Raw genomic sequence first — 72089 nt, 5'->3', positions numbered from 1 at the left:
AGCAAGATCTAGGGGAAAAACTGAAGGCAGATATTCTGACACCTGCAATAGTTTATCTCAGCTGTGCAGTTATCAGCACCTTTGGCCAGCAGTAAGCTCTATAATGCATGTGATAACTGTATAACACTATAGTACAAATAACTAGATAGGCAGGGGTTCTAATTTCAATACTGGCAAGTGTGTGTGTGTTTGTGTGTAAATCATATACTGTGTTGTTTATACCATTATGAGTTGTGTACCACCCTGTAAACTTCCCATCACCCTACTTTACTAGGCCTGCTGATGTCTTTCACCTTAGAAGTACCTTGGGACTAGGTGAAATCATGTAATCTCTGTAGCACCTCTGATAACTGCGTAACACTATAGTAGTAGTAACTAGATAGGTAGAGGTTCTAATCATAACACTGGCAACTGTGTGTGTTTTGGTGAAGATCATATACTGTTTGGCTGATATCATTTTGATGTGTGTACCATCCACGTCTGTTTACCACCTCTTGATGTCATTACTTTATATAGGGTGGTAACGGCATCTGTCTCGCATGCAGCATGTCAAACCAGGCCATACCAGTCCTCTGTGCAGATGTCTATGGAATATCCAGATGTTTGCAATCTATATGTGGTCTGTGTCCCTTAATGCCCATGTAGAACATATTGTTGCCAAATTGGCCACAGTGAGTGTAGTGACACACATGCCAGCATCAGGCATCATACCTGACTGAAACATCATGCTGATACAATGTCTGGTACACTATCACTTGTCCAGGCTTGTAGTAGCAATGCATGACTCCATATACTACTTCTGGTGGGATCTCACCATGCATGAAGGCATTCAGAGCATTACGAGTTGTAAGAGATAGTCTGTTATGTCCTGTGCATATAATCTATGTGGGGCATGTCATGTGTATGTAGTATTACACTACATCAAAGTGGATATGTAGGTTTACTAATCTTTCTATTGCCAACTGATTTTGTGTTACTGTATGCGCATCCCCTGTGTCAGTCCTTACTGTGTGTATGCTAAGGATATACCATTTTGTCTTCCTGTTTCACCCAGTGAACTCAGGAATACATACCACAAACCTATCATACACAGTATCATGCACACCCTCACCAACTGCATCAGGGTTGAGCTCATGGGAAAGAAATGACAGGGTCAATAGGTGTTGACAGGTGAATCTGTTGCAGTGAATGTAATGGCTATGCTTGTGAGGGACTTGCTAACAGTACTGCAGTAACCTGATCTGTATGTATGAGCCTGTGGTACTACACAACACTGAGGTGACATGTCTGAAGGCTACTTGTCTGTGACAAGGGGTATGTATGCAAGGTCACACTGTCTGATAAAGTGTCCCTTGCACACTGTTGCAAGCATACACACCTGGTTTCATGTACATATAAAGCTGTACCTTGCCTATGGCACGGTTGGTGTATTCCCATTCTGCCATACTCCCCCTCGGGAATGTCTGCAGGGCTACAGCCTGCAGACACACAGACACCTCAAACACAAACAGAATACAGCATGTCAGACTACATTCAGTCAGTGGTACTAACAACAATAATGCATCCTGAATAATAAGGTCCTTACACCTGTATGTGCACCCATAACAAATGCAAGCAAACAGCACCTAACATAGTATTACATAGCTACACTGCACTATATTCTCCCTGTGCATCAGACTCATATTAGCATGTACCTGCATAAATGTTATGGATGACAGGGATGTGACACAGGTATCATCATATGCACAGGGTGTGGTGTGGGTTTGCCAGAGGCCTAGGATGGGCCATACAGTTGACATCATGTGTGCGTGTTTGGAGAGGTATCAAATATATGGGCTGTGCAGAGGTGCTGTGTGTCTGAAGGTGACCTGCCTGTATGTATGCACACATTCACGCCATGTGGCTGCCCTACACAGGGGCATGTTGGACAGCTGTGGACCGTTCATGGCAGAGTGTCTAGTTCACTGTCTCCAGCCACAGACATGGGAACTGGTCCTGCCAGAAGTTTCACTGGCACCAACAGGCCCAAGGCCAGATGCAGTACTGCTTCCTGATGGTAACTGGTGTCTGCTGGATCTGTGTCGCTGACAATAGTGGCCAGGACCACATGCCTATGGCCTGCGCCGGTGCATGGCCCTGTAGACTCTGAGCTGTTATTGTTGCTGACCTACGTCCACATGGCCGATGATCATCTCCCACCATACACTCTAGCACAAACATGCCATGGTCAAGGATTGCCAAGGTCTCACTCTGCCATCCATTCATGACCTCAGTATTTTGATGTGTGACCTCAAGAATGTCCTGTATGTCCCCATGTAAATCAGGAAGAGTTGCATCCACCACCCTGAGTATTTGTCTGGTGTAGTATTCACTACATGTCTGTGCATCCATGAAAGCCTGAAACATGCATCTGGTAACACCTGCTGTGGCACTTGTGACAGCGGCTGGATGAGCAGCAGTCCTCATGTGAGCATTCCTGTCCATCCGCCTGTGTGGGACATTGCCTGCACTCTGGCTATGGTCAGTGTCTACACTCACACCTGCCATAGTCATCACACTAGCTTGTTCCATGCCACCACCTGCCAACTGTCCATCTGTGGCTACTGGTAATGGGGTATGTGTGGGCATTGTCACTGTGTGCGTGGATGTTGTGGACAACAGTGGGATGCCAGCCAATGGCACAGATTCAGCCCTTGACAACCCCACCTGTGCCTCACTGTTCCTATCACTGTCAGAGTCTGCAGAGACAATGACATCAGTTTCCAGGTGGGAGGGACCCCGAACCCCATTGCTACCTGTAAGGGGAAGAACAACATATGTAGATTAATACCTGAACTTTGAGGCAGGCTGTCTGGCTCACACACACACACACACACACACACACACACACACACACACACACACACACACACACTTACAGGCAAGGTGGCACAAATATGTTACACAGACCTCACATTACCCAAATGGCGACATGCATGACACATGGCCCTCAACATCATGCATTGCAGTCAGTTTTACTACATGTAACTAACAATATAGAGCTCTAGGATACGTGAGTAGTGTTAGTAGGTGATGGCCCTGAGGAGTGATGTCACTAATTAATGACATACATTTGAGTTTCAGACCTCTAAGCCAGCAGTAACTGTATGGGTACACAATTCCTGCTACATCACACAGCCCATGTAACATATGACCTGTGCAATCCAATCTATAAGCAAACAAATATGTTACGTGTAAAATATAATTAATGACAGAAGTGTGCACACTCTTAAAATGATACTTTGTTGAAGCATCTTGTAAGTGACTTGCAGCATTTGCTCTTCTTGGGAAGGTGTCTGTCAGCATGGAGCATTTTGATTTGGAATTATTTGGCCACTCATCCTTGCAACATTCCCCCAACTCTGTCAGATTACAAGGGCAGCTCATGCACAGCCCTCGGCAGGTCACACTGTGGTTTTGCTATCGGTTTTAGGTCTAGGCTCTAGCTGGGCCAATCCATAACAATGAGTGTGTTCAGGCGGAGCCATTCTTAGTTAGCTTTGGTTGTATGCTTCAGGTCTTTGTAATGTTGAAGGCTGACATCCATCCCCATCCTCAGCATTCTTGCAGACACCTGATGGATGTGATTCAAATGTGAGTATTATTCTGAACTGTTCTGAATTCCCACCACCATGACTACAGGCCCAGTTCCAGCTTTAGAACAGCATCTCCATAGCAGGCCAATGCCACCAGCATGATTCACCATGAAGATGGTGGTCTTCAGGTGAAGAGAAATGTTGCTTGTGCACCACACGTACATTTTGGTATTGCGGCTGTGAGGTCAATCCATAGTTTCATTACACCATAACACATTTTCAAACATGCCTTTGGGAGACTTGATGTGCTGTATTGCAAGTTGTATCCACCCCTGGATGTTTTTTGGTGTGGAGAAATGCTGCCATCTTCAGACCCCACCCCATAGGCCAGACTTATGCAAAATATGGGAGATTGTTCTCACATGTAGTACACAACATCAGTACTTGGAAGAGATTCCTGCAACTCCCTCAGTATTGCTGCATGTCTCCTGGCAGCCTCCTTGACCAGGTGTGGACATGTCTTTTCATCAGTTTTGGAGGGATGTCCGGTTCTTTTGAACAGCACTGTTGTCCTATATTCAATCCACCTTTTGATGATTGCATCCACTGTGTTCCATGGTGTATCCAATGCTATGGTAATGTTGTTGTACCCTACTCCTGAGTGATTCCTTTCAAATATGAAATCCCTTTGCTGCTTTGTAAGCTGTCTGCATGCCATGGTTGTTGCTGTTGCAGTTAACTGAGTAAATGTTATGAATATCCTACTTGGACAGCAGACTGTTATTTGGTGTTACTCAGAGTGCTTTTACTTGATGGCAGGTGTGTACCCAAGCAAACTGAATGCTGTCAGTAACTTGCAAGCTGCTGCAATAAAATATTATTTGAAGGGTGTGCACATGTATGCATCCAGCTTATTGCAAGGTTTGTATACTCCATATTTGATGCCCAGCAGATTGGTTGGTTTTACAAGTGAGTTGTTCATGTCATGGGTCACATTAAAGGTTGGAAAAGGTGTGAATTGACATATTGTGGTCTCAGTTTGTATATATCACAAACACCTGGCATCTTAACATGGGTGTGTACAATGTCTATATCCACTGTATAAGAGTAATGTTTCACACATTCCTACCTTAGGACATTTGTGCCCCTACTTTGCTGGTCTCTGTCCAGAAGTTTTGCACTGACAGGTTGTGAGGTATGCTACAGGAATGTTGCATTCTCTTCAGATAGGCCCCTGTGGTGACCACTGTGATGCAATGCAGTTAATCCCACCACAAGTGCACATGCACATAAAGCAATATGAGGTGACAGTTGTGTGTATGGTAAATTGCATGTCCTTTACATGCCTGGGATATTGGCAAACCACAACAGAGCAATTCTATACTTGCCGGCTTCAGGCTGCTGTCCCACATGCAGACCAGAGGGACCTAGGTAGTTAGTGGGTATTGTCAGCAGACTCGCATGTGGCATTAGTACAGGATGGATGCAGCATGTCTGTACAATTACAGAACAACCCCCAATACTACACAATTTGCTGTCCTTCACCATAGAAGTGCACTTCTGTGCATTAGAAAACCCCATCCACAATTGCAATCTGACCTGACACATGTATGTAGATACTCTACAGATACAAGTATGTCTGCTACAGCAGTCTAGCAATCTCCATTGGGCCTTGCCTGCATGCTCCTCATCCAATATCTGGGTGTCACCCAGCTCCAGCATGTGGGGTTCTGTAACCTGATGTTGTACTGGGATGGGTGCCCCAAGGTTGGTGAGGAGCTCCTTGGTGGGTGTCAGTGGGGGCTAAATGGCTGGGACCCCACCTGTGTGGTCCCTGGCCATGGCAGCAGCCCTTTACCAGGTATGGAGTATGAGGTTGGTTGCACGACGCTGAACCTGCTCGTATGTACATGTGTGCAGGCCAACATCATTTACCTTGTGGACACGGTCATCCCACAGGGTGGTCTTCTCCTGCAGATGTTGCTGGCCCCAGCCAAACATTATTGCATGGTTCTGTAGTATGGCTTTTATGATTATGGTTGTCTCAGCTGCTGAAAATGTTGCCCTTTGCTGATGTGACATTGCACCTAGAAGACATAAACAGGGAAACACATCACAGAACCTCATACATTTGGCAACACTATGTACAGAACCTGCACATGTACATTGCATACCAGTAGCCACCACTCACAATCACACCATACCCCTGTAATCTATCAGCACAGTATCAGCTAGCATTGAATTCCTGGTCCTGATGTGTCGTATTCCCCTAGTGAGGGCCAGTTAATTGTATAATCTTCTATTCCTCATACAGGTCTGTGTAGAGTTATGACATTGGCCATCTTCCATGTGGATGGGGCGTAGATGGTGCCGAGGCTTGATGTGACTACAGTGTGTAATGGAGCTGGGAGGACATGCCTCAGTTCATGTTGGATGCAGACAGGAATGTTATCATGTCCCATGGATACTTGCATTTGTTGCCTTACAGTAGGCAATATGTACCTGCTCACTGGTGATGAGGGGAGGGGTGTGGGTGTTGTGCATATCCACCTATAGTGATGCTGAGCCGGGGGGGGTGATGTTTGCCCTAACCCTATCTGCAGCGGGTTGGCTGCAGCTATGTTGTGTGTGTATGTGGTCTGATTGACAACCTTTACAGTTTGGGTTGGTTTATTGCCTCTGAGATTGCAGGCATTTGGGATGATGGCCTTGTGATTGGCCTTGGTGGATGTATCCAGTTTACACTCAGACAACCTTAGTATACATCACCTGTGACCTTATTTGCTTGTGTAGAACAAGATGTCATGGCTGCCAATGAGGCACCTGTTCATTCCTGGCCCATTCTGTGATTATTTCCACCTATGATGGTAGCTATGCATTGCTGCTATCCACCACAGGCATTCAGCCTGCCATGGGGGTTGATGTTGTCCTGTCAGGTATTGCTGAGGCCATACAGCTATGTAGGTGCCCACATAGTATTGTGGTATGGGCCTGGACACTGTTGCTAATTTCAACATATGGGATGTCCTTCATGTGGGCCTTGCCCCTGTTACTTGCCTGTGCTGGGGACATTACGGAGGTGTGGGGGTTACAGCTTCACAGACCATAGGTGGGAATACCTCACAGGATAAGACATGTGGGACAAAGATCCAGAATTAACATGTGGGACAAAGATCCAGAATTCGGTATAGATTGTACGTCATTAGTGCTGTTATACACATGGAGGGTTGCTAGATTGAAAGGGTTCATCTGGACATCCATTTACTGAGTGACTTGAAATCTGACAGTGATAGGCCTCTGACATACCTCTCAGCTGGCATGTTGTCCACTGAGTGGCCAGAGGTTTGCCTATTATGTTTGGTCAGTTCCTCGAACAATGTCTGTTTTTGTGGTGTCTGTAGGATAATGTGAGGATTGTAGTCGCTAGCTGTTGATATCCATTGGTGTTCCAGACATCCTATCCTTCAGAGATGTTATGTTACAACAACACATGTAACACCAGATACTGTTTCAGTTTGTAACACTGTTGTATGTGATATGTCCCTCTTTCTGGCCTCCTGTCCCCCAAGTACATCATATGTTGTCCAGGTGTCCTGCACTATGAGGTGCAGAGGTATGGTATATCATTAACTACCGACTGCACTCCATTTGTCATCCCAGTGACTAGCAGACTCCTGGCCATGGTATGCAGCAGTGGCCAGGATTATGGATACACACCATGGAAATTCTGTACATATGACAGTTATGTATGTCTGGCCATTGTGAACAGACTGCAAAGATTGTGTAGCAGTTTTGTGTGTAGATGTTTGCTAGGTTGGGTAAAGAAAGTAGCAGATGTGAGTGTCATGCATCCTTTACCTATCTGACTGTGCATGCTGCTACAGCTGCTGGCAGTCTATCAGGTCTGTATACATGTAGGGGCAGACTGTGAAATGTCCTGTAACACCTCAGGATTCCCCATACACTGTGATTTTGGCCAGTATATGTCAGTGTAGTGTGTGACTGGCAATCAGGATATATTTGTTCAAACAGTCGTACTCTGGAGTTCATTTTGGGTTCTGGTATGTTGCTGTGACTGTGGTGCAAATGTTTTTGGGTGGACATTTTTGTACCACTATCTGCTTTTCACTACAGTTCCATCCCTGTAGTGCATGCTGTATTTGAACATACATGGGTAATTGCCCAGAGTTGATGTGGGGGAGTGTTGTGTTGATCTTACTGTGATTCATAAGGTGCTGGCTGACATGTTTGTCAGCTGTCCGAGGATTTTCATTCTGTTACAAGACTGTGGTCATACCTCTACACAGTCCAGAGGCCTAGACACTGTCCAGATGTGTGGCTCATATGTTTGGTCTGTTCCCCACACAGTCATTGTCCTTGGCTAATCAGTAGAATACTCTGGGGAATCCAGTCAGTACATGCTAACATCCATTGGTGTTACTGATGTAATATCCCTCATAACAGGTGACAGCAAACCCAGTAACACCAGTTACTGTCTATATTTATAACAGCAGTATGTCCAATATATCCCTGTGTTTGGGTCTCTGCCCACAAGTATTTCAGGCTTTGTCCAGATGTCATGCACTAGAGGTTCAGAGGTACATATCATTTATTTATTGCCTTCATTCCTGCTACCATCCCAGTGATGTCATAGACCCCCCCAGACATGTAACAAGGCAATGGACATAGATATGTCTCCTGTGCCTATATACTCTGTGGACAACTGTACATTTAAGAAGTCTGTGTATGTCTGGCCATTGTTAACAGACTGTCAGGATTGTGTAGCAGTGCAGTCTGTACATGTTGTTTGGGCTGTGTAGGAAGGGGGCTACATGTGATTGTCATGGGCCTTTTTTATCTGACTATGCATGCTGCTCCAGTTTTTGGTTCCCTATTGCATGTATATGTTTGTACAGGGAGACCATGACATGTCTTGTAACACCTCAGGATTCCAACTACACTTGGACTTGGGGCAGTATATGTAGGGATAATGTGTGAGTGGCAAATGGGATATTGTTGCTCACATAGTCATTATACTGTAGTGTTCATTTTGCTTACTGGTATGTTGCTGTGACTGTGGTGCAATTGGTTGTGGGTATGCACTTTCACACCAGTGTCTGTTTTCCACTAGTGTGACATCCCTGATGTCAGTCTGATTGCAGTTTGGATGTTGCTTTTAGCTGAGTGTAGTTTCCCTACTGTTGTGTTATGTCCACACATTAGTAGGATGTCCTGTTGTCTGGTTGATATCATTTGTCTGGTCTCCATAACAGTTATGTATTCCTGACACATCAGTGGGATGATGTTGGGATCGAGGGCAATAACTAATGAGAAGCAACTGAGTCGCAGACTTGTGATATTTCATTCAATATATACAGTGTTATTACATCAACTTTCTCAGCTTATCTACTCATGTATTTTGGATATGTCACTAATCTCATGCTATTGTCCCCCACTTTAACAGGCTTGGTCCAGATTCATTGCACTAAAGGGTTCTGAGCATACCTCTCCACTGCCAGGATTTTTACAGAATGTCCAGATGTTTGGCCCATACTTTTGTTCTGTTACACAATTTATTTGTATTTGTCTGGTAAATCACTCTGATGATCCAAGGATTTATGTCAGTAAATAATGACATAATATTTCAGTTTCCATCCTCATATCCTTCAGTAATTGTCTGCTGAAATGTACACTGTTGCTGTAGCAAATGTCTTCGTTTCTAACAGCGATAGTTGTAATATGTCCCTATATCTGTCCCATCCTCCCCTTTTTACAGCCTTTGTACAGGTGTCTTGCACTATGAGGTTGAGAGGGATGGTTCTGAAGTCTGACTGCACTGCATGTTATGTACATACAGTTATATATATATATATATATATATATATATATATATATATATATATATATATATATATATATATATATATGTATATAAAATTTCCATATATGGGTTCACTTCGAAATCTCAAAAGCTCAAAATCTCAAAATATTGAACTCAAAATCTCGGCAGCTGAAAATACTGAAAACTCATAATACTGAATCTCATAATATTGAAAAACATACAGGACATGAACACTGACTATATTGCAGCAGAAATACATACAGAAACATATTACTCTTCTACAACTATAAGCAGGCAAGCCCCCCTGCACCTTCGACATCCCTGCTACTTAAATATATCAACTCCGAGATTGTACTTCACAGAAGAAAATGGCAAACATACCATTACATGCTTCATGACTGCCTGTTGTAACCTTAGTCATGTTCCATTTTAATGTACTATACTACAACAGAACTCATCTTAGTGTATTGAAGTGCGATCTTGGAGTTAATATATTTAAGTAGCAGGGGTGTTGGGGGTGCAGGGGGGTTTGCTCACCTGCTTATAGTTGGAGTAAATTAATATGGTTTGTCTTTTTTTCTTTGTTTCTGTATATATTTCTGCTGCAATATAATCATTGTTGGTGTCCTGTATGTTTTTCGATTTTATGAGTTTTCAGTATTTTGAGCTTTCGAGATTTTGAGTTCAGTATTTTGAGATTTGGGATTTTGAGCTTGTGAGATTTAGAAGTGAACCTATACACACACACACACACACACACACATATATATATATATATATATATATATATATATATATATATATATATATATATATATATTTATACACTATTTCATATATAGATTTTAGCAGGCATATGTCTGTCTATATACAACACATGGATGATTTCACAGAGCTTTCTCGCTAATTTTGAATACCCTCTATTGCATGATATGTTTGAAAAAGCAACATTAATTCCTATAGCTCAGATGGTGTAGTGGTACATTGCTCTGACTATAGTGTATAGGGTCATGGGTTCAAGACTTGGGACTGATGTTTTTTTCCTTAACATTAAATGGCCAGAATGCATGATATATTTGTTAAAGCATTACATATTCTCAAAGCGCAGATGGTGCACAGCATCCTGGGTTTTAGACTTGGAAGGGCTGACTATTTTGTTTCATTTTATAAAGTATCAGGATTGTGGGATTGATGTTATAATTTTGTTTACTTTCCATGACATCCCCCTATGTATTTTCATTAAATTATATACTTGTGTGACTATAATGTATGGAGCACTTCTGTTTATATGGGGGTTTCATATATTTTCTAGACTGACCTCTCATTTTTGGACCTGCTACACTACCCTGTTTGACAAAAAACAGTTGCTACATAATTTAAGTTTACAACATTAACACTACGTTTCCATAGAAAAATAAGTTTCCTGTCTTGGTACCTGAACGATTAACTCCTGCATTTAAGCCAGGACTCTAATCACTATACTATCTCAGCTTGGAAATTTCACCTCTATATTTGCATTCATCTCCTAGGGGATGTTTAAGTTAAGCGGATAGCCATAATGCACACACCCACTTAGCTACACTTTAACATTCCTTAGGCTTGGAAAAAAAAAGTTTATATTGTAATTATATTATTATGTTATATAAGTGAGTTTTCTGGTGTTCTGAAAACTCATTGAGGACTCCAATCATGAAATAATAGCATTCATTTGGCTTTCAGGCTTCTATACTTCAAGGGACTTCTCCTAATACATATCCTGTTTTCTATCAACTTTCTAGGTGTGTGAGGGCAATTTTTCAGGCGTGTCCCTAATTTATTATTTATTCCTCCCATCATTTGTGCCTCTGTCAGCATGCACTGCTGTAAGGGAATATTGGCATACATTTGCTTTCAGACTTCTAACCTTCTGTAATTCATGCTAATGCATGACCTGTTCTCTATCAACTTTCTATGTTTTATGAGGCTATATGTATGATTTGTCCCTTTTGAGTGATTTATTCCCCATTATGTGTGCATTTTGCATACATTTCCTGTATTAGTAGGTTGCAGAAGATTCATACAGCACTTTAGCAATACAGGCAGTGGGTCACAGAACCTGTCCCACACCCCCTTCATTGCTTTCTCCATGCCGATGTTTCTTTCAGTGTCCGTGGACTCTGAAATGATCATTATCTCATTTCAGTGTTTGTGGACACTGAAATACTGGTATAATATTAGAGTAAAGCTCTAATATTATACCAGTTCAGCTTAGAAAGTGTCGTACAGCACTTTCTGACTGCAGGTGACATGTTCAGTGTCTGTGCTCTACTTGGACATGCCCCCTGCACTCATTCATGGTTCATGTCTCTATAGGAAGTACAGTGGTGTGCCTTAATGAATATTCAAGACTCGCTGCTGGGCTAAATGGACATGAATCACTCCATGCAAGAATAGTCTTTCCCCGGGATTCGCAATGAAAATATTCTGTGCGGGAGTAGTGTACCTGCTACTGCATGGAATATGGCCGCTTTGCGGTCCTAATCAGCTCATTTGCTGGTGAAAACCATGCAAATGAGCTGATTGAGTGATCCTGCAAGAAGGCTGGTCTCTGTGCAGGAAAATGGTATTTGCAGAAAGGTATTTGATTACTAACTGAATACATTTCAGCAAATAAACAAATGGAGCCCTGACAGTGCCCAAATAAGTATGTGTTGAATACATTAGGCATGCCACTGACCAAATATATGGCCATTGGCATTGAAAAAAAAACTCAATATTGTAAAAAATTTATATTTTTTTGTCCGATCTTGGCCATTTAAGCATGGGGAAGTGCTGTGCAAATGGGATGGTGGGGGGCGGGGAGGGAAAAGACAAGTGTAGGGGAAATCTGCATTTTGCCATGATAGTCAATGGCATGCAGAAGGTAAACAATGGCAAGGAACAGTGGTTGCTAAGGGGGAAGGCCTTGGTGTAGTGCAGTACCTAGGGATTAAGGCAGTGGGTTATGTAAATAAGGGGATTTATACTGAATCACAAAATACTTCTAAGTGTCACACTGCACCTAACTGTGTAGGTGCTGTGACACAATGGTGTAGGCAGAAGGGGCAGCTAACATGAAAAGATGGTGTGTCATGCTTGGTGTAATAACATTGGAGCTCTATGGACTGGGTATGCACTTAGCTAAGCACAGCTAAGCTAGGGGGTGTGTTCCAGATAGCTTAGCTGTGCTTAGCTAATGACATCATTGCTTACACTAACTCCACGGGTTTGTGCGGCGCGCTCTGAGGCTTAAACAGGAAGGATAACTGAAAATGAGAGGAAATGTAACAACAAAAAAAAAAGAAAAATAAAGTGCAGCAGTACAATAAAGGAGAAATGAAGTAGAAATAGAAATCACTAATATGGGACTCTTGCAACTCACAACGGGCCATTAAAAGCACTCAATAATACAGCTGTCAGGTGGCTGCATAGCTGAAAGTCAGAAAAGATGTAAGTAAAAAAAAAAATAAAAACAGGGCAACAACCTGAAGGCAAACATGCACAAATTATCACTAATGCCTCTTAACAATCACAGTGGCCAATTCAAAGCCATGAGTAATATAGCTGGCAGCAAGAATGTATCATAGACCCAATCACACAGGCAGCAGTTGCAACACACCACTATAAAGCATGCAAACACCCCTAGATCTGTTTTTTTCCCGCAAACTCTGCAGCTTTGGAATAAACCTGGGAATTTTAACTGACAAAAAGTTAGGGGCTGCCATTGCTTTGATCCATCAGTATGTGCTAGAGGCTGACGGTGGAGAGGAGGACAATGCTGACAACCGCCCCAGACTCAGGAGGAGGAGAAGAATGTTCAGACCCAGGGTAATCAACAAGGGGCTACATGACCTGGAAATAGTAGAGTGCTACAGGGTGGATTGTGACATACTTCAGAAAATTGTAGAGCTGTGAGGGCTTCGCCTCACATCCAGAAAGAATAGAAGGGAACCCATCCCAGTGGATACTAAGGTATGTGTAGCCTTAAGAAATCTAGCTACAGGTACTTTCCAAAGATCTACTGGGGATATCATAAGGGTGTCACAGGCATCTGTATCCAGTGTAATCCACTAGTTCCTGGATGTCATGCTACCAAATGCCCGGGACCACATATACTTCCCCAACACCTGTGAGGAATTGACCAGCAATATGCATCTCTTCCACCATGTAGCTGAATACCCGGAGGTACTAGGTGCCATAGACTGCATGCACATCCACATCAAAGCACCACCCGGTGAGCAGGGTAGGGTCTACATAAACTGCAAGGGTTTCTCCTCCATCAACTGCCAGGTCATGTGCAATGTCCAGGGCATTATCATGAATGTGTGTGCTGACAGCCCTGGAAGCTATCATGACTCTCACATCTGGCATTCCTCACAGCTGTATCAGGGATTTGCTGGGGGCATCTCATATGGCCATCTGGTTCTCTTATGGCCATCTGGTGGGGGATGCTGGCTATGCACTGGAGCCGTGGATGATGACACACATCAGAAATGCACACACACCCATGCAAGAATGCCATAATGAGGCACACACACAAACCAAGATCATTATAGAGCATGTGTTTGGGATGCTCAAGTCAAGGTTTTGCTGCCTGGACATATCTGGTGGAGCCTTGCAGTACTCTCCAGTCACATGTGCATACATATTCATCCTATGTGCCATGCTACACAATACGATCCTGCAGAAACAGCTGCAGCAGGAACAGGATGTAGAAGGGCCACACAGCCCCCCCCCCACCATTGCCAAGGTCCCCACAAGCACAGAGGGACTTTGATGAGGAACCTCCAGAGTCAGCCTCTGTAGGCAGATGGAGGCATGCCCAGTATGGCCTGGCCTTGCCAAAGAGGCAATGCATAGCACACACACTGACACTGTAGGCACCTAGGGACTAACACCTCTCTCTACTCACACACACACACACACACACACACACACACACACACACACACACACACACACAGTAAAAAGGATGACACACACATCACAATACCTGTAACTTACCATGTATAGGCAGTGTACTGTGTGCATCAAACATAAGCAGCCCTTAAGCTCTATAAACACAACTGCCACAGGCACAAGGTAAGTCAGTTGCCTTAAAAGTAAATTAATGTATCAGTATGTTCTGCTATCATATGTATGGTATTGTTGCAAGGGAATGGGGTGGAGTACTGGGATAGCAGCAGACAACTGACAACTATGTGGGACACCAGGAAATGTCTTCCCAATACTGGCCTCTCAAAACTATGCAGTAGTACCCAAAGTGGCAAATCCCACTGCAGTATATGTGTGGGGCCAACTAACTGGTTGGTCATAGCTCACAGCCATGAATGTCCGTGTGGGGTCCCATACCCACCCCTCAGACCCACACAGCAAGTCAGCTGTAGAAAACCTGAGAGAAATGTCTGGAAAAGCTCCACAAATGTCAGAAATGTTGAATTACCCCCCTACATACCCACATAGTCAGCACAGCAGGTCTCGCAGTTGCAGTAAGGCTCTGAAGGGTAAAATGTCTGACATGCAAATGTATGCTATTACAATCTCACCTGTGCTCCTGACTGATATGCATGTAATGCATGTAGTCCCCAAGACAGGGCATGATAGTATGGTAAATGGAATCAAAATGTAAAGCTTATATCAGCACAGTCTCTTCAAATGTTTACAGTTGACAGGTGTGCCCCCCGCCATATACCCACAGAAATACAGTAACATGTATGTTTGCAGGGAAAAATCAGCATTACACAGATTTATAGGGTTGTCCCAATACACATGAAAACATGTTGCATGTGCTCAATATGCAGGGGTCAATGAGCTATGTCCATGTGTGATCAATACTGTCAGGATCTGGCTAGCATGTTCTCCTGGCTGTCATCTTGTACTGCCCTAGGTACAGGCTGTCTGTCACAGGGCCATGTGCAGATAACTGCAGTGCCAATGATTATGCATGTCAGTTATACCTATTGCTCTGCCATTAACATACCTGAAATCACAGTGCTATGTGGAATATACTACGCATATAATGAACTTCTTGAGGGCTCTGTAGCCGAGGTGCTAGTGCTTTTGTGAATAATCATGCTTCTTGGTACTGTTGCCAGAGGTCATTGTCAATATAGCTTTTTCCTTGTTTTATGTCTGCTTTTGTATATAATGGACATGCCTGCACAGTAATATGCAGTCTGTACCCACACCCATAACACCAAACCTCTGACAGCAACATGTCTGAACAAGGGCAGAAGTAAATGTAGAACAAAGGCACAATGATAGGCATGTGTGGTAAATACTGCCCTGACATACTGAGAAAGTTGGTAGGGTAAGTGGTTTGCAGTAGCAGGAATTGTCTGAAGGTTATGTAGGCTGACACAGTAATGTCTGTCAATATTTTGTAACATCACCCTTCAATTATACTGAAACTTGCCATAAAAACACATGTTTATGCAGACTGGACAAAACCTCCAGCCAAACACCCGGACAATCTTCCAAAAAATGTACAGCAGACAGGTATGCTCACACCAGGATGTTACATCTCAGGTTACACAGATACCACAGAAGCAGAAGATCCCCAGAGAGTATATCAACAAGTTGCTGGACTCACTCAACTGGCTGTAGCCACACCTCCCAACTGGTCTTGTTGTGCAAGAATGTACATAGGTGCCATTTATAATATCAGTCTATGCATCATATGACTAGTATTCCTCTGGTAAAGCACTGTGATGATTTTGAGGGTGTCTGACACTAGGTAATGACACAATATATTGCACTGTCAGAATACAGATATGTCAGAAAATGTCTGCCAAAACAAACCATTACCCCGAGGAAAGTCCTCTGTACTTCTGAGAGGTATGTCTCTAGCACACAAAACCCTGGACAGGAGTACACGTATATCTGGAGTGGACTTCCACTCTAACTATACAAGGTCACACTGGGCATGTTCCTACACTTAGAGAAGCACAGGACATGAGAATAACATGACATGTTGGAACCTATATCTGTCTATATGACTATATTGTGTAGATGTATCTGTGCATACCAACAGCTATGTACACCTTAACTGTCCCTACACACACACATCAGACAGGATTACCCCGGCTAGCTGTAGGTGGCCCATATGTGATATATCAGCATCTGTTGTGTGTGACATACATGCAGACATATATGGCCAACAGATAACTATATATGTCAAGTAGGGTCCCTATTAAATAAATGAAAAGTGGAAATGTCGAACGGCCAAATAAATGAAAAGGCCATTCCTCAAAATGAATATTATGGGGGGGGCTGCACCTCCCGCTAATTATATATACCTACTCCAGGATCTCACTACAGTGAAGAAAGGGCAAAATTTCCAGCCTTCACTGTACTGCAATCTTACAATAGCAATATCGAGGAATGGCCTTTTCATTTATTTGGCCGTCCGACATTTCCACTTTCCATTTATTTAATAGGGACCCTGTCAAGCATACACACACATAGATGTGGGGAAGTGAGAAACAGACAGTGATAGACAGAGATACACAGAGGGACAGATACAGCAGCGTGGGTCACACACATAGGTACCCTGAATGGCATACAGTGATGTCCTGCTGTGTACAGTGCCTTACTGGTTTTAAACAGTGGCACATGCAAGCATAAAAGGTGAGCCCCATTGTATAATATTACTGAGGTTGGGGTGTTAATATCTCATCATGTGTGGGTGTGTGTGGGTGTGTGTGTATGTGTGCGGGCGTGTGGGTGTGTGGGCATATGTGTTTGTCCGTAGGTCTAAGTATTAGCAGACTGTTCCCACTCAGTACACTTCACATTGCCCAACTGCACAAGATCTGCTGCTGTCATTCACCTTAGAAGTACCATTGGATACCTACTACCCCTATAAACTCTGTAGTGCATGAAATAACTGTGTAACACTATAATACAAGTAACTAGATAGGTAGGAGTTCTACACCCAATACTGGCAACTGTGTGTGTGTGTGTGTGTGTGTGTGTGTGTGTGTGTGTGTGTGTGTGTGTGTGTGTGTGTGTGTGTGTGTGTGTGTGTGTGTGTGTGTGTGTGTGTGTGTGTGTGCGTCCAAGACTGAGGGAGTTGTGTGTTCATTTGTAGGTGAAACAGTTTTATGCCATTCCTACCCACAACATTTCCCACTGCCCCACTTTATCAGTCCAGATGATGTCATTCCCTTTATCAGCAACTTTGGCCAGCTGTCAGCTCAGTAGTGCATGTGTGCAATAAATGCCTAGCACTGTAGTAGGAATAACTAGTTAGGTAGGTTCTACTCTCAATACTGGCAAATGTGTGTATGTTTGTAGGAATAAGTATTTTGATGTTTCCCACCCACTGCCCTACTTTATCAGTCCTGTTGATGTCATTGCCCATATCAGTACCTTTGGCCAGCACTTAGCTCAGTAAGCTCTGTAGCTGGTGCGATAATGGCTTAACCACTATGGTACAAATAACTAGTTAGGTAGGGTTTCTATTCTCATATATGGCAGGTGTGTGTGTAAGTGTGTCTGCTTGTAGGACAAAGTATGTTGATGTTTAACACCCACTGACCTACTTTATCAGTCCTGCTGATGTCATTCCTCTTATAGATTCCTTAGCGTGTACTAGGCTAATGGCCCAGGAGCCTTTACAAGCCTAGCCCATAGAAGGGCCCTGCCATTGTGCCACCTGATGTTACTTCCCAGTGCCTGTATCAAGTAGATATACTGCAGTGATACTTGGGGAGAACTGTATATTACCCATCCACTCATCAAGATTTCTGTGAAACAGGATCAGTTAGATGCTCTGCATGATATGTGTGGGAAGTGTATTCCAGGGCATGTGCAGTCTCTTGGTGAGGGACCTGTCCCACCAGCATGTTGTGTCAATTGTGGTAATGAGGTAGAAGTCTCTGCAATGTGTGGTGTGGAGGGATTGGGATGCCTTCATATGTAGCATTTCTAAAAGAGCTGGGTCAGACATGGCTTTGTAAGTCAAGCACAGATAGCCTCTAACAAAGTGATACGACATATAAAATAGCTGGAGTCTTCTGAGTCTGTCTGTGTAGAGTATGTGTTTGTGAGGTACTTCTGTGGCCTCCCCTGTTGCTGGTGTCTAGTGAGGTACATGCCAAATGGGCCGTAATACTTGATGAGTGGTCTATTGAGGGAAGAGTAGATTACCTCTGTCTTCCTGGATGCAAATCCCTTGGTAATGCGATGTGCCACATAGAAGGAATTCCTGACCACAGTGGCAATGTGGTGGTTGAAGGAGAAGTTGCTGTCAACCTGTGTCCCCACAGCTCTTATAATGCCTACAGTGTTCATTGGGCTTCCATTGATGTGGTACTTACTGGCAACTGAGTGTTTTACCAAAGGGGATGATGATGCATTTTGTGGTGGTAAGCTTCTGGCCATGGCTTCCACACTACTTATTTGTCTCTGTGAGGCTTTTCTGTAGGATGTCTGCATCACTTTGGAGTTAATGATGGCTTCCAGCTTGAAGTCCTCTGTGAACTTGGTCAGCCAGAGTTCCTCTGTGTTTGGCTGATCTCCTGAGAAGTAGATGCTGGACAGGAGACTACCCAGTACTGATCCCTGTGGGACTTCACTCGTGACTGCTTGCCAGTCTGACTTGGAGTTTGCCAGTGTCACACAGTGTGTTCTGTGAGCCAATTTGCAACCCACCTACTAATATAGGGGTTGATGCCTAATTTGGTGGGTTTATCAATAATTCCTGACTGACGAATGGTATCAAAAGCATTGGCCATATCGAGGTAGGCTGTACGCAGTGCCTTACCATCATGCACGGCCCTGGTGACTCACTCAAAAAAGTCAACCAGGTTGAGAGCAGGCATGATCTGCCATTCACAAAGCCAAACTGTGTGTGGTCCAGAGTTAGGAGATTATCTATATTATCAATCAGGTCCCTGATGATGTGGTCCATACCTGTACATAGTAGACTTGTCAGGCTAATGGGCCAATAATCCCCAGGGTCTGTAATTGCTACCCCTTTATGGAGAGGGATGACTGTAGCAGTGCGCCATTTTGGAGGGACAAAGCCAGAGATGAGGCTGTGAGTGAACAGGGCACACAGATGTGGTGCCAGGTCTCTTTGTACATCGTGTAGAACATAGTTGCAGATAATGTTTGGGTCCCATAGAAGCGGTATTCTTGCCTCTGGGCAATGCAGGTATAATCTGGGCTGCAGTAATGCTGGGTGCCTGGCATTCATCTGCCATTGTGATCCCGTAGGGGGGAGTGAGAGGTAAAGCTGGCACTGAATGTGTTGGCAGGACTGTAGCCAATATCTGTTGGCTCATGATAGGAGATAGCATTGTGCAGTACCTCACAGCACTTGTGGGTATTGCTGTGAATGTTGCTGGTATAACTATCAAAGGCTTTTGTGATTGTTGTCAGTGTCTTCTGCAATCCTGCCTTTATAGCTGGCTGTAGATGATTCCATGAGAGATCTCACATTGTTGTTGAGGATAATAAGGGGGTTTACCAGTCATGGGACACAACCTTTTTCTGCAACAGTGTCTTCCTTCTGTTGAACACTTTAGTAATGGCAGGGGACCATCACATTGGCTTCTAGTGTTTGGAGGACAGCGTCTTGGTTCTGTTGGCTATGGCTAGTACCATGCATTCATGTACATGTTTGTACAGTGCATTTGTGTATGAGTTGACAGTCATGCAGCTATTTTCCATTGGCATGAATGCAGTGAAGTCATCCACCCCTGTTTTTATGACTCCAAACTCAGCTTTGGATTGGTTTTTCAAGGTGGTTGCCTTTGTGGGGTGTGAGGATGAGATGTGGATTGCCATGGTGATTACATCATGTTTGGGTCTGACCAGGTAGGGATTGACTACTGTTGAGCAATGGTCCCATATGTAAGTAATCAACACAGGTCAAGGTTGTTGCATCTTCTACTGGGGTTCAGTATGAGCCGGTCCAGGACATTGGAACTGATGAATTTCAGGAAGCATTGGGCCAGTCTATTGGTGCTTGACTACTACTTCCAGTTGATGGCGGGGTAATTGATGTCTCCTACTATGTCAGTGTTGGGTTGGACCTTGATAGATGCCATGGTGTTGAAGAATGTGGTTTGACAGTCGAGGGACATGGATGTGGACCCATAGCAGTATATGACCAGGATTGCATTATTACCCAAAGTCAGTTGTACCTGAAGTATCTCAGATGCATTATGCTGGGATACTAGTCTGGAGGTGTTCATATCTGTTATGAACAAGGAGACACCGCCACCAGTGCAGCTGTAGTCCATGTTTTGGGGCTGACAGCTGTGGAATGCATCATAGCCTGTTGGCACAGGGCTGCTGTCTGCTGCTGTAAACCAGGTCTCCATTACAGCACAGCTGTTAATGTTCTCCATTTTGAGGAGTGCTTTGAGTGACTGCATCTTGAGAGTTAGATGTCTACTGTTGAGCAGCATGATCCTCAGATTGCATTCATTCCTAGTTGTTACGGTGGTAATGTGATTTGGAACATTACCTAAAAAGGCACTATAGGGGTGGCAAGAGAATTTGCCAGTACCTGGAGACCCAGGGGTGACAGATGTAGGCCATCTCTGGCAAGGCATTGAGGTCTGTTAATCATGTTATCATAAGTAGAGAGAGATTGGATCCCCAAAGAATGACAAGCAACACGTAAGAACAATGTTGACGTCCATCATTTATTGATAGTACTGCAACATCATTCTGGGTGATGGTAATAAACTACTCAGGCCTACTGTCATACCTGCCTGGACCACATAATCCAAGAGCTCAACCATGTCTCTTGTCATGTAGTCCAGGGAGGTGCATCTCAGGTCATTCACACCCACATGGATGAGTTATACTTGTAGTTGTTGTGGAGTGACCTGACTGGGTGTGTCGTGTTGGATCTTGGCATGTGATAGCTAACTGTTACCTTCTCCATATTCAGCCTAGTAAGTTGGACATGTCCCTCAGTATTGAGTCCCCCATGATTACTGTATTGGACAAGGTGGTTAGTCTTACAGACTTAGATTGAGGGGCACACTGTGTAGGTCATATGTCTCCTTTGACATGTGCGGTGTTATGGTGGCTGTGTGGATGTCTGTCTTGCTAGTCTGTGCTGTATGGGTAAATGTCCAAGTGCCTCTGTGAAGGTGGGTGTGTGGTTTGTGAGTGTATGTCAGGGCTGTGATAGTGAGTGTTGTGGCGAGCTGTGTTCCACATGGTGTGGTGCAGGTGTTGACCTCATCCTCTTGACCAGCAAGTCCAGTCTTTGCTGGAGAGTGCATATTTCAAAATTTGGTGATATAGGGTTAACATTCACAAGTCAGAGTGTTTGGGGTTTAGAGGAGAGGGTTGTCTGTGTACATGAGGCAGTTGCAACAGTGCCTCTAAATGGCCAAGGGCTGGCCAAGTGCACCAGGTTAATGGGCAAAAGCACAAAAAACTGCACTTCAATCATGACAGGAGGGGTGGTCATAAATAAGTACTGTGGCTAATTCTGTGAGGAACGACTATTGTTGATGGCTCCCAGGTGTCCTGCACTTATCGATACAATAACCTGTTGAAGTTCAAAGCTATTATGCTATTTGAAGTGCAAGAGAGAAAGAACTAGCAAGATCCAAGGGACAAACTGAAAGCAGACTTTCTGCCACCTGTAATACTTTACCTCAGCTGTGCAGTTATCAGCACCTTTGCCCAGTTGTTAGTATAGTAAGCTCTGTAGCGCACGTGGTGTGTGTGTAAATATGCAACACTATAGTAGAAATAATTAGATAGGCAGGAGTTCTAATCTCAATACTGGCAAGTGTGTGTGTGATACCATTTTAAGTTGTGTACCACCCTCTACACATCCCCTCACCCTAATTTACTAGGCCTGTTAATGTCATTCAACTTAGAAGTACCTTTGGATTAGGTAAAATTGTGTGAGCTCCATGGCACATCTGATAACTGTGTAACACTAGAGAGAAATAACTAGATCGACAGGAGTGCTAATCTCAGTGCTAGCAGCTGTTTGTGTGAGAATCGCATACTGTGTGGGTTATACCATTTTGAGTTGTGTACCACCCTCTACACATACCCTCACTCTAATTTACTAGTCCTGTTAATTTCATTCACCTTAGTACTTTAGACTGGGTAAAATTACTATAGTCAACATAAATAGATAGGTAGGAGATCTAATCTCAACACTAGCATGTGTGTGTGTTTGTGTGTGAGAATCATATAGTGTGTGGCTTATACCGTTTTGATGTGTGTACCATACATGTCTGGTTACCTCCTCCTGGCAGCATGTTAAAACATTGTACAGGCCATATCAGTCCTCTGTACAGATAAGTCAAGAATATCCAGATGTTTGCAACCTATAAGTGGTCTGTGTCCCTGAAAAACGACCATGTATGTGATATTGTTGCCAGATAGGCCACAATGAGTGCACTGACACATATGGCAGCATCAGGTATCATACCTGACTAAAACATCATGCTGATACAATGTCTACTACCCTAACACTTGTTCAGGCTTGTAGGTGCAATACATGATTCCAGATGCTATTTCTGGTGGTTTAACTCATTATCCATGAGGGCATTCGCAACTGTATGTGTTGTAACAGGTAGTGGGTAATATTCCATGCATATCATCTATGTGGGGCATGCCATGTATGTAGTAGTACAGTACATCAAAGTGGATATGTACCTTTAATAATCTGTCTGTTATAAACTGTGTTTGTGTTGCTGTATGCACATCCCTTGTGTCAGTCCTGACTGTGTGTATGAAAAGCATATACCATTTTATTTCCATGTTCCACCCTGTGAACTCAGGAATGCATAGCACAAACCTGTCATACACATTTCATGCATGTCCTCAGCAATTGCGTCAGGATTGAGTGTATGGGAAAGGGCCAACAGGTGTTGCCATGTGAATCTGTTGCAGTTAATGTAATGGTATGCTTTTGAGGGACCTGTTGACTGTACTGTAGTAACCTGTTCTGTATGTATGAGCCTGTGGTAGTACATAACACTCATGTGACATGTATGAAGGCTACCTGTCTGTGACAGGGGTATGTATGGAAGGTCACACTGTCTGACAACAATGTCACTTACACACTGTTGCATGCATACACACCTGGTAGATGTACATATAAAGGAGTACCTTACCTATGGCATGGGTGGTGTATTCCCACTCTGCCATATTCCCTTCTGGTCATGTCTGCAGGGCCACAGCTACAGACACCTGGAAGACAAACAGAATGCAGCATGTCAGACTACAAGCAATCAGTGGTACTAACAGCAATAATGCATTCTGGCTAATAAGGTACATACACCTGTATATGTACTCACAACAAATGCAAGCAGACAGCACCTTACACAGTATTACATAGCTACACTGTACAACATTAACCCTGTGCATCAGACCCATATTAGCATGTCTCTGCATCAATGGTATGTATGACAGGGATGTGGCACAGGTATCATATGCACAGGGTGTGGTGTGGGTTTGCGAGAGGCCTAGGCTGGGCCATACTGTGTGTGTGTGTGTGTGTGTGTGTGTGTGTGTGTGTGTGTGTGTGTGTGTGTGTGTGTGTGTGTGTGTTTGTTGTAGATGGTCTGTGCATACATGCTGTATGTATCTGGGGTTGACCTGCATGTGATACAGATGTGTGTATGGATCTGGGGGTGACCTGTGTGTGATACAGATGTGTGTATGTATCTGGGGGTGACCTGTGTGTGATACAGATGTGTGTATGTATCTGGGGGTGACCTGCATGTGATACAGATGTGTGTATGTATTTGGGGGTGACTTGCGTGTGATACAGATGTGTGTATGTATGTATGCAGTCATGCCATTTGGCTGCCCTACACAGGGCTATGGAACCCGGGGGCCCTTAAATTTTTGGGTGCGGTTTTTCCTTCCAGCCCTGATGGGAACTGGTTGATGGGCCAAATTTTGGCACCCCCGGTAGCTTTTTCCCGTATGGGTTGAAAGGGTGACGTGTCGCTGGATTGTGCCCTGATTAACCCCAAAATGTTATGACAGGGGAAGGGTTAGCCACCCCCTGGTATTCATGCCTGTATTTTGAGTGTGAAAGGCATGACACCCCTAAAAAAACTCCCCCCCCTGAGTATTGTTTACATTCCACTTTATCATTCACCCACCACCTGCTTTACGACATTGCAGGCAAACTTCCAGGGACCCCCACTGTGTCCTACCCCCCTTGGATGGTGTGGTGCCCCATAGTCACCACCAGCCGTTCCCTCCACCACCCCCTGATTTTTGTGGTCGGGGAAAATTTTATTTACTATTTCTGGTTTACAGCCAACCCCTGGCCAATTTGTGACCCCTGTGTACTAGACACCTTGCAGAGTTTTCAGGCACTGCATCGCGTGGGGAACCACCAGCCCCCTTGGGTATGTTTTTTCCCCACCAAAACCACCACACACCCCACCACCACCCCAACCCAACCACACAACAACACACAACAACACCAACCACACAACAGGATTACAAAACCACCAAAAGGGGCTACAAAGAAATAATAACCCCTGCAGGTTTCAAGACCCTTTCCAATTAAGATTCATTTAACCCGGGAAAGAACTTTTTGGGGGAAAACCTTTTTGAAAACTACCTTCCAAATTTTTCACCAACACAACAACCCACAAACAACCCAACAAAACACCAACCCAAAACTTTTTCAACCACCACAAACAACAACCCAAAGTAATGATGTACACCAAAGGATTTAAAGGGAAAAAACAGCCAAATTGACATTAAACAATTTTTTACCCCTAAAAAACCGCAGGGCTTTACAACCAAACCCCCTTAATGAAATTATAATTTTAACCCCTTTTAAATGCATTTGTTAATTTGACCCTGGCAATCTTTAAAAAATATTTCTTCCTAAAAGGCAATCCTTGGCAAAACTGTTTTAAGAAATTTTAATTTTACAAAAAGTTTGGGGGGTTCCCTAAAGGGGACCATTTTTTTAATTGCGTTCCCGGGGGTTTTAACATGGCAATCTTTCAAAAACCTTCTAAAGTTTAATTTGTTAAGGCATTTTTCCAATTTGGCCCCCGTTTTCATAAATTTGTGTATACATATTTCTTTTAAAACCCTTTTGGGGTGGTGTATTTTTAAATTTTTTTGGGGTTTCCTCCCATACAGTTTAAAACAGAAATTCCAAGGGACTGGTATTTTGAACCCCCTTTAAAGGCAGGGTTTTCTATTTTGAACAGGCCCAAACAGGATATTCCCACCTTTCTTACCATAAATGTTTTTCCCTTTAAAAAAAACACAGTGATGTTGTTTGCCCAAATAAATGCTGTTTGTGGCCAAAAAAATGTTAAACCTTTTTTTTTTATTCCACCATAAAAAATTTCCCCCACAAAAACCCTTTGGGGGGCCGGGGGGTATTTTGTTTTTTTTAAGACCCCTTTTCCAGAAAACTTTGGGGTTTTGTAAAAGGTTTTTTTTTTTTAAAATCTTTTTTTCCCCAACCCCCACCCCAAGGCCAGACTTGGAGAAACAGATTTATGTAGACACAAGTATTGCTTGCCAGAGTTTCAAATACTTTTGTGGGGCCTACCCCCATTGGGGCTTTTTTTTGATTTGGAGCTGTCCCTTTCTTGCAATGTCCCCATATTTTCACCACTGTTTGATGATTCTTCAGTGTTCCAGGTATATGCAATGTTTTAAAGTTTACCCCTTTTCCCTGGCCCACAATGTATTTTCTGCTTTTTAATTATGCAAATTGGCTGTTGCTGTTTCAGGAATGAATAAAGTTACATGTTTTGAAAGGGAAATGTTTTTGCCCCTTTTTAAAAAACTGCCCTAAAAGGTGGTGTACACTAAACACTGAAATGTTATTTAAAAATGGCAGTTTCCCCTTTACCCCCCAGTCAAAAACCCCTTTTCACATCATCATAAGGGTTTTTCACCCGAAAAGGATCTTGCATAACCCCCTTAGACCCCCTTGGTCAATGCCCCCGGTAACCCAAAGGGTGAACAATTTGGAAGGCCCGAAATACCTACTGAATCACAGGCCTAAACAATGTATGTGACCAAAAACACCCTATTTTGTTCCCAAATCAGGGGTCTTGTTTTTAAGGATGTCAAACCCATTTGGCATGTCAAGAAATTCCAGATCCACTCAGGGGGCAAATTGTCTCACAATGAAACCCTGCAGGGAAGGTTTTACCCAAATATTTAATAGATCCCTAAAGCAAAAAGTTTTTAGGAACTTTACAATTGGATGGATGGTTCCCCGGGTGACCCCTTAGACGGGTCAGGGTTTTGTGGGAAAAAGAATTGTTTGGCTTTTTTTATCAGCCTGGCCCAAAAAGAATTAATCCGGTAGGACAGCTGACTGTTTTTTGTTTCAAAAAACCCGTGGCCCCGGGTTTTTACCCGAAAAAGTTATCCCAAAAGTAATTCCCCCAATATTTTGCCCGGAAAAACATTTTCATAGTTTTTTAATGTTTTTTTTTTATTTGTTCCCCAAAAATTTTTTTCAAAGGAATTTTAAGATTTTAAGGCCCTAAAGGGGAAATTTGGAATTTGTTCCGCCTCATTTTTTATTTCACAAATACCCCATTAAAAATGTTTACACCATATGACTGATGCACTGTTAAAATTTTGTCCCTAGGGCCGTCAAATTTTCCACTTTCTGCTTGTGAGGTTGCTACAGTATGGACATTCCTGCAAGTAGGCCTGTGATGACCCTGTGATGATGCAGTTAAAACCCAATGAAAAGAGATATTTCGAATACTACAAAGGTGGCAGGTAAAGTGCCTAAAAATTCTGGGGGTGGCCCAAAAAGGAAAAAAAAATACCCCATTCAGGTGTGTCCCAATGCAGAAGAGGCCTTGTAGTTGTGGGGAAGGGATTGTAGCAGATCACTTTTTCATTTTTACAAAGTGCTACTTTTCTGCACATTCCGTCATATACACAATTTGTATCCTTCACCCAAGATTCACTTGTGGCATTACTAAACCCCAGCCACAAATGCGTTTTACCTGAAAAGCATACTTTGGACATTTAGAAAAATTTACAAATTATGTGCACTGGCCTTTCCCGGAACTCTGTGTTTCCAGGGGCCACCACCTCCACGACTTTTGCATTATGGGTTTTGTTGGGTGTCCCAAGTTTACGGGGGCCCCTTTTTGGGGGGCCTGGGGGGGCCCCCACCTTATGGAACTCCCTCCATCAGCAGACTCTTAGGCATCAGGCATTGCAAATTTTACCTTTTTATGACCCCATTTGGCAAGGTTTGCCTTTGGGCAGCATCCCCAAGGGTCCACCCCATATTTTGGGGGGAAAAGCCCGATGTGTTTAGGAGGCTTGTTGGCATTCTTTGGCAGTCTTTGATGGCAGGAAGAATAAATGGAAAACAATAAGGATCAGTTTAAAGTCATTTACAGAGAGAAAGGGTTTTTATCCCAAAAAACATATCCCTGTTTTAGGTGAATGCTGATTGGTTGAGTGTTTTTAATGAGGGCCATTTAAATTTCTAAAACCTTACCCAAGGGTGAATGGTGTCAGGTTTAAAATGTTGGGGAATAAAAGAATGTGGTTATGTAGGAGCAGACAGGAATGTTTTTGGCCCAGGGGACCTGCTTTTGTTACTTTATTAAAAGGGGGGGACCTGTCCCATAGAGGGAGGGTGGGTGGATATACCCAATTAAAGGGGGGGGGTAGTTTTTAAATGTTTCAGCAGGTTGAGCAGGTGTTGTGTAGTGTTTTATTTACCCCCAAAAGGGGGTTTTGGGCCCGGATTCAAATTGGAAGAGGGTGATTGTTGGTGGAGTTCCCAAGATAAGAGCCTTACAGTAAACCACCTACCTATAAAGTTTGGGTTGAAGTTGGTGTGACATTGATGAAGAATACAAAATGGTTTTTATTTTGGGTCCCGCAAAGGGGGAAATTTTGGGGGAGAGGTTTTAAGGTAAAGGATTGCGAGTATAAGATGGGTGGCAAAGGGAGTGGCAGGCAAAAGCATAACAGGTTGGAACCCCAAAGTAAAGACTTTATTCCCAGCTGGTAGGGCAATGAAAAATAGGTAGAAAGAATTGTTGGGGCAAGTAAAAATTACAATAAATGTAAGTTATTTAAGAATTTTGCATCCCCGTCTTTGAGAGGCGTAATGGAAAATGATAAATTTTTTTATGTGTATGGTGATTTAAGTGCCCCCCAAACCCCCTTACCCCAAAGGAAGTAAAACAAAGGGGGAATGGGGAAAAATTGTACATGCATATTCTGTAAACATGAGTTTATGCAAGTGTTTCATTAAGAAAACCCCGGGGGAAAAATTGGAGGAAGGGGGGAAAATGGAGGGTTTTTGGGGGGAGAAAATGTTGGAATACTTTAGGGGAAAAGGTTGATGGCCAAAAAAAGTTTTAGGGGAAACACCCGAGGGGATACATTATAGCAGTATGACTGATATAAGGACAGAGCAAGCTGATATGATGGCCAGAAGGAAGATTGATATACTGTGTGTGCAAGACACCAGATTGAAGGGAGTATGGCTAGGTGTATCGGAGACAGATCAAATATGTGCTATCATGGTGAGGATGGGAGGAGAAAGGGGATAGGGGTTATCCTGAAGAACAGTATGCCAAGTGTGTTTTTGGAAGATGAAATGACTGTCTGACACAGTCATGTTTATGAAGCTGGACATTGATTGTGTAATGATGAATGTTGCTATTAAATATGCTGGATGACGTGGTGATGACTGTACCCAAGGTTGAGAGAGTGGTTATTGCAGAAGATTTTAATGGGCATGTTGAAGGGAATAGAGGGGATGAGGAAGTGATGGGTATGTATGGTGTTAAGCAAAGGAATGCAGACTGTGAGATGGTAGTGGATTTTGCAAAAAGAATGGACATGGCTGTGGTGAATACATACTATAACAAGAGGGAGGAGCATAGGGTGACATACAAGAGTGGAAGGAGATGCACACAGGTGGAATATTGTCAATGTAGAAGGACTAGTTTGTAGGAGATTGGAGACTGTAAAGTGGTGACAGGAGACAGTGTAGTTAGGCAGCAGAGACTGTTGGTCTGTAAGATGATATTAATGATCAAGAAGAGAAGCATTGTGAGGGCAGCACCAAGGATCAAATGGTGAGAACTGGAAAAGGGTGATTGTGAGGTGGAGTTTAGGGAAAAGTTAAGACCGGCACTAGATGACAGTGATGATTTACAACAGCTGAGCTAGTAAGGGAGACGTCTAGAAAGGTGCTTGGTGTGACATGTGGATGGAGGAAGGAGTACAAGGACACTGGGTGGTGGACTGAGGAAGTACGGGACAGTATACAGAAAAAGAGGTTGGGGATGAAGGAGTGGTATTGTTGGAGAGATGAGGAAAATAGACAGAAGTATAAGGAGATGAGGTGCATGGCAAAGAGAGAGGTGGTAAAGATTAAGGATGAGGCATATGATTACTTGTATGACAGGTTGGATACTAAGGAGGGATGAAAGGACTTGTACCGGTTGGCTAGAGAGAGGGACTGAGCCAGGAAATGTGCACCAGATAAAGGTGATAAAGGATAATGAGGGGAAACATACTCACAAGTAAGGAGAGTGTGTTGAGCAGATGGACTGAGCCAGGAAATGTGCACCAGATAAAGGTGATAAAGGATAATGAGAGAAATGTACTCACAAGCAAGGAGAGTGTGTTGAGCAAATGGACAGAGTACTTTGAGAGGCTGATGAATGGAGAGAATGATAGAGATGGTGGGATGATGTGGGTATGGTGAATCAGGAAGTGCAATGGCTTACCAAGGAGGAAATAAGGATAACTATGAAGAGGATGAATACTGGAAAGCCTGTTGGTCTACATGACATAGCTCTGGTAGCATGCAGGCATTTAGGGGGAATGGCAGCGGTGTTTTTCACCAGATTGTTTAATGATATCTTGGAAAGTGAGAGGTTGCATGTGGAGTGGAGAGAAAGTGTTTGAATACCATTTTAGGAATAAAGTTGATGTCCAGAGCTTTAGTATCTACAGAGGGATAACATTAATCAGTCACAGCATGAAGTCATGAGAAAGAGCAGTGGAAGCTAGATTAAGCAGGGTGGTGATGAGTAGTGGTTAGCAGTATGTTGTCATGATAGGTAAGAGCACTACAGATGTGATGTTTGCTCTGAGAGTGTTGATGGAGTAGTACAAAGAAGGTCAGGAGTTGCTTCAGGTCTTTCTGGATGTAGAGAAAGAATATGATAGGGTGCCTAGATGGGAGTTGTGGTATTGTATGAGGAAGTCATGAGTGGCAGAAATGTATGTAAGAATGGTACAGAATATGTACAAGGGTGGTGTGACAGTGGTGAGGTCTGCAGCGGGAGTGACAGGTGCATTTAAGGTGGAGGTGGGATGACATCAGGGATCAGCTGTGAGCCCTTTCTTATTTGCAATGGCGATGGACAGGTTAACAGACAAGATCATACAGGAGTCCCCATGCACTATGATGTTTGCAGATGACATTGTGATCTGTATTGAGAGTAGTGTACAGATGTAGGAGACCCTGTAGAGGTGGAAATATGCTCTAGAGAGGAGAGGAATGAAGGTCAGCAGGACTACGACAGAATATCTGTGTATGAATGAGAGTGGGTATTGAAATGTTGAGGATGCAGGAAGTAGAGTTGGCAAAGGTGGATGACTATAAATGACTGGGATCAGTATTACAAAGTAATGACGACTGTGGAAGACAGGTAAGGATGAGAGTACAGCGACTGTGGAAGACAGGTAAGGATGAGAGTACAGCGACTGTGGAAGACAGGTAAGGATGAGAGTACAGGCAAGATGGAGAGGGTGGAGAAGAGTGTCAGTACTGATTTGTGACAGACTAGTACCAGTAAAAGTGAAATGGAAGGTTTATAACAGGGTAGTGAGACCAGCTATGTTATATGGTTTGGAGACAGTGTCATCGACAAAACGGCAGGAGTCCTAGTTGGACGTGGCAGAGTTACAGATGTTAGGATTTGCACTAGTTGTGACTAGGGTGGACAGGAGTAGTAATGAATTTACTTTGCCTATGGTTAATTTGCAATTAACCATAGGCAAAACTGCTCTACAATTTGTAGCATGCTACAGGCCACCCTCTCAAACTCAGGAAAGCCACACAGCCTTCCTGAAGACACTGGAGGGTATAAATGTATCACCAAACACCATCATATTGGGTGACTTCAACTACCCGAATATAGACTGGGAACATTACTCAAGCCCCAACTTTCTAGCCCAAAGGTTCCTGGAGTTCATAAATTCAAATGCCATGGAACAACTAGTCACCGTCCCCACAAGAGGAGAAAATATACTAGATCTCATCATCACAAACATGGGGACAAAATGCTCCACACCGGAAGTATATCCCTCTTTGGTGAGATCAGATCATAAACTAATCTCACTAGAAATCCACATCCCGCCCCACCCCAAACAAAAAGACCACAGTGAAGAACTTCTCTAAAGCAAACTTAGCACTACTCAAGACAGATGTGGTATCCTTCAAGGCCCCGAGCCAATGGAAACCACAACCCAAGCTCTTGAAGCCCTTACAAATGCCTTCTATGAACACCTTCAGGACTGCATGGATCAGGCAATCCCAAATAAAACCAAGACTCTTTCCACCAAGGGCAAACGTCCAGTCTGGTGGACCCCAGCCATAAACAAACTTTACAATAAGAGGAAAAAGCTATTACATGATAGAGCAAAATCCCAAAAAGGGAAGGCATCTTTGATCAGTACTAGCAAGAAACTACGATCCCTCATAAAATCATTAAAGGCCAACTTTGAGAAAAAAATTGCCATAGATTCAAAAGACAATCATAAGGCCTTCTTCAGCTATGTCAGAAACCTGGGTGGAAACTCCCAGATATGCTCAGAATTAGGCCAAAATGATACAAAAATCACTGAGCCCACAGAAATTGCCAACATACTGGCAGACAGGTTCAGCGCAAACTTCACCCCCCTCTCCCCCCCAAAAGGAGAGAGATAACTATCCCAACAGAGTGTAGCCTCCCAGACATCTCAAATGCGCAGGTGAAAGCTGCTCTCTCTAAAGCTAAAAACACAGCATCAATGGGACCGGATGGTGTCCCCGGCTGTGTGCTACATGAACTCAATGAAGAACTAAACCCACACATAAGGCAGCTGTTTAATCTTAGCCTTACCACAGAATATGTGCCCAAGGGTGGCGTCACGGCAACTGTGGTCCCACTCCACAAAGGTGGTGCCTCTCTGGACCCTGGTAATTACCGCCCCATAAGCTTAATAAGCCTGGTCTGCAAAGCTATGGAGAGGATCATAATGGAACTCATAAACAAGGACATAGGGGACTTGCAGACCTTGGACCCAACCCAGTTTGGCTTTGTCAAGGCAGATCTTGCCTTTTGAACCTGGTCGACTTCTTTGAAACAGTTACCAAGGCCATTGATGAGGGAAAGGCAGTCCATACAACCTACCTTGACCTTGCAAAAGCTTTCGACACAATACCCCACTCGGGTATCATAGAGAAACTTACCAGCTTAAATGTAAACCCATATGTCACAAGATGGGTTGCAAACTGGCTAAAGGACAGAACCCACAGGGTTAGAGTTGCTGAAGCCATGTCAGACTCCAAGCCGGTTACAAGTGGTGTCCCACAGGACTCAGTCCTTGGCCCCCTATTGTTCGGCATCTACTTCTCAGAAGTACAGGCAAACATAGGAGGACTATGGCTGACAAAGTTTATGGATGACTGCAAACTGGGTGCCATAGTGGATAGTACATCGGACAGAGACATCCTTCAGAGGGGTCTCACGAAACTGATAGCTGGTGCCAGAGCCATGGCCTGAAGTTAAGCATAAAAAAGTGTATAGCCATACCCTTCGGGAAAAACAAGGTAACCCCAAGCTACCATATAGGTGGCAACTCACTAAGCACAGAAGAGGTTATCAGGGACCTGGGTACCCAGGTTGACAGTGGCCTCGTTTGACACTCACGTTGCTAAAGTGGTTCGAAAGACCTTCTACATTGCCCATCTGATCATGAAGGGATTCACATCCAGATCAAGTGAGGTCATTGTTCACCTGTACTCTTCACTTATCAGACCAATGATCGAGTACAATGCCCCATTCGGGATGTATCTCACCCGACACCTGCAGCAATTGGAGAGACCTCAAAAGTTCCTCACCAAAAGGATAAAGGGACTCCAAAACCTGTCATATGCTGCCAGACTGAAGAAACTCCAAGTCTATTCAGTTGCATACCGTCTGCTCAGAGGTGACCTGTGCCTGACATACAAGGCCATGACCAACCCGGAATTAATGGACATGCTCCACCTCAAAAAATTTAAATCCACCAGAACCACTAGAGCAAGTGACTTAAACCTTAGCACGGATATAAATAGGACGTGCTGGAGGGATAGATTTATCACCCAGAGACTCCCCATGCTGTGGAATAAAATCCCGGTCCATGTGAGGCAGAGCACCTCGCTGGCTCTGTTCAAGAGAAATCTTGACCAGTGGATGGGAGATCGTAGGTTTACCCCGGGAATCATCTCTGTGTCACTGCTGGACAGAGGCACAACAAACTAATGGGCACATTATTTCTAACATAAGGGGTGGCGTAAGCCACATAACTTTGGGCTAGGCTTATAAATGCCTTAGGGCAGATAGCCTAGTATAAACCTATGAACCTATAATGTGTATATGATAGGGTCAGCCCATGTTGGATGGTTTAGAGACAAAGCCAGAGAGGCAGGATTACATCAGTTTGGACATGTGCTGCAGAGGGATGCTGAGTATATTGGGAAAAGGATGGTAAGGATGACACTGCCAAGTGAGAGAAAAAGTGGAAGGCCTCAGATAAGGTCCTGGATGTGGTGAGAGAGAACATGCAACTGGTTGGTGTGACAAAGCAGGATGCAGAGCACAGGCAGAAAAGGCAACAGATGATCCGCTTTGGTGACCCCCTAATTTGAACAGTGAGAAGAAAAAGGAGATATAGTAATGTCAGTCTACACAGATTTGCCAATGATCTGCCAGACGTAACACAACTGCATGAGTAAAGGACTACAAATATGAGGCACACATATGGTCAGTGTGCATTACACTGGACAGGTTAATGGTATGAGCTCAGTATATCGCATGCAGTTCAACACACGCATGTGCAACAGTACTTTACTATGCAAAGACCATGTATAGGTCTTCCACATTTCTAAGACAACAAAGCATATCATGGTTGTATTCACAAGTATGATATGGATGTGTACAACATCGCAGTAGCTTGCCTAGCATTGTCACAGTCAGTATTGTTCAACACACAATGCAGTAGTAGTCGTATGTGAGCCATCCTGTCCTAGGGTGACTCAGGGGCCTGACCTATGATCTAAGTCACTACAGACAGACCCAGATGCTATGGCCAGCAATATATCAGTAGTGCAAGTCTTGTTGACACATATATGTTACAGTTTCTATTTCCCATTCTTACATACCCCATACTGCAGTCTATTACATGCTTACTTGTTTGACATACCTGTTTGTTTTATTCAAGTGTAGGTGGTTATGTCCTGCTTGGCTTTTCTTTTTTTTTTCGCTGTTTCTCTCTCTGTCTTTCTCTCTCTCAAGGATGTTGGGTGTACATCTGTTTTGCATAGGCAGCAGCTTACCTTTTGTAGGTAATGCTCATGAGCAGCTGATGGCATGTACACCAATTGGTGTCCCCCACTTGATAATTGCATGCAGGATAGCTGTGTTGTTATTCATATAACCAAAGGCATGGCAACACACTCCTGTCATTGAGTATGTCATGTGAGTGTTAGCCCTTTTCCTTGCCAGTGAGAAGAACTTAATGGAGGTGTGTGAAAAACAGCATCACAGAGGGTATTTGGAAGTACCTCTTACAACCAAATCTGTGGAGACAGGCCAACAGACTGATGGAGGATGTTCCAGACAAAGGACAGAATGTAAGTTTTGCTGTTATACATTTGGATTAATGCTAGTCTAATAGGGTTTGTGTGTACATGGTGTTCCTGGGTGATTTTAACTCTGACAGTGTTATGTGTTTTACATAATTCTCACCTGTAGGGCTATTTGCAGAATGGCCAGAATTTGGACTTCTGTGTTTGGTGTGTTCCTCAGACATGTTTTGTCTTTGCAAAATCAGTAGCATACTCTGGGGATTGCAGTCAGAAACTGCTAACATCCATTTGTGTTTCTGACCTCATATCCCTCAGAAAAGATATGTTACAACTAACCCTGTTACAACAGCAACATTCTTAGTTTATAGCAGCAATATGTCAAATATGCCCCTGTTTTTGGGCCTCTGTCCAACAATTATGTCAGGCTTTGTCCAGATGCCATAAGAGGTTGATATGTATGATATATGATTATTTAATTGCTGCATTCCTGACATTATCCCAGTGATGTATCAGACTGCCAGACATGTTATGTGGAAGAGGCCTTATATATAAGGAGAAAGCCTGGACATTCTGTGAGACTCTATACAGTTGAGAGGTCTGTGTATTTCAGGCAATTGTTGACAGACTGTCCGGATTGTGCAGCTGTGTTGTGTAGCTGTGCGTTGTATCAATGTTAATTGGCCTGTGTAGGAAGGGGCGTGGATGTATGTGTTATGGCTCCTTTTCTATTTGCCTGTGCATGCTGTTCCTATTTCTGGTAGTCTATTGGCTGTATACATTTGTAGGGGCAGACTGAGAGATGTCCCATACCACAGCCGGGCATCATGCTACACTGTGAATTGGGCCAGTATATGTGGAGGTAGTGTGTGAGTGGCAAACATGTTGAGATGTTTTTGTTCACAGTCTTATACTGTACCATTCCTTTGGCTTACTGGTATGTCACTGTGACTGTAGTTGAATTGGTTGTGGGTAAGCACTTTCAAACTGGTGTCTGTTTTTCAGTGCTTTGACATCCCTGTAGTGCCTGATATATTTGCCAATACATGTGTAATTCCCCTAGCAGATTTGGGTTAGTGTTGTGTCAGTCTGACTGTAGTTTGGACAGTGCTTGGTGACATGCTTAGCAGCTGAATGTAGTTTCCGTAATGTGATGTTATGTACAGATATTTGTTGGATGTTGTGTTGCCTGGCCACCATAAGTGGTGTGCATTTCTGACACATTAGTGGGCTGATGTGAGGATTTCAGTCACTAACTAGTGGGAAGTAATTGAGTGTTGGACTTTTGCTATTTCAGTCAATATATGTTAGGAGAGACATGAGGGTGTTACTGCAGCAACTGTGTCAGCTTATCTACTCCAGTATTTCAGATATGACCCTATTTCTATGGCTTTCTCTCCCCACTTTGTCAGGCCTGGCCCAAGTTCATTGCACTAAGGGGTTCTGAGCCTACCTTTGGACTGTCTGGATTGTTGCAGTATGTCCAGATTTATTGCTCATATTTCTGGTCTGTTCCACAGATGCATGTTTTTCATATCCCTGGTAAATGACTGTGAGGATCTAAGGATTTCTGACAGTAAATGATGACATACATTTCAGTTTCAGAACTCACATCCTTCAGAACATGTATGCTGAAACAAACCCTGTCACTCTGGCAACATTCTACTTTTATAAGAGCGATATTTGACTTATGTCCCTAGTTTGGTCCCATTCTCCCCCCCATCTGGACAGCCTTGGGCCAGATTTCTTGCAGTAATGGGTTGGTAGGTATGGTTGTGAGGTATGACCCCCACTATATATTATGAGTGTATATATATATATATATATATATATATATATATATATATATATATATATATATATATATATATATATATGGAGAAAGATATATATATATATATATATATATATATATATATATATATATATATATATATATATATATATATATATTATATATGTAAATCACTAGTTATATTATGTATATATGGATCTCTATACATGTGTATATGTATGAATACAAAACCTGACCAATTCCTGACCGATTCTATGGAATCTTTTCCTTACTGTTGAATGAGCATATGTTTGAAAAAGCATCAGTGATCCCTTCAGCTCAAATGGTGTTGTGGCACATTGCTCTGACTATGGTTTACAGGGCCCTGGGTTCAAGGGCTGGTAATTTTTTTGCTCTTACTCCTGCTTATACCCGCACTGATTCTTTAAAAGAAAAGAGAAAGGGGTGTTAAGAAAGTGGTGGAAAAGGGGCATGCAGAGGGAGGAACAATATGACAGATGGCTACAAATGTGCAGGACGGGTGTGCGGAAGGTCGATATCTGTCCATTTCTTATACAGCAACAGTTGTGCATTTGTACAGAATTTGGAGGTGAATTTGGACACTCAAACCCCAGAGGGAGGAGTGAGGATGACAGAAATGTGTTAAACCTGCTGAGCATTGCTAACCTTTGTTCACAGTTCATTCTCATAATATACCACAATAATGACTTAATTTAGAAAGTGTATTTGATTTCCATTGCATGACATGGCTGTATGTGCTTTACAGTAGCGAGGGGTGTAACTATACTGTTTGGGACACGTGTATACATGAGTGTTTTTATATGTTATATGGACTCTCACATCCATGTTACACCAGCTACACTACCCTGCATGACAAAAATAACATACCACATATTTTAATATGAACATAGTACTTTTTAACACTGCTTTCTCATGTAAATTTGGATTGCCTGTTGTATTGCTCTAACCATGTACACCTGCATGCAAAGCTGGGACTCTAACCCCTACACTATCTTGGTTTGTAGATTTGTGCTGTATATGTTTATTTCTTGCCAATTGGATGTTAATATTATTTTACTATATGAAAGGGAGAGTATTGAGGTTTTGGCCATATCATTGAGGACTGCTGGCATGACATGATGGCATACATTTCAGTTTCAGACTTGTATCCTTATGAACAGCAATGCTAATGCATAACCTGTTCTCTATCAACTTTCTGTCCTCTGTGCAGATGGGATGACACCAGTGCTCAGGTTGTGGTTGACTACACTGCAGAATGGGTGTGAGAGCCTATGCCTGTGTACACGTTGGATGCACCCAGGAATGGTATCAGGCCTATGGAGACCTCTGTGTTGCCTTTGAGATGGCATTACAGACCTGCTTCCTGATCATGATGGGAGGGTGGGAGGTGTTGTACATGCACATGTGTACCTATGGGAGACAGGGGCGTGATGTTTACACTTCACCTGTCTGGAGCCGGTTGCCTATATCCATGGCATATGTGTATGTGGTGTTATTGACCACCACTACAGAGGAGATGTGTGCTGCCTCTGTAATTGCAGACACATATTATGTATGACTCATCTGGAAGGCCTAGTGATTGGTCTTGATGGATGCCTCCATTTTTCACTCATAGACAGCCTTAGGGTACATCACCTGTGACCTTATTTGCTTGTGCAGAACAAGGTCACATTTATTTATTTATTGACATTTGTTAACCGGGTATGTCCAACTGGGCTTGAGGCCCATTTTCAGTGGAGACCCGAGGAGAAAAGCTCCAATACATGAACAAGTTACAGAAATTTCTAAATTTTAACAAGAAGAACAGGTTTATACAAAGAAATGTAATTCAGCATCTAAAATTCAATTATACAGAAAATGTAAGTAAAAGGAGTAAATTGCAATGCAAGCACTCAGTTTTTTTTTATCAGTTTTATTTACATATGGACAAGCAGAGCTTTTAAGCAACAGTTCTGGTTAGTAAACCTTAGTACATATCCTAAGATAGAGTACTTATGAGAGAGAGGAGGGAGAAAGAAAGGTATTATAGTGGGGTGCTTAAGTTGGTGCCTGACAATGGCAAAGTTTGGAGTTAAGTAGGTAAGATTTGAGTTTTTCTTTAAAGTGGGTTGGGTGGATGATGGAACGTATATTTATAGGGAGTTTGTTCCAAGCTTGTGCAGTGTAGTATTTGTATAAGAGTTTGCCTATGTTTTTTTTGGGTTGGTATTTGAGCAGTAGTTTCTGACTGGAAGTGCGGAGTGTTCATGGTGGAGTATGCATAGAGATGAGTGAAGAGAGAGCAGGGCTTCCAATGAGGCATCTATTCCTTCCTGTCCCATCCTGTGATTATTTCCACCTATGATGGTAGTTGTGTATTGCTGCTGTCCAACACAGGCGTTCAGCCTACCTTGAAGGGGTTGATGTTGTCCTGTCGGGTATTGCTGAGGCCATAAAGCTATGTAAGTGCTCACATAGTATTGTGGTCTAGGCTTGGACACTGCTGCTGGTTCCAACATATGAGACTTGCACTTCATGTGGGCTTGCCCATTTTCCTTGCCTGTGCGGGGGACATTACTGAGGTGTGGGGGCTACAGCTTCACAGACAGTAGGTGGAAATACCTGACAGGACATGTGGAGACAGCCTAACAATATGTGGGACAAAGCTCCAGAACTGGGTACAGATTGTATGTCATTAATGCTGATATAGACATGGAGGGTTGCTAGATTGACATGGTTCATCTGGGCATTCATTTGCTTGGTGACGACATCTGACAGTGATATGCCTCTGACATACCTCTCAACTGGCATGTTGTCTACAGACTGGCCAAATGTTTGCCTATTATGCTTGGTCTGTTCCTCAAACAATATCTGTTTTTGTGGAGTTGGTAGGATAATGTGAGGACTGTAGTCAGTAACTGTTGACATCCATTGGTGTTCTAGACATCATATCCTTCAGGGATGTTATGTTACAACAACACATGTATCACCAGTTACTGTTTCAGTTTGTAACAACATTATGTGTGATATGTCCTTTTTTCAGTCTCCTACCCCACAAGTATGTCCTGCGTTGTCCAGATGTCCTGCACTATGAGGTGCAGAGGTATGGTATATCATTAATTAGCAACTAAACTCCAGTTATCATGCCAATAACCTGGCAGACTCCTGGCCATGGTATGCAGTAGTGGCCCGGATTAGGGTTCCACACCCTGGTAATTCTATGTCAGTCTGTACATAGTCTGTACATATGACAGTTATGTATGTCTGGCCACTGTGAATACACTGGCAAGATTGTGTAGCAGTGCTTTGTCTAGATGTTTGTTGGGCTGAGTAAGGAGAGTAGCAGATGTGAGTGCCATAAATCTTTTACCTGTCTGACTCTGCATGCTGGTACAACTGCTGGCGGTCTATGAGATCTGTATTCTTATAGAGGCTGAATATGCAATGCCCTGTAACACCTCAGGATTCCCAGTACACTGTAAATTGGGCTAGTATATGTCAGAGTAGTGTGTGACTGGCAGTCAGGATATGTTTATTCAGACAGTCATTCTACTCTAGAGTTCATTTCGGGTACTGGGATGTTGTAGTGACTGTGGTACACATGTTTGTGGGTGGACATTTTTGCACCACTCTGCTTTTCACTACAGTTCCATCCCTGTAGTGCATGCTATATTTGAATATACATGGGTAATTGCCCAGAGGTGATGTGAGGGAGTGTCATGTTAGTCTTACTGTACTTCATAGGTTGCTGGGTGACATGTTTGGCAGCTGTCAGGGGATTTCCATTCTTTTACATCACTGCAGTCATACCTCTACAGTATCCAGAGGCCCAGACACTGTCCAGATGTGTAGCTTATATGTTTGGTCTCTTTCCCAGAAAGCTGTTGTCCTTGGCTAATCAGTAGGATACTCTGGGGAATGCAGACAGTAAATGCTAACATCCATTTGTGTTACTGATGTCATATCCCTCAGGAAAGATACATTACAACAAAGCAAGTAACACCAGCAACTGTCTAAATTTACAACAACAATATGTCCAATATACCCCTGTGTTTGGGCCTCTGTCCCCTAATTATGTCAGGCTTTGTCCAGATGTCATGCACTAAGAGGCTCAGAGGTATATAGTAACATTAATTATTGCATTCATTCCTGCTACCATCCCAGTGATGTCATAGTTCCCCAGACATGTAACAAGAAAGCACCCATAGGTATGAGTTATGTGGCTGTACATTCTGTGGGAAACTGTACATTAGAGAGGTCTGTGTATGTCTGCCCATTGTTAAAAGACTGTCAGGATTGTGTAGCAGTGTAGTGTATACATGTTATTTGGGCTGTGTATGGAGGGGGTACATGTGAGTGTCATGAGCCCTTTCTGTCTGACTGCATGCTGCTCCAGTTTATGGATCCCTATTGCCTGTATATGTTTCTACCTGCAGACTGTGGCATGTCCCATAACACTTCAGAATTCCTACTACACTGTGACTTGGGGCAGAATATGTAGGGGTAATGTGTGAGTGGCAAATGGAATTCTGTTGCTCACAAAGTCATTATACTATAGTGTTTCAGTTTGCTTACTGGTAGCCGCTGTTACTGTGGTACAATTGTTTGGGGGTATGCATTTTCACAGCAGTGTCTGTTTTCCACTAGTGTTACATCCCTGTAGTGCCTGTTATATTTGCTAATGCATGTGTACAGCCCCTGAGCTGGACTTGGGTAGTGTTATGTCAGTCTGATTGTAGTTTGGACATTACTCAGTAGTTTCCCTAATGTTGTGTTATGTCCACATATTCATAGGATGTCCAGTTATCTGGCCAATATCTTTGGTCTGCTCCCCATGACTGTTATGTATGCATGACACATCAATGGGATGATGTTGGGATTGAGGTCAGTAACTAATGAGAAGCAATTGAGTCCTGGAATTGTGATATTTCAGTCGATATATGTTAGGACATACACTGTTACTACATGAACTTTCTCAGCTTATCTACTGACGTATTTTGGACATGTCCCTATTATCAGGCCTTTGTCCCCCCACTTTATCAGGCTTGGTCCAGATTCATTGCACTAAGGGGTTCTGAGCATACCTCTCCACTGCCAGAATTTTCAACGAATGTCCAGTTGTTTGGACCATACTTTTATTCAGTTCCACAAAGTATTTCTATTTGTCTGGTAAATCATGGTGATGATCCAAGGATTTCTGTCTGTAAGAATATGACATGACATTTCAGTTTCCATCCTCATATCCTTCAGTAATTGTCTGCTGAAACACGTCTTCATTTGTAACAGCGAATTTTGAGATATGTCCGTATATGTGGCCCATTCCCCCCCCTTTTACAGCCTTTGTACAGGTTCCTTGAAGTAACAGGTTGAGAGGGATGGTTCTGAGGTATAACTGCAGTGCATGATATATACATACACACACACACACACACACACTATATATATATATATATATATATATATATATATATATATATATATATATATATAAAACCCTCGTTAGTCAGGTCTGACCATAAGCTAATCACCCTTAACATCCACATCCCACCCCACCCCAGTAAAGAAACCACCATAAAAACTTCTCCAAAGCCAACTTCATGCTACTCAAGTCAGAAGTGACAAACTTCATGACACCCATGCAGACGGGAACTGAAAGTTCAACTGCTGAATCCTACACTAAGGCACTGTACGAGCACATCCACTCATGCATGAATCGTGCCATCCCAAATAGAACCAAAATGCTCTCTTCCAAAAAAGGAAGCCAATCTGGTGGTCCCCTGCCATAAACAAACTTTACAACAAAAGGAAGAAACTTTTGCAGAAAAGAGGAAAATCCCAGGATGCAAAAACTCCTTACTAGCCTCAGTAAGAAACTGAGATGCCTCATAAAATCCTCCAAAGCTAGTTATGAAAATAAAATTGCCAAAGATTCCAAAGACAACCACAAAGCATTCTATAACTAAGAATCTAAATGGCAATGCTCAGATCTGCTCTGAGCTAAAACAGAATGGCAATAAATATACTGATCCAAAGGATATTGCCAATATCCTGGCAGATCGATTCAGTGCCAACTTCACCCCCTCACCCCTAAATGGCCCATCTCAATACCGGAAGATTGCCAAATTCCAGTAATAACGGCCACACAGGTACAAAACGCACTCTTTAAAACCAAGAATACAGCATCCATGGGACCAGATGACATCCCGGACTGTGTACTACATGAACTACAATATGAACTGGCACCTCACCTAAGTGTCATGTTTAATCATAGCCTCACCTCAGGTTTCGTGCCCACTGAGTGGCGAAGAGCTACAGTTATCCCAATCCACAAGGGGCGATCCACCTTGGATCCCGGAAACTACCGTCCCATCAGTCTGACAAGCCTTATCTGCAAGGCCATGGAGCGTATTATCATGGAACTTATAAACAAAGACATTTGCAACCTTCAAACACTGGACCCCACCCAGTTTGGGTTTGTGAAGGGCCGATCTTGTCTCCTGAACCTGATTGACTTCTTTGAATCAGTCTCCAGAGCCATGGACAAGGGTAAGGTGGTCCACACAGCCTATCTAGACCTTGCCAAGGCCTTTGACACCATCCCCCCACTCTGGAATCATAGATAAACTTACTAAGTTGGGTATTAATCCCTATGTCACCCAATGGGTTGCTAAATGGCTTACTGATAGAACCCACACTGTAAAAGTAGCCGACTCCAAATCCAGCTCCAGACAAGTGACAAGTGGAGTACCTCAGGGTACAGTCCTGGGGCCGCTCTTGTTTGGCATCTACTTCTCTGAAGTACAGGTCAACACTAAGGGACTCTGGCTAACAAAGTTTGCAGATGACTGCAAACTGGGAGCCATTATTGAATCCCCAAATGATGTGGATACTCGGGCCTTACAGAAACAGATGCTTGGTGCCAGAGCCATGGGCTCAAGCTCAATGCCAAGAAATGTATTGTTATCCCTTTGGGAAAAACATGTATCCATGAATTACCATATAGGTGGCAGTACACTAAACACAGAAAGTGTGATAAGAGACTTAGGGACACAGGTGGACAGTGGTCTCACCTTCGATAACCACATCACCACAACAGTCAGGAAATCCTTCTATGTGGCACACCTCATCACGAAGGGCTTTTCATCCAGAAAAAGGAGGTCATTGTCCCACTGTACTCATCCTCATTAGACCCATTATAGAATACAATGCCCCATTTGGTATGTACCTCTCAAGACATCTGCAGCAACTGGAAAGGCCTCAGAAATACCTCACTAAAAGAATCACAGGCCTAAAGCAGATGCCCTACGCTGACCGCCTTAAAAACTCCAGCTATACTCTGTCGCATATCGTCTACTCAGAGGCGATCTCTGCTTAACATACAAGGCTATATCAAACCCAGAGCTGTTGGACATGCTACACTTAAAGAAATCCCAATCCCTCAGAGCTACATGCTCCAGGGATCTAAACCTTGTCATCACAATAAACAAAACATGCTGGAGGGATAGGTTCCTGACCCAGAGACTCCCCAGACTCTGGAATAGATTGCCCATACATGTCAAGCAGAGTGCCTCTTTGGACCTCTTCAAGAGGAACCTTGACGTTTGGATGGGAGAAAGGAAATTCACCCCAGGGATCACGTCAGTCGCCCTGCTAGACAGGGCTCCAGGAAAGTAAATAATGTGGGAAGAAATAGCCAGGGAATTGTTATGGCTAGGCTTGTATAGGCCCTAGGGCCGATAGCCTAGTACCAACCTATGAACCTATGAACCTATATATATATGTGTATATATATATATATATATATATATATATGTATGTATGTATGTATAAAAAATTTTCCTTTCTTTATATTTTTATATATGTATATTTTTATTATGACTCTACTTTTTCATATATATGTTTTTATCAGATTTATATATGTGTGTGTGTGTGTGTGTGTGTGTGTGTGTGTGTGTGTGTGTGTGTGTGTGTGTGTCTATATACAACACACAAAAAAGTCCACAAAGCTTTCTCCCTAATGTTGTATGCTTCTATTGCATGATATGTTTGAAAAAGCAACATTAGTCCTTATAGCTCAGATGGTGTAGTGGTACATTCCTATGACTGTAGTGTTCAGGGTCATGGGCTCAACACTTGAGATTGCTGTTTTTTTGTATTAATGTTAAATAACTTGAATGCAGGATATGTTTGTTAAAGCACTACAAAACCTAACAGTTTACATGGCATAGTGGTGTTTTGCTGTGATTGTAGAGGACAGCATAGGTTCATAGGTTGGTACTAGGCTATCAGCCCTAGGGCCTATACAAGCCTAGCCATAACAATTCCCTGGCTATTTCTTCCAACACTATTTACTTCCTGGATCCCTGTCTAGCAGGGCGACTGACACGATCCCTGGGGTGAATTTCCTTTCTCCTATCCAATTATCAAGGTTCCTTTTGAAGAGGGACAAAGAGACGCTCTGACAAGTATGGGCAGTCTATTTCAGAGTCTCAGTAGTCTCTGGCTCAGGAACCTATCCCTCCAGCATGTTTTGTTTATTGTGATGACAAGGTTTGGATCCCTGGAGTGAGAGGCTCTGAGGGATTGACATTTCTTTGTGTAGCATGTCCAACAGCTCTGAGTTTGACATGGCCTTGTATGTTAAGCAGAGATCACCTCTGAGTAGAAGATATGCCACAGAGTATAGGTGGAGTTTTTTAAGGTGGTCAGTGTAGGACTGTGATTCTTTTAGTGAGGTATTTCAGCAGCCTTTCCAGTTGTTGCAGATGTCTTGAGAGGTACATACCGAATGGGGCATTGTATTCTATAATGTATTCTATAATGGGTCTAATGAGGAATGGGTACAGTGGGACAATGACCTCCTTTTTTTTCTGGATGAAAAGCCCTTTGTGATGAGGTGTGCCACACAGAAAGCTTTCCTGACTGTTCTGGCGATGTGGTTATCAAAGGTGAGACCACTGTTCACCTGTGTCCCTAAGTCTCTTATCATACTTTCAGTGCTTAGTGTACTGCCACCTATGTGGTAATTCACGGGTACATGTTTTTATCCCAAAGGGGATAACTATGCATTTCTTGGCATTGAGCTTGGGCCCGTGGCTCTGGCACCAAGCATCTGTTTCTGTAAGGCCCTTTTGTAGAGTATCCACATCATTTGGGGATTCAATAATGGCTCCTAGTTTGCAGTCATCTGCAAACTTTGTTAGCCAGAGTCCTTTAGTGTTGGCCTGTACTTCAGAAAGTAAATGCCAAATAAGAGCAGTTCCCGGACCGAACCCTGAGGTACTCCACTTGTATGGAGCTGGATTTGGAGTCTGCTACTTTTACAGTGTGGGTTCTGTCAATAAGCCATTTGGCAATCCATCGAGTGACGTACAGATTAATGCCCAACTTAGTAAGTCTATCTATGATTCCAGAGTAGGGGATGGTGTCAAAGGCCTTGGCGAGGTCCATATAGGCTGTGTGGCCACCTTACTCTCGTCCATGGCTCTGAAGACTGATTCAAAAAAGTCAATCGGGTTCGGGAGACAAGATCGGCCCTTCACAAACCCAAACTGGGTGGGATCCAGTGTTTGAAGGTTGCCAACGTCTTTGTTTATAAGTTCCATGGCCTTGCAGATCAGGCTCATCAGACTGATGGGGCAGTAGTTCCTGGGATCCAAGGTGGATCCCTAACTGTAGCTGTGCGCCATTCAGTGGGCACAAAGCCTGAGGTGAGGGTATGATTAAACAGGACACTTAGGTGAGGTGCCAGTTCATTTTGCAGTTCATGTAGTACACAGCCTGTGATGTCATCTGGTCCCATGGATGCTGTATTCTTAGCTTGGGAGAGTGCGTTTTTTACCTGTGTGGCCATTGTTACTGGAATTTGGTAAGCTTGCGGTATTGAGATGGGCTGTTTAGGGGTAAGAGGGGGGATGAAGTTGGCACTGAATTGATCTGCCAGGATATTGGCAATATCCTTGGGATCAGTATATTTAATGCCATTCTGTTGTAACTCAGAGCAGATATGAGCATTGCCATTTAGATTCTTGACATAGTTATAGAATGCCTTGTGGTTGTCTTTGGAATCTTTGGCAATTTTATTTTCGTAACTAGCTTTGGAGGATTTTATGAGGGATCTTAGCTTCTTACTGAGGCTGGTAAGGGAGTTTTTTGCATCCTGGGATTTTCCTCTCTTCTGCAACAATTTTTTCCTTTTGTTGTAAATTTTGTTTATGGCAGTGGACCACCAGATTGGCTTCCTTTTTTGGGGGAGAGCATCTTGGTTCTATTTGGGATGGCATGGTACATGCATGAGTGGATGTGCTCGTACAGCACCTTAGTGTAGGATTCAGCAGTCGAACTTTCAGTTCCCGTCTGCATGGGTGTCATGAAATTTGTCACTTCTGACTTGAGTAGCATGACGTCGGCTGTGGGGGAAGTTTTTTATGGAGGTTTCCTTACTGGGCGGCGTGGAGGTGGGATGTGGATGTTAAGGGTGATTAGCTTATGGTCAGACCTGACCAACAAGGGGGTGACCATAGGTGTGGAGCATCAATTTCCCATGATGGTAATGACCAGGTCTAGGATATTGGAGCTCCTGGTGGGACTATGGATTAGTTGATCCAAGGCATTGGAATTTATGAATTCCATGAACCATTGGGCAAAGGTGTTGGTACACGAGTAGTTTTCCCAGTTAATGGCAGGGTAGTTGAAATCACGTAGTATTAGGGTGTTTGGTTGTATCTTAATATTTTCCAGCATGTTTAGAAAGGTTTAGTGAGATTCTTGGGGCATGATGGGGGATCTGTAGCAAGCTACAATTTGGATTGCAGTCTTACCTAGTGTTAGTTGCACCTGGAGAATTTCAGACTCATTGTGTTGGGCAACTAGCCTGGTGGTGTGAATATCCTTGGTGAATATGGCCACTCCTCCACCTTTACTGTTTAAGTCCTGGTTTGGTGGCCGAAAAGTGTGGTAAGAGTTGTAGCCTGGTATTGCAGGGGTGATCTTTGGAGCCTTGAACCAGGTCTCCGTTACTGCACAGATATTGATGTTTTCCATTTTTAGGAGTGCCTTGAGAGAGAGTGCTTTTTAAGGTTTAGACTTCTAGCATTGAGTAGCATTACCTTTAGATTTTGCATGCTTGTACCTGTTATGGTGGTGGTTTTGTCCTTTGAACTGTGCCTAAAAAAGGCACTATAGGAATGGCAAGAGCCTTAGCCAGTAAATTGAATCCCAGGGGCAACAGGTACAGATAATCTATGGCAAAGCATTGTGGCCTGTTGATCATGTCATCCCAGGCAGACAGATACTGGATCCCCTGTGAATGACACCAGAAGCTTAGCCAATTGTTGAAGTCAATTATTTTGTCCTTGTATTGTGGTATCAATCTGGGTGAAGGCAGGATGCTACTCAGGGCTAGGGTCATGCCTGCCTGGGCCACATGATCCAAGAGCTCTTCCATGTCTCTTTTCATGTAGTCCAGGGAGATACATCTCAAGTTATTCACTCCAACATGGACAATGACAGAGTCATATTTGTACTTGTTGTGGAGTGACTTGAGTGCATGTGTTATGTGGCGGATCCTGGCACCCGACAGGCAGCAGACTGTAATTTTCTCCTTGTTCAGCCTGGTGAGTGGGACATCAGTGTGCCTGACTATAGAATCTCTATGACTAAAGAGCTTGGTACATTGTCTTACCTTAGCATCCCAGATTCGAGACTTGGCAGGGCTGACTATTTTGTTTCTGGGCAGAACAAGGTCTCCTGGATACAGACTGATTAAGGCACATTAAATCTTATTATACTTATAATGTTATATTTAAGCAATAACCCACAGCTGGGTGTGGGTAATGCTGGATTTATCCACTGTTGGCGTGGTTTGGTCATGAGCACGAAGCCCGAGTGACAAAACAAAGCCAACCGTGGGTAGATCCAGCATTCCCCACACCCAGCCATGGGTTATTGCTATTATACAATGACATTATTTTAGAATAACAGTACTTATCTTTCTTAAATAATACCATTGTATAATGCTTCCGTGCTGCCTTTCTGCATTTTCCCAGTACCTTGGGGCATTTCTGATGTACTGCGCATGTGTAAGGGGTGCGTTCCCATGCTTACGCAGCACATCAGTGCTGTGCAGAGGTAGCAACAGAGATAGAAAGAGCTCCTTTGCTTTTTTAAACATATTTCAGTATGTTATATGAGTTGAAGAACTCGTATAGCATCATGATAAATATTTAAAAAAGCAACAGAGATCTTCCTTTCTCTGTTGAATGGTAGATATTCATTGCATTTTTTTATGATATTTTGCTATGTTATATGAGTTCTTCAACTCGTAAAACATAGTGAGATATGTTAAAAAAAGCAACAGAGATCTTCATTTCCCCATTGCTATCTCTGCAGAAAAAAAAAAAACAAAGAACAGGAGATATACAAATGGAAAAAGTCTGAGCAACTGGACCTTTTTCCGTTAGTATACTCTTGGATTTACAAAGGGCACTGTGGTTGGGCTGGCCAATTAGCGTACTCATCTTTTTATGTTAATGGCCAGTCATTGTATAATATAAAATAATATTTACATGCACATTATAATTTTACGTTTACCTTCCATGACATTCTGCTATGTGCTTTCATTACAATATATTTTTTGTGTGACTATACTGTATGGGGTACGTGTGTTTATATGGGGGTTTCACATCTTTTCTACATTGACATCTCACTTGTGGAACTGTCACACTACCCTGGTTGAGAAAAAAATAGTTGCTACATTACTAAAGTTTACTAAAATGATTTTAACACTACTTTTACATGGGGAAAATATGTTACCTGTTTTGGGACTTAAACCATGAATGCCTGCATATAAAGCTGCAACTCTAACCACTATACTATCTTGGCTTGGAGCTTTCAGCTTGGGATGTTTAAGTGAGTCTATATTACATAAATGAAAATCTGAAAACTTGAAGGACCTAAAGGTCAAAAATGCAGGACCTCGAACACCCCCCCCCTGCTAAATATATATACAAACTCCAGGATCGCACTACAGTGAGGGAAGGGCAAATATTCCAATCCTCACTGTACCGCAATCTCACAAAAAGCAGATCGAGATCCAGCATTTCCTACCTTTAGGTCATTCGCTATTTTAAGCTTTCGGCATTCTTATAGGAACCCTGTTTAAACTATGCTAAGGGAACAGCCATAATGTACACACTCACTTAGCTACACTTAAACATTCCTTAGGGCATCAAAAAATAAATATATATTATTATTATATTTTAGGTTATATGGGTGTGTATTGTGGTGTTCTGACAACTACTTGGGACTGTATTCATGAAATATTGGCATAGATTGGGCTTTCAGGCTTCTCTGTGTGTTTCATGCTGATGCATGACATGTTCTCTGTCAATTTTGTGTGTTTGTCGGGCTGTGCTTGTGCTTTTTAACTTTTGGGGGATTTATCCCCTGTTGTGTGCATTTGCACACATTTTCTGCTTTTGCAGGATGCAGAAATGCCATACGGTGCTTTAGCAATACAGGAGGTGTGACACACCCCCTGTATTGCTTTGCTCCTGCCATTTTAATTTCAGTGTCCGCGGACACTGAAATAATCAATTTTACATTTCAGTGTCTATGGACACTGAAATACTGGCATAATGTTAGAGTTAAGCAAAGCTCTAATATTATGCCAGTATGGCTTAGAAAGTGCCATATGGCACTTTCTGAGCACATGGTGCATGTTTAGTATCTGTGCACTGCTCGGACACACCCCCTGCAGTCGTACACAGATCGTGTCCATGTAGATAATACAGCAGCATGCCTTCAAAAAAATGCAAGGCGCGCTGCTGTTCTACATGGACATAGAACACTCCATGCAAGAATAGGCTTATTCTTGCATGGACTATTGAATCCCAGGGTTATTCTTGCATGGATTTAGTTGAATTCAGAGGATCATCTACAAACCAAGCATAAGTATTCTTCTCACTAAAGACAAACTCAGACTCTCACTGGGCCATCACCATGTTAGCATAGGTATTTATGCGCATAGTGTCCATTGCTACACCCACATTTTGCATATAGTATTTGTCAATAAATAAAAACACATTATTGGTCAGAATAATATCTAGTAAATAGCATATCATGCGTATACATTTGGAGGTATAGAAAGAATTCTTAGATAGGATCTGATCAACTCAATGCCTTCTTCATTTGGAATACCAGGGAACAAAAAGGTAATGTCCATTGTAACAAATAAATATTCATCAAGTTGGTTTTGCTCAGCCCATTCAGATAGTCTCATAAAAAAATGTCCAGTATCGTTTATTACAGTTTCAGCATTATCAGTTATTGAATGTAACTATCAACAAAAATAGAGACTCAGTGACCCATCCCTTCCCTGATAGTATTGGTCTCATGGGGGGAATCAACATATGATTTATGAACCTTAGGTAGTCCATAAATCACAGGTACAATGGTATGATCAACATTAAAATATTCAAGTAACTGTTTATCAATCAGGCCTTCCATTAGCAGCTCATACACATATGAATATACATTTCTGATTGTCCTATCAACTTCACAACATTCACAAATATGATGTGCAAGCCTATCATTTAGCACTGCAAGCATGGCATTAATATACTTCTCTGTATCCATAACTGCAATCCCTCCCCCTTTTATCTATTGGTCATATATATATAAATCGTGTCACAGAATTAAGTCATTCAAAACTTCCCATTGTACATTAATCATATTAAAATAGTTTTTCTTCATAGCTCACTCATTGAATAGGTTGTAAATCTCCTCTTCACAAACCTTACTAAAAACATCTGTCAATGAGGGAAAAACGGGGATGTGAGTACTTGGCTTCTTAGACGAATTCAAAAGTACATCAGTGTTACCAAAGTTCAGTTTTAGTGCAATGTTACATATGTAGAGTTTAAAATCTAGTAAGACCTCGTTGTAGATTCAAACCTTTCGCAGGTATAAAAGAAAGACCAAAATTCAGTACATTTAATCTTCTCAGTAGTCAAATCCTGGGATGAAATATTAATAACTAAGTCCTCGGGACTTTCCTCATCACTGCAGGCCCCAATTCCAACTGATGTTTCCTTCCTGTTTGACTTTTGCTTCTCAACTTGCCCCTCTAGTTGTATCTGATTAATTCAGGAGCCTGTAGTTGTAAAAAACACGCTGATTGGTTGTATCCGCATGCTTATTCAATGCAGAAACAGATGCATTCAAAGTTGCATTCTTTATTTTCAAGAGCTTATTTATAGTCGAGTTTTCTTTAATAATGTTTTCATTGGAATTACAAGTATCCATGTTGCCACTATATGAGCAATCTATACAACCCTCGTCTGTTACAGATGCTCATTTGTCCGATGTTAGCGAGGGCTGCACATTATCATGCTCAGACCCCATATAACCCTCAATGTTTGGCCATGAAAAGATAGTCCTTCAGAAAAAAATATATCTGTCATGGAATAACTTCTTCCTTTTAACCTCAATCAATTTCTTTTGGTACAGCCTTATATCCATAAACAAGTCATCTATCTTTTGAGTATATAAAGCTGGATTAGATAAGTTATTCAGTCTGTCAATGTCTTTGTTAATCTGTCAGTAAGGATGTCTCAATTGGACTGAAAAAACTTCAGCAGCAGCTGAATATATTTGAAACACATCTCCAGGTTTACATTCTGTCAGTCCTTCAATAAATCAAGGAAGGCATTCCCATAAATTAGCATTTTACTGATGCAGAGTCCTCTCGGAAACACTTTTTGTGTAAGACAGGCTTCAAGATGCCATTGAAGCCTCTTTTATTTATATAAGTTATTCTCAATTGTCTTATAAATAGCCTTAAAGATATTATAGTCCATATCAGCTGGTTAAGTCAAGGTGAATGAGGGATCAGCATCAAGTTTTTGCAGTGGGTTTCCTCCCATATTCAAAACATGATCCAAACATATGTAGAGACCCTGCCACTCACTGGAATATAGTCAAGTTCATTGCTGCTGCCTACCGCCATACCCAGTTAGCTATACAGCTGTAAAATATGAAAATAAGTCAAACGGAGAAGCTAGAGCTGAACAAAACAATCCAGGAATAGAAATCTGCATGTGCGGATGGCTGTTAAAACACTTCAATCTCAAAAAATAAAATAAAATATTAAAGACAAAATAAAAGAAATAAAAAAAGATGAGCAGGATGCTTCAGCAGATCTAAAGAGAAACGCACAGTGTAGGCATTTAAATAGTGCTAGTTTAACGTCGGGTCACATGACCTAAGAGCCAGTTTTAAAGGAACCTATTCATTCAATTTTTTACCAGTAGTTGCCTGTAACAATATAATCCACTTAGTTTCCAAGTTCTCAGTACTTGTTCTAACATCCCCACCCCTAAGATTTGGTGAAAAACCTCTAGTACAATAAAAATTAAAAGTATGCATGGGACCTTCTCTCTTTACATGTTTTCCAAGTGCATTCCTATCATCACATTTGTGCATACTGGCATATCACCAGATGAGAGCACAACCATATTTTGGTAATATCTCAAAAATATACAGGCATCTAGGAATGCTAGAAATGATACAGTGAGGCTATCCTTCAATTATTCTAATAATAATAATACTAACAAAAAATAACTCGGGCAATCATTCTTTGAACTGCGCAATAAAGCCAAAAAGCAAATAAAATTAGACAAATCCCTCTACTATAAATCCACACTAAACTCTACCAACCACAACCCTAAGCAATTCTGGTCCACTATTAACACTATCCTCCACCCAGGGAAGGTTGATACCCCCCAGCCTTCTATTTACCCCTCCTCCAGCAGTATTGCTGAATCCTTCAACAAACACTTCACTGAAACTATAACATCTCTAAACAAACACTTCCCTACAACAGCACCCCCAACTCCTAACCCTAAACCCCCACTCCTCTTTTCTTCTTTACCTCAGTACCTACCTCCAACATAAAAAGACTATTGTCAAAACCTAAATCCATCAAGCTCGCAGCTGACCACCTCCCCTCTGAATACGTGAAAATTGCAGCTGATACACTAGCCTACCCAGTTTCAATTCTAATCAAGCATTCGATAACAGAAGGCTATGTTCCCTCGATATGGAAAATATCTCACATCATTCCCTTCTATAAAGGCACCCCCTCCACTGACCTCTCCAATTACCGCCCCATTGCTATCCTCTCCCCTCTCTCCAAGATACTTGAAAAATGTATCAACACCCAGGTCTCCAACTACCTCCTAGCTAATAATCTCCTCTTCAAAACCCAACATGGTTTCAGGCCATATTACAGCACTACCTCTGCTCTGCTCTGCTTCACCAACACTATACTTCATCACAAAAACAATGGCCTCTTCTCTACTGAAGTATTTCTAGATCTCTCAAAGGCCTTTGACATGGTATCTCATGAGCTACTACTCTCCCCAACCTCTCCTTCTCACAATCAGCCTGCAACTGGTTCTACAGCTATCTACATGGATGCCAGCAATCAGTAATCTGGGACGATGACCTATCACCTCACCTCCCAGTTACTCTTGGAGTTTCCCAAGGGTCTATCCTTAGCCCTCTGCTATTTTCACTTTTCACTAACAACCTACATAGTGCCACCACACAAGCATCTCTTATACAGTACACAGATGACTCTACTCTCATCTGCTCTGCCCGCACTCTACCATAACTACAACAAATCACACAGGAATCATTCTCTTCTGTAGAAAGCTGGATATCCAATGCTCAGCTCCTACTCAACCCAGGTAAGACCAAACATCTCCTGTTCCAACCTTCCAAAGCCACCCAAAACATCCCCTACTGCAACATTCTTGCCAGAGACAATACCATCATCTCTCCATCAGAACACACAAAATTACTCTGTGTGGAAGTAGACAACAATCTTAGATTTGACACCTACATATCTCTTACAATAGAAAAAGTTCACACGAAACTTGGTGCACTATATCGAAGCTGCCAATTCCTAACCAAGGTGGCTAGAATCTCCATAGCCAATTGCCAGCTAATCTCCACCCTACTATATGCATCCCCCATGCTTACCAACCTTAGACAAGACAGACCTTCACAAGCTGGATGCTTGTTACAACAAAAATTGCTAAATTTGCCACTGGAACCTCCTACTGCAGCCATCACTGTATCTCCGTTAAAGAAATAAAATGGCTAGAACTCCCACAACTCCTTCACTTTAATAAGTTTATGAGCAAGGGTGAGTTGATTAATCACCCCCATAATATCTTTTCCCTTCAAACTCTTCTCCACCCCTATCACTCCACTAGGCCCGTAAGATCAAGCAACAAAAATCAACTCACTGTTATCAAACCCAAACACTCAGCATGAGAAGCCATATTTTCATGTACCATCTCTAAACTTTGTTTATCCACCCTCTATAACTACGCTATCTTCCAGCAGCCTTTTCAAGACTGCACTTAAATTCCACTTAAATTTGCACTGGCTTTGTCCTTGTTCTAATTCAGACTTTCACCCCACCCTTACCTCCCCCCCGACCTAGACTCTTAACCCAACTATACTACCGCCACTACTAACCACAGTCAGAATTAGCTAGTTGTCTTTACATACTTTAAAATCTTGTCTGACAACTTTGTTACTAATATTATAAATGACAAGAAACTATCTTAACTTGCAACATTTACTGCATATACTGTTTATAATCAATATCTTGTTATTGTATTAAAGCCAACAACCTGTAATGTTGTTTACTATTGCTGCAACTTTGTATCTCAATCATGTACATGATGTGGAGCTTTTCTCCCTGGGCATCCGCTGAAAAAGGACCTGCGTCCAGTTAGAATTTCCCAGTAAACAAATGTAAAAATAAATAAAAAATAATATGCACCATATTTACAGCATTAAGAAACATTGGAATATACTTGTGACAGATCCTAAACTTAAAGAAACAATAGGGAATGAACTAAAATTCATGTATAAGAATTTTAAATCGATTAAGAGATTGGTCTGCTATAAACCCCTTTTGAGAGACACTGAATTGGATTGACTCTTAAAGGGACTTTCAGGTGTGGTGGTTGCAATGTTTGTAGTTACATTAACAAATGTGATTATTTTATACATCCTGTTACAGGTCAGAGATATAATTATGAATTTTATGCTGATTGTAACATACAGAATGTTGGTTATTATGCTTATTGTGTTATATGTAACTGTTATTATGCTGGGAAAACAAACCAGTATTTTAGAGATAGGATTAGGGAGCATATTTACAGCATGAACAAATGTGATGATAGGAATGCACTTGGAAAACATGTAAAGAGAGAAGGTTCCAGGCATACTTTAAATTTTTTTGTACTAGATTTTTCAGAATATTAGGGGTGAGGATGTTATAACAAGTACTGAGAATTTGGAAACCAAGTGTATTATATTGTTACAAGCAACTACTGGTAAAGGATTGAATGAATATGTTCCTTTATAACCAGCTCTTAGGTCATGTGACCCGAGGAATTAAGCTAGCACTATTTAAATGCCTATACTGGGTTACTCTTTAGATCTGATGAAGCATCCTACTGTCATATGAATGTGCTCATCCTTTTTATTTTTATTTTTTTTATTGTCTTTAATGTTTTACTTTATGTTTTGAGATGAAAGTGTTTTAACAGCCATCCACACAAGCACATTTGTCTTTCTGGATAGAAGGTGAATGCCATGCAATGTCACAAAAGCAACACCACATATGTCTGGGTGTAACACTGTCACATTGCACTTTATGGAGTATTATAGTATCATTGTATGCTCAGGAGAACATGTTGGGAGGAGTGTGGGACATGGATGGGGAGTCGCATCCTTGTGTAAAATTGCCTCAAAATGTATAGTATGTAGAGACACACATGTTGCCTGCTGTCAGATTAGAACCCCTATATGTGTAGGTAAAGATGCTTGCAAACAGTGGTTAATGTTACTTCCACAGCACAAGTTTGTCTTGAATACTGCCAGAGTGTATGTTATACAGGATAACATAATCAGTGTATACTATGACAGGATGTTTAGAGAAGGGTCTGACATAGCTGTGGAGCCGCATATTCTTCTTAAATTATCATCGCAGTGATTAAATGCATACACAGTTTACACAGTTGACAACAGTGAGAATAGAACTCCTGATCAACTAGTTACAAAGCACAGTACTTACACAAGCATCACTGCACAAGTATGGCTTTTATAGTGTCTGACAATACTTTATAACTAATGACATCAGCAGTGCCTAGTGAGAAGAGGATGGTAGTGCAGTGTCCCACATGCTGGTGTAAAATGGTGTCTTAAATAGCAAATAAGTGAGCAAACACAGACTGCAGTGAGAACAGAGCACCTACATCACTATTTACATAATGCAGTACTTAATGCAAGCATCACAGCACAAGTCTGGCTTTTATAGTGTTCGACAACACTTTAGAGCTGATAACATCAGTAGTATCTGGTGAAAACAAGATGGTAATAGCAGCGTCCCATATGCTTGTGTAAGATGGTCTCTTGAATGTCAACCAAGTGAACATATTCACACACACCAGTTGACCATAGTGACATTAGAACTCCTACCCAAGTACACCAGCTAGAGAACTCATTATTTAATGCAAGTGCCGGGGCACAAGTCTGACTTATCTGCTGGACAATTAATAGTGCATGAAATCATCACTGGATGTTTGAGAGAAGATGTTGGGAGGCCCGAATGAAATGGATGCGTGGCATGGACAACTGTCAAAATGCTTGTATGATACACAGGTATGCTCTTCTGATGCAAACACCAGTTGACTGTAGTGAGATTAGAGCCCCTGGCTAAGTACACCAACTGGAGAACTCAGTATTTACTGCAAGGGCCATGGCACAAGTCTTATTTGTATGATGCTGTTGGACAATTTATAGTAGATGACATCATCACTGGATGTTTGAGAGTAGGCATGTACAACTGTCAAAAAAATGTACGCTATGGGAATGTAAGACTTAGAGTTATGCTTTTCTGACTACACACAAGTTGACAATAGTGGCATTAGAACTCCTACTTAAGTACACCAACCACAGAATGCAGTATTTAAGTGCCATGGCATAAGGCTTACATTTTCAATGCTACTGGACAATTTATAGTAGATGACATCCTCATCATTGGATGTTTTGCATAAGATGTTAGGAGACCTGCATGACATGGATGGGTAGCCATGTACAACTAGATTTTCTGCATGGTACTGGACTGATGATAGTAGGAAACAGACTGATGTTCCTCTGACTATTTACACATACTTACACAAAGAGACATACACATAATGTGGCTGTTGTGCTAATCTCCCACACATGTAATTATTTTGTTCTAATCTGCAAAACACAGTATGTGATGACTGATGTTCCTCTGACTATTTACACATACTTACACAGAGACATACACATAATGTGGCTGTTGTGCTAATCTCCCACACATGTTATTATTTTGTTCTAATCTGCAAAACACAGTATGTGATGATTGCAAGATAATGAAAATTTGTATTTGCCTTGTCAGAGTTGTCTTTATATATGATGCCATCATCATTATGTGATTTGGTTGACATAGCCTGTTATAAGAGTGGTATGCAAAGTATGGATGTAGTATTTCCTTTGTTTCTATTGTGCTGGTATACTTTAAGAGACAGCTTTACAAACTTAAATTCTCACATACAGACACACACATTTTTGTGATCATATTTAAGTATTCATATTTATGAATAACTGCTATCCACATTAGTACAATAATTGCACATTATGGATGTGTATTATCAGTATAAAGATGTACATGGTATGTAACAAAGCATTTTTGGTATTCATTTCTGTAGTTGATATTTTGGAAAAAGTACTGAGATACCAAGTTTCAAGTACATGGGTGCAGGTAAGACATGACCATGTGGTCAGTCATTATAAAGTGCCTTCACTTTGGTTGCGTTTTTACATGTACTTTAATGGGATGAAGACTAACTGGGCAGTAAATATAAGTAACACATGCTAAGAACCACTTTTCATAGACCACCACTGAGCAGCTGGTTTGCGCTATCAATGACAAAGTGTTTGTGCATGCGAGATATGCATTTAAGGACTCCTACTTGAACTTGTGCATACTTATCCATACTGGCTATGGTAGACACAGCTGACAGATACTATGGTGTTCATAAATAGTTCATATTGGAAATGTTGTGTCATAAATTTTCTAACTGATAATTGAGGGGTTAACCATGTATGTGTGTGACCTGACAAGGTCCTGGTTTATACATTCATGCATGCATGAGTATCATTGAAGCCTGAAGTCCATCCAAAGGCAAAAAAGACAATTCAAGTTCAAGTATGGTCTGAAGCGATTTTATCGCAAAAGCGCTCACTTGTATCTGTTCATTGATTAAAAGTCTTTTTGGAGTTTATACTGCTTTTTGCTGTCTGCTTTATTTATTGGTTTGCTGTGGTGCTATGCTTTACATTTTTGTTTATTTTAAAAAATAAATGTGGGACTTGAACCATAATCTACATATACTGTGTGGTTCATCACATTTACCAGGTGTGCTATACACACACTTGATTCACAGGTATAATTTATGCAGTCTTTATCATGCAAGTAACTTAAAATTCAATGTTAATGTTTTTATCTATTCACCATGTTTACACTAAGCCATGTGCTGTGCAAATATTAATATTCTAAAAAAAAGTTAAAGAAAAAAATTACGAAGTGCATCTTAACGCACAGTACAGATTTCTACACAGCTTTAGATTCAAACTGTCAGACTACTGAACATATAGAACACAGCAAGGGTGTTTTACCTCACTTTGCCACAGAAACAGGTTTGCAGAAGGAATGAAAATCATTGTGCATATAAGCAAGTCCCATTTCTACCTCACTATTATTTATTTATTTATTTCATTTTACATTTGTTTACCGGGAAAGTCCAACTGGACACAGGCCCTTTTTCAGTGGAGGCCCAGGGAGAAAAGCTCCAACTCACAAATAGAACACACAAGGAGTAATATGTATGCAGATAATACAAACAGGAATCGCAGCGTAACATAAATTCACACTAGAGATTCTAAGTATACATTTTTAAAGGCATTTGGCAAAGCCCTAGTAATATATTATTTACACTGTTAGTATATAGTTCTGTAAGAATACAATTCTGTGAAGACACCTGAGGATATATTAGCAGTATATTATAAAACAGTTAGCAGAATATACAATAAGTCAAGTGGGATGGAAAAAGGATGTCAACATTGTATCTCCGTGTAGAAATATAGGAACAGTGCATATGCTTTATATTATTTATGTTAACTGTAGCTTAGTATAATGTCAGAAGAGTGCATAGAAATAGAAATGTGAGAAGAGAATTTTCTAGAGAAAGTGACTGATGTCTAGCTCAACCAGGGGTAGAGCATGGACATATCCCTTTACAGACTAGATTTTTTTTAGTGAAGTTTTATAAAGTATGGGATGATAGGGAGGTGAGAGTGGTTGGTAGGGCATTCCAGAGTTAACTATGTAGTTAGAAAAAAGGGAATCCCCAGCTTGATTTTTAGTTAATAGTCTGAATAAGATTGCTTGTTGAGGAGTGAAGAGGTTTGGCAGAGGTATAGGATTGCAGATGTATTTGTAGGGCAGTTTTTTTTTGAAGACATAACACTTGTACACTTTCAGTTGTTTGTACATATGTTGCTTGCATATTCAATGGAATTAATGATCACACAACCATTTATGAGCATTGTTTGCACAAGTGCTGCTCTGTATTATATTTATATTGGGTGTATTCTTCTCTTATGTGTGCTGTACTCTCACACATGCAGTCTATATGGCATTTTGTATCATTGGCCGTAAAATGTATAACAATATTACATGACAGTAAAATACATTTTTCATTAAATGATATAGAGCTTGGCTATTATTGCACTGAAAATTAGAAATGTGTGCTGTTCGCTCCCATTTCAAAGCTTACTATAATTACTTTTACAGTTTATACATGTATCCTGGCTGGGCACATTCACTGCAGGCAGGGAGTCTGAACTGTTGTGTATTCCTTCTCCCTTCCACTATTCATTCACAGTTGCAATCCATTAGCAACAAACACTGAGGTAGTGCCTACACTATGTTTGCATTTGATACACAAAGTCAAGTTTGGGATTCAGCAATTCTAATGAGTTCACACTTCATTTAAATATTCACAGTGCTCAGATGCATGAGTGTACACCATGACAAGGTAACCTTGTAGCTAGTGAACTTGAAGATGAGAGGATTTGTGTATCTGAAGAACACAGAGGATTGAGATTCCTTTAGATTTATCTGCATAGAAGGCTTCTGATAGTGTTAAGATATGCTTGCATTTTGTAGGTATATGCTAGATTTGCTCACGTTACAAAGAAAACTGTTTTATATATATATATATATATATATATATATATATATATATATATATATATATGTATACTTTAGGAGATTAAACTGTTATATGTAGAACTTCTTTTACTTCATTCTTGCCATAGGCATTTTTACCATACATTGACTTCCACAGATAGACACCCTTAATAAATGACATTACAAGTGTTATTGGTAAAGTGGCTACCTTACAGTCTTTTCTACCTTATTGCATGGCAATGCGAAGTACTATATGACACTGGGGTGTGCTTCTAAGATGGTTCATAGACACTGCCATAGGAGTTCTGGGCACAGTGAGAGATGCCTAGCAATTGTATACAATGAATTTTGTTTTGGAAATGTATTGTAGATGTGTACACATTTTGTGAAAGGTATTTATAACAAGTTAATTATTTGTTATTCCTTGTATTGTACAAACTGTCATTTTCCTGTTTTTAGGGTGGGGGAGCCAAGCTCTATTTGTGTGTTTCCACATCAAAAGTTGGGTTTCAAGAGTTTGCTCTTGCTATTATGTAGTCATCCTGGTATTTCTGTGGTAAACAATACAGTAATCCTATGGCATTCCTTGTTTTGGACTACACATTGAGTTGAGTGTGAGTATGATATGTTAGAAACACAACAACCTTATATCCCACATTTTATACTTAGTTACACTAGTAAGTAACAGTATGCAAGAATCTGCCATTTTGTGTCCTTAGACATTTATTGTCATATTCTATGTTCAATGCTTACTTTGATAGTCCAGCAGTCATAAGTGTTTTACTTCAGAGTTGACTCTGTGTGATGCAAGCAGTACATAGCCATTACATGGGTAAGTAAGGGTTGTGAGTGTTACATGGCATCAAAGTTATTGTATGTATGTATGTGCATAGGATGCAGGTTTTGCACCCTTAGATTGTGAGCATGTGTCTGTCCATTGCCTCTTGGCCAGAGCAACAGCATATTGTGTATTCATTTTATTAATTTATTTATTTTACATTTGTTGTCCTGGTTGGTCCGACTGAGCTAAGTAGCCCTTTTTCAGCCGAGGCCCGGGGAGAAAAGCTCCACATGTTCTACAGATTATCATTTACAAAAATAAGTAAATAATCAACAACTGGTTTACAGAAAATATTCAAAGCAATATATAGATGAAAACAAGGATTTACTACAGTAAACTAATAGATTTAGAATCCTACATCATTCAGAAGGACTAACAATAGTTTTGTCACCAAAAGTAAATTCTTACATTATGGAGACAAGAATGCATGTAATGTCCTTAGGATAGAGAAGTTAATGTGAGACAAGGTCTAGAAAGTTAGAGAAAGTTACATAAGTTGGGAGCAGATAGAGGTGTGCAGTTAGGGTTGATAAGCTGTTTAAGGGGGGTGGGTACAGAGACAGGTCCACTGGCGTAACAGGTATTCTTTAGTGGCTAGCTTGAATTGACTAAGTTGCTTGAGTGACTTCATCTCTAGTGGGAGTTTGTTCCAGGCCTTGTAAGGATTGTAGCTATAGAGAATACATCCTTTCTTAGTTTTAGGTTTGTGGATTTGTAGAAGATCTAAGTTAGAGCTCGGGAGAGATCTAGCAGGTGAATAGTAGGAGATGACAGATGATAAGGTAGGACAGTAAGAAAGCTAATAAAAGATAGTGGATGATCTGGATTTCAGGAAGTAGAAGAAGCTGGTGAGGTAGTTCAAGCCACTTAAGATGTTTGAGTGAGAGACAGTGATGTGACTTGTAAGTTTGATGGGCTGCAAATTTGGCTATCTTGTTGTAGGTAGATTCAAGTTTGGCAAGGAGTGTGGAGTTGAGGCAAGCAAGAATTTGAGAGCCATATAATAGACTGGGTAGGAGGTAGGCATAAGAGAGAGAGAGAGAGTTACTTTAGCTTAACTGGTGAGAAACTTTTTGTTGCAGTAGAGTTCTAGTTTCTGATGAGTTTTCTTAATACAGTTGTTAATATGTAGATCGAATTTAAGTTATTCGTCAATGATGACACCAAGGAGTTTAGTGCTAGTTTTCACCTCGATGTGTGCATTATTGAGTGACAGGATTGTGAAAGTGGATTTATTGTGGTTGCAGTTTTCAGGAAGAAAAAGCAGTAGCTTATTTTTTTGGGGTTAAGGATAAGCTGGTTGTCAGAGAGCCAATTTTTTACAGAGTTAAAGGAAGTCTGTGTTGTAGAGATGAGTTCGGAGGGAGAGTCAGCAATAGTGATGGCAGTAGAGTCATCAGCTTATTGGACCAGTGATGACTGAGGACAGGAAGAATAAAGATTAGTGAAGATGTTGAAAAGTAGTGGACTAAGGATGGAACCCTGAGGGACACCCATTTTAACTGGGAGAAGAGGGGAGAGTGCAGATTGTCACTTTACTGCTTGAAATCTGTCAGTGAGGTAGCTGGAAAACCATGCAACAGTAGCAGGGGACAAGTTAATGTTGGTTAGTTTGTGTAGAAGGAGAGGGTGAGAGATGGTATCAAAAGCTTTAGAGAGATCTAAGAATAGGCAGGAGACAAGTTTATCTCTGGCACGGGATATGGTATTAAGGAATGATAGGGCAGTAGTAGTAGCACTATGCTTTGGTCTAAAGCCAAGTTGAGTAGGTGTGAGCAGATTTTCAGAGAGTAGGTAGTGCATAACTTGTTTATGTATGCATTCTTCTAGAACAGTAGAGAGAAGATGGCAATTGGTCTGAAATTAGTGATATCTGAGGAGTTACCTCCTTTATGTATTGGTAGAGTGAAGAATTGTTTCCATACGGAAGGGACTTTGGACTCTGAAATGGAGTGGTTGATTAAGATAGATACAGGGAGAGCAAGAGAGTCAGCAGCTAACTGAAGGAAAAGGGAAGGAATGTTTGTAGAAGCTGAGCAAGGTTTGAGTTTAGAGAGTAGGGATTTGATGTAGACAGTGGGTACAGGTTTGAGGGAAAAATAATTTGATGAGTGTATAGCGGGATCTGATAATGAGTGGTGTGAAATATTATGAAAGGTAGACGAGTTGGCCCTGAGGTTAAATAGCTTAGATATAGAGTCAATGAAATATGTGTTGAAGGCAGCGACAATATCTTTGGGAATCTTATCAGGGCAAGGATTGGGGGACTAGGGACCACCAGGATGTAGTATGTGGTTTAATGAGTTCCAAAATTTTGGGGGGGGTTAGATTTCAGGGATGAGGGTGGATTATAGTAGAAGTCTCTTATTTTTATTAATACACTTTTTGGTCTGATTTCTAAGTTCTTTGTATCTTAGCAAGTCTGCAGGGATCTTTGTTTTGCTCCATGTTTTTCATGTTCTGTCTCTATTTTTCATTAGGATGTGGGTGGAATTTGATAGCCATGGAGATATATTTGATTTAATATGGACTGTGCAAAGTAGGGCAAGTGAGTCAAGAATACTGAGAAAGGTGGAGTTGAAAGATGGATACTTAAGCCTACCTACACCCACAGCAGCTGGTCATTCCCCCTCTGACTCTTCACCTGCATGTGTCTGTGGTGACCTTGCTAGGGTAGAAATCCTGCATAGTCATGGCTCTGTCCTTGGGTGTATGGGGAAATTGTATGCAATTGGTGGCATGTTGTAGCAGGTGTATATTAGTTTGTTGAAGGTTCACTTCTGCAAGCCTCTGTCCATCGAACAAAAGCCATTGAATGTTCACTTCAGTGAATGTTCACATCATTGAAGGATTTACAAAGGGGAAGGAACTAGTTGGCCAACATAAGGACATTTGCCATTTTCCCCACTGTAGTGTGATCTGAGAGTTTGTATATATAGTTGCGGGTGGGTTTAAAATCCTCCAGTGTGTGTTACGGGAAAATGTTTGTCAAGTAGTTATCTTCCCCCTGTAATACATTCAATGAAGTGAACATTCACTGAAGTGAACATTCAGTAGTCTTTGTTCAATGAACAGAGGTTTGCTGAAGTGAACTTTCAATGAACTAATACAGACCCTGTTGTAGCATAGCATTCAGGAATTGATTTAGAATTCTGGATGCTGATGACTGTGATATCCCAAACATATGTCTTGCTGGCCTCTGGAAGGTTCCTGTGCTAATATTCTAAGTGCTCCCTTTACCTTAGTCTCCACAGGTATTGGTTCCCCTTGGGTTACCCATGTTCTTATTTGTGGCTGACAGAGGTTGTAGAGTTCCTGTAATGTGTCTGTATCCACCTGTAGCCCTCTACAATTTCCACATCATGCAGGCCATGGTAAGGTAAAAAGGGTGTTAATACCCACATCTCTCTTGGCCAAGGTCTTTTTTGCAGCAGCATAGACTTGTGCCTGTTGCACATACACATGTATAAGAGGAACTGCAGCCCCTAACATAGTTTCTGTGTAGGGTACTTCCTTGGCTGTATTCCAATAGGTTTTGGAATCTGCATGGAAAACTTTCACTGAGTTTGTATGATTGCTTTATAGCTTGTTGAATAGCTGCTCCATTTCGAATTGGTTGATTAAAATAGATTTCAGCTGCTTATGCTGTGATTAGCATTCCATGATGTTTACTGTGTTTTACATCAGTGAACGAGTTTCATAGGGAAAGGAACTTGTTGGCCCACATAAGGGAATTTGTCCTTTTCCCTATTGTAGTGTGATCATGGAGTTGGAATATATAGATCCACTTACTGAATACAAAATGGTGCTCTACCATGTGCATGTCTCGCCACGACATGCACACAGTCTTTGCAAACTGTGTAGACTTTATTGAATCTGTACCATTGTCTGATTTTGTTTAACATTTGTTTGTATATCATCCTTCTAAGCTGTGGAATCTATGAAGGATAAGAAAATAATCTATGGAGGACAAGAGAATACGTTTTACGTTTGACTTTCTTTAAAGTGATGATTATTTTATGATCTAATATTTCTTGCAATGCATTTTTTAAAGATTTTACCCAATCATTGCATTTATTGTTTTGTTCAGAATGTTAGTTTTGGCCATATGTGAATTATTTTGAATTTTCATTTTGTTGGTACTACAAGCATAACTCTTCATGTATATAGCATTTCATGAAAGTTCAAATAATTATTTCTCAGAAGTCTATCTTAAGGATGTAACGGTAATGCAGATCTTATTTTCCTTAACATTTTTACATTCTGTTTATTTATTCATTACATTTCTGTTGATTTTCTGCCTGCTAATTTACTTTAAACAACCAAGCACTGTTATCACACATAGGGCATTCAATGACACTAAATGGTTCTGTTTCACAAACTACACTAGATATGTATGTCCCATCTATACTGTTCTATCTTGATAAAGACATAAATAGTGAGTAAAATATAATGATTTATGAACTTGTATTGTTAATTTCTCTCATATTTAAGATATTTATCAATTCAGGGGTATTTAATTGTACTTGACCCTTCTTGATTTGAACAGCAATTAAAATTCTATGCAAAGGCTACCTTTTTTTTACTATAACAAATAAAATTTATAAAATTATTCAAGCTTTCTTTGCTTTTAAACCACAGATGTAGTAAGTATTTGTTAGAATGCAAGGTTCATGCTAGGACATTTCCTATTTGCCATGTACTTTTCTGAGAAAAAGCCAATACCAAAGGGTTCTGGCTGACTAAGCTTGCAGATGGCTACAAACTGGGAATAATCATTGACTTGCCAAATGACTTAGCCATCCTGCAGGAAAATGTATTTCAAATAAATAACTAGTGTCAAAATCATGGACTGAAACTAAAGTCCAAAAAATGAATTATTGTATCATTTGGGAAGTCATCTTCCCCAGAGGACTACCTCATTGATAATACTCCCTAAGAGCTGACCCAGTCATTTGAGATTTGGGATCTTATGCAGATATGCAGACAGCGACCTAACTTTTGACTAACATACGTCTACTGTTGTAAGAAAGTCCTTGTATATTGCATAGCTTATAAGCAAACAGATTGTGTCTAGATCTTGGGATATCATTGGCCCCCTTTAGTCAGCCCTCATTTGGCCAGTCATTGAATATAATGCCTCCTTTGGCATGTTTCTGTCCAGATGCATGCAACAGCTGGAATGTCCACAGAGATACCTTACTAAAAGGAGGGACCGGTATATCTCGCAAAGAATACTGCTGCTGTGAAACAGACTCTTCATCCACATAAAAAGATCACCCCTGTCTATATTCAAGTACAACTTAGATCTATGGATGGGAAGCAGAACATTTACTCAGGACTACTAATGGACAGAGGCAGCTCCTAAATGCTTTATCCCATGCATGAATCTCCTCAAATTGTCTTCTAATTCATTGGAGTAATATATAATTATTATTAACCATGGGATGGGTAAGACCAGTCTACGTTCTAAACTGTAGCAAACTATTTGCAACATTGTAGCAAAATGTTTGCTACAGTTTAAGAATATATATTTTTTTCACCTGAAAACTATAGCACTACATGCATGCAGGGTATAAACTATAGCAACTGTGTACTAGATTTGTAGCATGGATTTAGATACAGTTTATGTTTTAACTATATTTTTTAATTAAAGGTTGTGCATTGTAGTGCTTTGTGCCAGCAGGGTATAAACTGTAGCAATTGTTTGCTACATTTGTAGCAAGCAGTTTTTTAAAGTTCAAAAAGAAATGTTTATTTTAACTAAAACATGAGCACTGAAGTGCTCCACTGAGGCAGGTATAACCTATAGCAAATGTTTGTTGCATTTCTGGCAAACAGTTTGCTACAGTTTAAAAGAAGAAATTGTTTTTTTAATAAAATATGTTAACTGAGGGTTGGGGGCAGGGAACAGAAATGGAACCTGAATGGTTGTGGCTGGAGGGAGGTGGGTGTGTCATGCAGTTGGCTACCTGGTTGGTGTGCTAGTAGAAGGAACGTCCATTTTTTTTCTCTGGGACTGCATAGATCTAACTGTAATAAGCAATCACTTATGGCTTATTACAGTAAAATGCTTTTTTTTGCTCTTCATTTGAGAAGCTGAGAGGGCTGGGCAATGGTTCATACTATACAGGCACTAATTGAACCAGCAACTTTTCTGCACTTTTATTATATGCTTTATTTATTCCTGATATCTATGTGCTCTTTGTCATAACCAAAAAAAAAAAAAAAAACTCCTGTTTGTATTAAAAAAATGAGAAGCATTACAGATCTATATCAACTAGTTGTCTCATCACCTAAAATATATGCCTCTTAGGAAAAAAAAAATGCACCTGGTTATTAACATTTAGGAATATGGAGAGCTGTGTTTGGACAATTGTATCCATTTACAGGTAAGGAAATTAATACAAAAGACATTCATATGTTGTTGTTGGGTCTTTCGGCTTTTCCTGGTTAGGGGTCGCCACAGTGGAACTCCAGTCACCAATGATTGGCAGTTGATTTTAATGTGCCAAGTTGCCAGCCCTGATGCACAACCTTCAATGAAGGTACGCCCATTCATGCATGTCTCCATGCAGAAGACTCTCTAACTGAGAATCGAACTGGACAGTGTCTTACTGTGAGGCGACAACGCTACCACAGCACCACCACCGTGGATACAAAAAACATTCATATAATAAAAACACAATTTTTAAAGATTTTTTAAATATGCTGATAAAATCATATTTAAAGCTTCATACAATGACTGAAACTATAATATTAACAATAAAATCTAATAAAACATCACTGGCATCACAAAGATACCTGACAATTGGGTATTTGTAATTTGAATTTACTATATATATAAAATATAAAAGAAACATTAATCCGTCATTATCAGTCTAATTGATAGATAACTACCTCTACCTCAATGAAATATGTCAATACATTAAATCAAGAAAGAATAATACTATAAGTCTCTTACTTCATAACCACACCATCTGATTTTAATCAGTTAGAAATCCCCAAATTATTGGTGTTGGCTCTTTTTGGAAAGCTATACCCTTAACTGTGACATAGAGTGCCATGGTTTGATTATTGGGCCTAATGATCTGAGGACTCAAATAGGAGTTGGGAAAGGAGTGATGGGATTGTACTCACTTGTTTCCTTAAGGGGGAGGGAAGCAGCATGTGCACAGTCCATATGACACCCTTAATGGGACCTGGAGAAACTACACTGGTATTTACGACAAGGAGGTGGGTATTTCTCTTCCTTCACTTGCAGAAGTAACAGCCCAGTGCTAAGACCACTGCATGTCTAATCACAGTACCACTACTAGACCATGTACAAGTGAACTGGGTCTTAATTTCACAAAAATTCCTTCATTTTTTTCCTGGAATATGGCAGCACCATGATCCCTTCTGTGCTAGAAAGTAATGAATTGAAAGGACTGCATTGGATAGCCTCATAGCTAACAAGATTGGGAGGATCAAAAATAGTTGAAAAGTTCTAATGATATATAATTAGAGTACTGCTTTCAGATTTTCCAACATAACTTATATTGATAACATAAATGAGAAAAAGTGGACCATTATTAGTCATGCAGAATATAAAAAAGGGTGAAATTTATAAGTGTGGTATACACTTGTATTGGGCTGATATGCAGTAAAACCCACATATTATGCCAACACAGTTCACAAAAGTCCCCCCCCCCCCCATACTACAGGTATAGTCTCCTTCTTTACAGCTCTGCTGGTCTTCTGCAGAACAGAAGGTGTTAACTACGGAGTCTGTATACTAACAAGGAGCAGAAGTACATACTGCAGTTCAAAAAAGTGTGACTCGTGGCATTTGGTGCACAGATGAGGGACATTACCACAGCAGCACAACTATATGTGAGAAAAATTGTGGATGACCAATGTCCACTGACATTATTGCTCAGCAGTGGTGTGCTGGGCACATCCATATAAATCTCCTGAAAATGGACTGTGAATGTCTAACATAAAAATAGATGTTTGTTAATATGAACTACTACATATTCAGTGCATACTAAAAACGTGACAACCAAACAGGTAAATGTCCCACATGTAAGGGATGCTCGGAGACACATGATCCCTAGAAGCCATACTATTTCTCACTGTATAGGCAATTGATGGTCAGAACACTAAACCTAAAAGATCTCTGGCATCTTCTCATGGTGGTAAGACTCATAAAGGAGTAAGAAACTAATTGTTGAATTGTCCTCAGTTTCTACCTCTTCTGCAATCTAAATGCTCCCACAGTTGGTATAAGTGCATAGTCTGCAGAGAGGGGCCTTAATCACACATGGGGGGGGGGTGTGCATGGGAGTGCTTGTACTGGAAAAACGTTTTTCTTGTTCCACATTTCTAGGAGTGTCACTGTTTAGATGAATGACCTCACAAGATTTTAGGTATGTTGGGTGAGAAATTGTATTACTTAAATTAAGTATTATTCGTTGTAGAACCTGGAACTATATGCTAATGAAATTAAATCTGCTATCATTGCAAATGTTGCCAAAATATTTGTAAATATTCTTCTGCCATGACAGTGGATTAAAATAACCACATTTTAGTTCATCATGCAGTCAGTGGCACAGCACTATATAGCATTATACTGTCGAACTCCACCTGGTTATTGTGCACTATACAGTCCCAGTACCACCTGGTTATTGTGGAGTTTACCATCCCAACACCACTTGCTTATTGTATGTGAGAAGACTATAAAAGCCTCCACTTTACCAATGTGATCCTTGACTGCACCATTCCTCCTACATATACAACAAATGTAATGAGGAGCTTTGGTAACATCTTGTAAAGAGAGATGCATGACTCCATACAAACCATACCAGACATGAGAAAGTAGGGAATCTACAGAAATGAGTAAACATGCTACTTACCACTGCAAAACACTTTCTTTATCAAGCAGTTTATTTGCAAGATTGAAATAATCTGTCTTTTGTCATCAGCACTAAAATCTGTGGGCCACCTAACTGCACTTTCTGTGAATACTCGATGGAGTGTGACTCATTTGAGTGCCCCGTCTTAAAAAGATGGTGAAATCTTCAGCATCTGGTCGCTATAATACTGAAAAAGCTGTATAAAGGGCCATGTGCAGTGACTGCCCTGCATTTTACATAGGTAAGACTATTAATAAACTGAAAAGTAGGATGTCAGGTCATCTTTCTGACATCAGATGTAAATTGCAGAGGAACACCTTATTCAAACATTTATTAGAACACCCCAGACATTCTGGTTTTAAATTTATCATTTTAGACTGTATGGAGGTGGATGAGCTAGAAGGGGGCACCAATGGTGTTAGGGAGAAAAAAGAATTATGCTGGCAGTTGAAATTAAATGAATTGACAAAACCAGGACTTAACTATTATTGTTCTATTAAGAGTGTTTTGAATTTATGTAAGCTGCCACACAATCTGTAAAGTTTTTTAGGGAATTTTTGAGAAAATATTTTGGGTACTAAAATATATTAAATAATAATAAAAATGATGTCTAGAATGTCTATACATGTATATGTTTGGTTACTTTAACCTCAGTTCTGCTTTGATTAGATTTATTGCATCACACCAGAGATTTAAATGGTAAATTCAAAACACATTTTGTTCATGCCGCTATTACTATGTAGTATTGGTATAATTCCCCCATTTACCACACTGGTGGACATTCATATATACTCATGCACATACCTGCACTCCTTTATACATTACTAGTTTACTTCATCCACTGTTTTTCTGTGTGTTTTTTATTAGCTTTCATTGTATAAACAGGTTTTGGGGCTGTAAAC

This window comes from Protopterus annectens, chromosome 5.part0, assembly GCF_019279795.1.
Source record: "Protopterus annectens isolate FY-2018-M chromosome 5.part0, PAN1.0, whole genome shotgun sequence".
NCBI classification, from domain to species: Eukaryota; Metazoa; Chordata; order Ceratodontiformes; family Protopteridae; genus Protopterus; species Protopterus annectens.
The sequence above is the reverse complement of the archived record's forward strand: the minus strand, read 5'-3'. Positions refer to the sequence as shown.